Below are 72089 nucleotides of genomic sequence, written 5' to 3' on the forward strand. Positions count from 1 at the left end.
GCAACCTCCAGGACTTTCACCTACTGTCATTGACCTGTAGGATTTTCTGCCCGATGTTCTCGACCTGCTAAAACTTTCGCCTAATCCCTTAGACTAGGACCTCCTTGCCTACCTGCAACTAGGACTCTCCACCTGCCTAGTATTCACTAGGATTTTTATCTTACCTAAACTCACTTAGAACTTTCCTACACACTTAGTCAGACTTATTAGAACCACACTAACCCTTAACTTTGAACCTTTTATCATTATCAAAACTTGAGTTCGATCATCTGATGCTCCCTACACCAACAATTAGATTCATGAAACCAATAATAGAAAAATTATTAATATTTATTTTATATATGTCAAAGAGAATAAAAATAAGATTTAAGTGGAAATATTATTCTTTTCTAGGGTTGTTCTCCTATAGTTGGAATCAATGGAAGCCCAGTTTAGAATTAAATGAAGAAAGAGAAAAGGTTAAAGGAACCTTATTCTCCTCTAATCATCATTTGGAAAATTCCTACCTTTAAGGGAAGCTTAGGTACAGAGGGAGTATAGTTTTAGGTTCCATTTCTTGTGTTGGCATTTGTTAGTTTTACTAATTTAAATGAAAAAGTAAAAAAATTATTGCTACAATCATACTCTAGGTGTTTGTGCCGGAACTTGAGCTTTAATATTTGATCAAGGGATTTAAATTAGTTTTTACATATTGTATTTGATATATGCGTTTGAAATGTATACGAATTTTAAGCTTCATCACTTAGGTCACACTACCACTATATCTAAAATATAGAGGTCACAAAATTTGAGCTATTGGCATATGATACATGTAGTTTGAAGATGTATTAGTAAATAATTAAGGATTAAATATTTTAATCAATTAATTAGATAATTAAAAGTTAATTATTTTAATTAATAGAAATTCAATTGCAATTAATTAAGATGTATTTATTCAATTGAATTAAAAAGAATGTTTAGTAAATTAAATGTTAACTTGCAAAGCTCAAATTGAGGGGAAAATTTTAATTTGGATTTAATCAATTCAAATTAATTTTGCATGTCTTGTATATATTAATTTTGTGTGAAAATTAATTTTAAATAATTTTACATGTATTGTAAAATTATTAGAAGACATATAATTTTAAAGAATTTCAAAAGTAATTTGTGGAGAATAATATATATTCAGGTTTAATTAATCTATACTAGTATGTTTAGTTCACTTGAATATTTATGCGTGTGTCATTGAATTCAAATCTAACATATTTACTCCCAAACTTCCTCATGAAACCTTAAAGCCATCACAGACTCTCAAAACCCTCACAAACTCATATCCCAATTATCGAACTCCCAAAACACTCGGTCGTCTAACTCCTCTAGTCTGTAAAACTCTACAATCATCACTAAGCTACTCATGTCATCCATTATCATTATTTTTTTTAATAATTCAAGTATTCATATCTTTCCCGACCTGACAATTCCTAGAGGTAGACATCCCTCCCCCGGTTAGCCCACTAGATAAATCCCAAAGTACTCATGATAGTGCACCTAGTAACCGACCATGTTATCCATGTTATTGCAGCAAATTAAAGATAATAACCTTCATCCCGAAGGCCTTTCCAAGACTATGTCATGCAATTTGGAAAAGAGATAAATCATAAAAGACTTCGTCCAATACAATGGACCTTTACAAAGGAGATGACCCATGATACATTTCACATACACTTGAAACTAATCTCATAACATTTTATGACAACACCACATGTAAGTCTCGGGTATTTGTGTTAGAATCCATTTGGAATTTTGAATACGAATTAATAATAATGTTAGATGCATGAAACTAATAATAAAAAATCATTAATATATTTTTTTGAGAATAAAAATAAGATTTAAGTGGAAAACTTTATTTTTTTTTCTAGGGTTGTTCTCCTATAGTTGGAATCAATGGAAGCCTAGTTTAGAATTAAATGAAGAAAGAGAAAAGGTTAAGTGAACCTTATTCTCCTCTAAATATCATTTGGAAAATTCCTACCTTTAAGGGAAGCTTAGGTAGAGAGGGAGCATAGTTTTAGGTTTCATTTCATATGTTGACATTTGTAAGTTTTATTAAAATGAATTGTTAAACATAAAAAAGAAAAACTTATTGCTACAATCATGCTCTAAGTGGTTGTGCCCCATCTTGAGTTTTAATATTTGTTCAAGGGATTTAAATTAGGTTTTACATATTGTATTTAATACGTGTTTGAAATGTATAGGAATTTTAAGTTTGATCACTTAGGTCACAATACCACTACATCTAAAGCATACAGGACCCAAAATTTGAACTATTGGCATATGATACATGTAGTTTGAAGCTGTATTAGTAAATAATTAAAGGTTAAATATTTTAATCAATTAATTAGATAATTAAAAGTTAATTATTTTAAATAATAGAAATTCTATCGGAAATTAAGATTTATTTATTCGATTGAATTAAAAAAAGAATGCTTAGTAAATTAAATGTTAACTTGCAAAGCTCAAATTGAGGGAAAATTTTAAAAATTAAATAAATGCTATTTAAAATTTTAATTTGGATTTAATCAATTCAAATTAAATTTTCAAGTCTTGTAAATATTAATTTTGTGTGAAAATTAATTTTGAAATAATTTTACATGTATTGTAAAATTATTAGAAGACTTATAATTTTAAAGAATTTCAAAAGTAATTTGTGGAGAATAATATGCATTCAGTTTTAATTAATCAATACTAGTAATGTTAAGTTCACTTGAGTGTCTATGGATGTGTCATTGAATTCAAACCTAACATATTTACTCCCAAACTTCCTCATGAACCCTTAAAGCCATCACAAACTCTCAAAACCCTCACAATTATCTAACTCCCAAAAGACTATAACTCCTCTAGTCCGTGAAATTCTACTATCATAACTAAGCTCCTCGTGTCATCAGTTATCATCAATTTTTTTTTTTTGATAATTCAAATATTTAGATCTTTACATACCCGATTATTCCTAGAGATGGATAACCCTCCCCGGGTTAGCCCACTAGATAAAACCCGAAAGTGCTCGCGATAGTGCACCTAGTAACTGATCACGTTATCAAAATTATTATAGCAAAAGGTGATAACTTTCATCCCAAGGGCTCTTGCAGGACTGCTCCATGCAATCTAGAGGGAAGGTAAATCATGAAGAGTTTCGTTCAGCACGGTGATCCTTTGCATGAGAGATTGTTAGGACCTTTGGAGGTCGGTAGGAGGGAGATGTGAATAACATGAAAAAGAAAATAATACCTTTTTCGTTCTTTCAATTCAAATTAAAAGAAACAATAATAATAACTTACATTAATAACTAAAGAGATGAGGGACATTATTTACTTGGTTACAATCTAAGTGGTTGTTAATCCAAGAGCAATGACAAGTTCTAAAAGATCTCCTTCGTGTAGGTAGAGAAGCATCTTACAATCGTTAAACACCCAGACAGTTGCCAAGAAAAGAATACAGGAGTTGATTATCTATTTCCTAGGTCCAGAGGTCTTTTTATAGCCCTTGGAAAATCTTATCCATGGCTTGAAGGCGCCTTTCATAGGACTGGAAGGCGTCTCAAGTGAGGCACCAAAGGATAAAATTTTATCCTTTGCCAATAGCTAAAATCAGCCTGGTCGAAGACACCTTTCATAGGGCTAGAAGGTGTCTTCGTACTGTTCATCAAAGGCACCTTCCAACCATGAAAGGCACCTTCCACAGTGAGGCGCAGAGGCACCACGGAGATGCCTCGGAGGTGCCTTCAATTCCCTTTGAAGGCGCCTCTAGTAGCATATTTAACCTTCTTTCGCTCTTCTGCTGCTCTGATTGCCTGGGTGATCACGACCATCTGAAATAGGGCTCATTTTTCAGCTTTCTCCTTGAGCAGGCTTCTGATCCGGCTTCTCGTCCCTCGGAACGTCGCACAAGTCGTTCTCGTCCACCGGTGTACTCTTCCGCAACACCTCTTCCCTCGGATGCACCGAGCCCATCGGCTCCCTTCCCATGTTATCCTTCTCGCTAGCTGTATCTTCTACTCGACTTCTTGTGTTTTAAGCTCCTGTACACTTAGACACAAGGGTCAAACACAATAGGACCTAACTTAATCTAGTTGATCACATCAAAACTACCACAGGATTCTAACAATCTCTCCTTTTTGATGTGCATCAACCCAAGTTCAAGTTAGGGAAAAAACAAACAAATTGCAATAACATAAGTTTTATAAAAAAATTACAAAATTAAGTTAAGCATGCATTAAAAAACTAAATTAGGCAATAAAATGTGATTTTTGAAAAAATATCCCTTACTCCCCCTAAACTTGTACCTATTCCTCCTCCTTTGATTACATAAAAAAATTGGAAAAATAACATAAGAAGTTAGAATATTTTGAAATTAATTTTGAGGGGTACTTAAAAAAATAGTAAACAGAATGGTTAAAATTTTTCATAAAGTCATACTTTGTATTTTGAAAAAGTAAAAGAGAAAAACAATTGTTAAAAAAATTAATTTGTTAACAGATTATAACAGCAAATCATTTTAACAGATAGTCAATTAAATATTTATTTCAATAATAGGCTTTCCGGCTGTGGCGAGGTACTAGGCCTTCTTGGATATTGGAGCAACAATCACTTTACAAAGCCTTTTAAAGAAAGTAATATTTAATTTTCTTTCTCGCATTCAATCCTTTTAAAAAGAATTTTACTCTATGTATGTTTTTGAACCCAATATAAGTTCCTACCTACTGGGTTAATTAAAAATTTAGGCGTACATAATTTTTAGGAATATTTCTAATTTATCCCTAGTGATGTCTAATATATCAGTTTAGTCTACCATACTTTTTAGATTTTAGTTTTTAACAATTATTCAAATTCAAGTATGCATGGTCATTCTTTAAACTTTTGACTTGAATTTTCAATTTATCATTTTCTAATTTCAGATTATCATACATTTCTAAGGGAGATGAATTTGCTAAGTTTAATTTTAACTTAGCATTTTTTTCCTAATTTGCACAAATTTTTAGAAAGTATTTTGATAAAATTAAAAGACTGCTTGGGAGATAGTGCACGTACCTCACTTACCTCATGATCTGACGCTCCCCCTTCGTCGCAGCTTTCCTTTGAGGATCCTCCCCCTTCGTCACAACTTTCCTTTGAGGATCTTTCCCCTTTGTCGATGCTCATTTTTGAGCTGCTTTCATCTTCTTGATGACTTGCCATTAGGGCAAGTCCGGAAAAGGCCTCGCTCTCGGACTTAAAGGACGATGATTCATCCCATGTGGCCTTAAAGTTCTTGTACTTTGGTCTGTTGCCCTTGTCTTTCTCCTTGTCCCTGTTCTTCAATTTTGGGCAATCATCCTTGATGTGCCCTTCTTCATTATAGTTATAACATCAGACCTTTCTTTCGTTCCGATAATGATTTCTTGACTGTGATTTAAATTTATTAGTTTTAATGAATTTATTAAACTTTCTTACCAGTAGCATTGCTTCATCTTCGTCGATCAACGCTTCAGTGCCAGGATCTTCCATCTTGGCTTTTAAGGTAAGATCGTTGTTTGACTTTTTGATTTCCTTAGAATTTGCACATCGAGTTTCGTGAAGTTCAAAGGTATAAAACAAATTCTCTAGTGTACTTACCTTGAAGTTCTTAGAAATGTAGTATGCATCTATTAAGGATGACCACTCTGGAGTTCTCGGGAAGGCATTAAGCACATACCAAATTGAATCTTGATTCGTTACCGTTTCTTCGAGATTGTTGAGCTGAGTGATGAGCTCTTTGATCTGTGCTTGGAGTTACGCTACCTTTTCTCCATTGTCCATTCTCAAGTTTGTCAGCTGGGTTCGGAGGATGTCTCGCCTTCCCGATTTTTCTTCAAAAGTTCCTTCGTGGAGTTTTAGGAACTTCTCCCAGAGCTCTTTGGCTGAGTTGTAGCTGCCGATTCGATTTACTTCCTAGGGCAGAAGGATGTTGAGCAAATGGAATTCTGCTTTACCATTCGCCACGAAGTCGGCTTGCTCCTTCTTCATCCACTGATATTCTTCTTAATTTGTCTTTTGGAACTGCGAAATCATATTTCATAATTAACAAAATTTCAAAATCCATTTTAAAGAATACCTCCATCCGGCGTTTGCATTGCGCGAAGTCTCCCTCGAATTTTGGTAGGTGAATGCTTGCACCGGCGATCGTCTCATTGCTTCAGTCGGCAGTTAGTCCTTCTGAGGCATCCTGACTTTTATACCACTTGTTAGGACCCTTGGAGGCTGGTAGGAGGGAGATGTGAATAACCTGAAAAAGAAACAATATTTTTCTCGTTCTTTCAACTCAAATTAAAAGCAACAATAATAATAACTTAAATTAATAACTAAAGAGACGAGACACACTATTTACTTGGTTATAACCTACGTAGTTGTTAATCCAAGGGCAATGAAAAACTCTAAAAGATCTCCTTCGTGCAAGCGGAGAAGCCTCTTATAATCATTAAACACTCAGACAGTTGCTAGGAAAAGAATACAGGAGTTGATTATCTATTTCCTAGGTCCAGGGGTCTTTTTATAACCGCTAGAAAATCTTATCCATGACTTGAAGGTGCATTTCATAAGACTGGAAGGTGCCTCGAGTGAGGCGCCAAAGGATAAAGTTTTATTCTTTGGCAATGGCTAAAATCAGTCTGGTCGAAGACACCTTTCATAGGGGTGGAAGGCGCCTTCTTACTGTTCATCAAAGTCACCTTCAAACCATGAAAGACGTCTTCCACAGTGAAGCGCAGAGGCACCACGGAGATGACTCGGAGGCGCCTTCAATTCCCTTTGAAGGCGCCTCCAGCAGCATCTTCAACCTTCTTTCGCACTTTTGCTGCTCCAATTGCCTGGGTGATCGCGGCCATCTGAAATAGGGCTCACCGGACCCATTTTTCGGCTTTCTCCTCGAGCAGGCTTCTGATCCGACTTCTCGTCCCTCGGAACGTCGCGTACGTCTTTCTTGTCCACCGGTGTACTCTTCCGCAGCACCTCGTCCCTCGGATGCATCAAGCACATCGGCTCTCTTCCCGTGCTATCCTTCTCGCTAGCTGCGTCTTCCGCTCGATTTCTTATATTCCTAAGCTCCTGCATACTAAGACACAAGGGTCAAACATAGCAGGATTTAATTTAACCTGATTGATCACATTAAAACTATCATGAAGCTCCAATAGGGATGACGTACGATACATTTCAAATATACTAAAAATTAATCTCAGCCTATTAAAGCAGCACCATCTGTGATAAGAGGAGGAATGCACATCGTCCAATTCTTCATCGATTCTGCCTTCTATATTCATCAATTTTCAAGCCCAATAAAGTCTTGGTCTACTCTTTGGTTCACCATCTTAGCCCATGATCTTGGTCCACATCTTTCTTCTAGCTCCTTCTTAGAATTATTCTAGATATTTCTCTAAAATCTCTTCATCATAAAAATATCTAGATATAATTTTAATCAAAATTTTTGGATACATAATATGCACCATGGGATCAAATTAACGTTAACCGTTTATTCGGATGAGGAAATCTATAAATAGTTTTCTTGCCTTCATTTGTATTCATTCTCAAAAAAAAAAAAAAATGAAATGAAAATACCTTACTTACTAAACTCTCAAGCTCTCGTAATTTCTCGACTTCTTTTATGTTGATCTCTAGTTATACTTAGTAAATTTTGAAAATTTAAATAGAAAATAGGTGAAAAGGAAGAAGAAGACTGCAGTATGAATAAAATTTTAGTTCTATATTAGAAGTTTTAAAGTATTATTATTGGTTTATAATATATTATAAATATTGATATTGTGAACATATACATAAGGAGAGATTCTCTATATGTGAACCCACGTAGAGAGATACAAATTATAGCCCAAATTGTACTGAACTAAAGGTGACTGTTGTCCATGCATAAACTGCATGTGTAGAATGTCAGAGCAGTTGGGGACAACAAACAAATATATTTTAAGAACTCATGTACCAAAGGTGACCCAAGTATCATAGAAAATGGATGATCCATGTAACCTCGAAACATCACTTGATAACGAATCTATTGTAAGAAAACTATATTGAAAACGAGCCTTGACATCTCATTTCCAGACTTAGTGCAGATACCCAATCGGCCTTGAGCAACTCACTCGATGGTCGGGCAATTTCTCTCCTAACTCGGCAGAAGCATTTGGTGACTCATTAGGTTGGGCACTCGACATCTCGACTCAGCACTTAGTAGCTTAGGAACTCGATGTTCCGATTTAGCTTCCCACTCAGACTCAAGAACTTGAGCCACTCGGACCTAATGGAACTTGGGAAGCACTTAGAGCAGCCTTCCTACTCGTGACAACCCACTCGGACTTGGCACTCTGGTACCTTGACCAGCTCAAGCACTTAGCAACTTGAGCAATCGACGACGTGGGCACTCGGTAGCTCACCTCATATAACCAAGCAGTGGAGCTTGGTAGCTTAAGATTATCAGCTCATCATCTAACAAATAAGTCTAAAGTTGTAATTTCAGTTTAGCTAAAGTGTCCCTTCATCCCGATTGAAAATGTTCCAATCAACAATGGAAAAAAACCAAAGAAGTTTATTGAGTTGAACTTCAAAAAATGATAGCAGACAATGCTCTTCTAATTAACCACACTGACTAATCTAGCTCAGTTTTTGACCGAGGAATCTTCTAAGCTAACTAAGGATACAATTGTTGTCCAGACCATCAGTGTAGTTGTAGGTTTAGAACTGTTTTGAATTCCTATACCAAAACTATATGTTGGATCCCGTGGATATTTTGATGTGATCAACCAAGTTAGTTAGGTCATGTTTGTTATCTGATCCCTGTGTCTAAGTGTGCAGGAACTTGGGAGCGCAGGAAGTCGAGTAGAAGAAGCAGCTAGTGAGAAGGACGACACGGGAAAGGAGCTGACGGGCTCGGTGCGTCCGAAGGACGAGAGAGCTGCGGAAGAGTACACCGGTGGGCGAGAAGAACGTGCATGACGTTCAAGGGATGTAAAGTCGAGACGGAAGCTTGCTCGAGGAGAAGACCGGGAATTGGGTTCGGGTGAGCCCTATTCCGGTTGGACGCAATCACCCAAAAGATTGGAGCATCGGAAGCTAAAACGAAGTGGAAGGGAGCTGGAAAACTGCCCTGAGACGCCTCAGACTAGTTGGAGGCGCCTCGAGCAGTCTGAGGCGCCTCACACTGGTTGGAGGCGCCTCAAGCAGTTTGAGGCGCCTTCAACATAGCTTGAGGCGCCTCCAAACCGGTCAACTCGACCGTTTGAGCGCGGATAGAGTTTTATCCGCTTGACTTGGTTAGAGGCGCCTTGGACCTTATTTGAGGCGCCTTGGACCTTCGAGATAGGATTTCCAGAAGCTATTTAAAGGCCCCTGAAGCTAGGAAATAATCATTCATTCAAGCATTCAACACTGTAATCAATTCCTAGCAACTAGTGAGCGTTCTAAGTGTAAAAATGCTTCTCCGCCTACAGTAAAGGAGACTCTGCTAGTGGAGCTATTCAACCGTCTTGGATTAACAACCGTCTTGATTGTAACCAAGTTAAAATTCTGTCTTCCTTTTCTTTTCTGTTATTTCTGCTTTTAATTTTATTATAGTTGCTATTATTTTAAGTTGAAAGCTTTGAGGAGGGTATAATCTTATTTTGCAGGCAATTCACCCCCTCTTACCGGCCCCGCTGCACCAACAAGTGGTATCAGAGCCCGACAGCCTCAGAAGGACTAACCGCCGACTGAAACACAAAGATCAGGACGATGGCTGGTGCGAACATTCATCCCCCGAAATTTGACGGAGACTTCGCTACTTGGAAGCAAAAAATGGAGGTATTTTTTAAAATTGAATTTGATATACTCTTAATAATTAAATATGGATATGAAGCGCCAGAAGACAAAGAAGAGTACAACTGGACGAAGAAGGAACAAGCAGACTTCGTCGCCAACGGAAAGGCTGAGTTCCACCTGCTCAGCGTTCTGCCGCCTCAGGAGGTAAGTCGGATCGGAAGCTACGACTCTGCGAAAGACCTTTGGGAAAAATTCCTAGAGCTTCCCGGAGGTACCTCCGAAGCGAAGCTTGCAAGATGCGACATCCTCCGGACTCAGCTTACGAACCTCCGGATGAACAATGGCTAATAACTCAACTAAGCAACCTTGGAGAAGAAGTAACGAACCAAGACTCGATCCGGTACGCACTCAACGCCTTCCCCAGAACTCCAGAATGGGCGTCCTTAGTAGATGCATACTACATCTCTAAGGACTTCAAGGTAAGTACTTTAGAAAATTTGTTTTCTACTTTTGAATTTCACGAATCTCGAATTGCAGAGCCCAATGGAGTAGAGAAGACTAGTCAGAACATTGGCTTAAAGGCAAGAATAAACGGTTCTGACTCCGAAACCTCGAGCAACGAATCTGAAGCGGCTCTATTGGTAAGACGTTTCAATAAATTTTTTAATACTAATAAATTTAGATCGCAGACAAAGAGGCTTCAGCGAAATAAAAGGGCGATTCGTTGCTACAACTGCAACAAAGAAGGGCACATCAAAGATAACTGCCCAAAATTGAAGAAAAAGGAAAAAAGGAAAGGAAAAGTGACAATCTTCCTCCAAACAGAAGAACCTGAAGGCCACATGGTCAGACTCATCCTCCGAATCAAACGTCGAAGAATTCTCGGGGCTAGCGCTAATGGCTAACCATCAGCTGGAAGAAGAGTCGAGCTCATAAATGAGCATAGATGAAGGGGGAGGAATATCATAAGAAGAAAGCTGCGATGTAGGGGGAGCTACGGATATACAGGTAAGTGAGGTACGTAATCTAATTCCCAATCAGTCCTTTAAGTTTATTAAGTCTCTTTCTAAAAATCTATTTAAGTTAGAAAAACAGAATGATGAATTAAATAGTATCTTAGATAAATTGAAATATAAAAATGATGATTTGAAAATGTAAATTAAAAAATTGAAATGTGTCGCATGTTCAAATGTTTTTCAGAAATCCAAATTAAGAATCTTTGGGAAATTGAATTGGTATGTTAAACATCATCAAGGTCAACTTAGAAAAATTCGCAAGAATTATATACCTCCTAAGTTTTTAGTTAATCCTGTAGGAAGGAACCTCTACTGGGTTCCAAAAGCGTTTTTAGAATAAATTTCTTTTAAAAAGGCTTCCAGCAGGAAAATTAAACGTTAAAATTTCTTTATGAGGTTTTGTCTAAGGAAGTGGTTGTTGCTCCAATAACCAAGAAGGTCTAGTGCATCGCCACAACTTGGAAACAAAAATATTGAAATAAAATATTTAATTAACTTTCTGGTAAAGCATTAAAATTGAAATTAAAAAATGCTTTAGAAAGTTTTTCTTTAACATCTTTTTTCAACAAAAATATTTCCTGCATAAAATTTTTTTTGGAAAATTCTCTATTCTTGCCTAAGTTTTAACATAGAAAATTCTTTCAAAAGACTTAGAAAATTTTTTCAAAAGACTTAGAAATTGTTTTAACTAGTTTTTTTAGAAATCTTTTAAAAAAAGACCTAGAATTTATTTTGAAAGTGTTTTGTACCCCGGTTTTTGCTGTGATCAAAGGGGGAGAAATAGAGACAAGTTTAGGGGGAGTTAGGAAAAATTAAATATTTTTCTATCTTATGTTGTAAATTCTATTATTGTAATTTTTGTGCTTAAAATGTCAGATAAAATAATTTTCTTAAATTACTTTTTGTTTGTTTTTCCCTAACTTAAACTTGGGTTGATGCACATCAAAAAGGGGGAGATTGTTGAACCCCGTGGGTATTTTGATGTGATCAACCAAGTTAGTTAGGTCCTGTTTGTTATCTGATCCCTATGTCTAAGTGTGCAGGAACTTAGTAGCGCAAGAAGTCGAGTAGAAGATGCAGCTAGCATGAAGGACGGCACGGGAAAGGAGTCGACGAGCTCGGTGCGTCCGAAGGACGAGAGAACTGCGGAAGAGTACACCGATGGGCGAGAAGAACGTGCACGGCGTTCAAGGGACGTAAAGTCGAGACGAAAGCCTGCTTCAGGAGAAGGTCGGGAATTGGGTTCGGGTGAGCCCTATTCCGGTTGGCCGCAATCACCCAAAAGATCGGAACATCAGAAGCTAAAACGAAGTGGAAGGGAGCTAGAAAACTGCCTTGAGGCGCCTCAGACTAGTTGGAGGCGCCTCAAGCAGCCGGAGGTGCCTCAAGCAGTTTAAAGCGCCTTCAACACAGCTTGAGGCGCCTCCAAGACGGTCAACTCGACCGTTTGAGCGTGGATAGAGTTTTATCCGCTTGACTTGGTTAGAGGCGCCTTGGGCCTTCGAGATAAGATTTCCAGAAGCTATTTAAAGGCCCCTAGAGATAGAAAATAATCATTCATTCAAGCATTCAACACTGTAATCAATTCCTAGCAACTAGTGAGCGTTCTAAGTGTAAAAAGGCTTCTCCACCTACAGTGAAGGAGACTCTGCTAGTGGAGCTGTTCAACCGCCTTGGATTAACAACCGTCTTGGTTGTAACCAAGTTAAAATTCTATCTTCCTTTTCTTTTCTGTTATTTCTTCTTTTAATTTTATTATAGTTGCTATTATTTTAAGTTGAAAGCTTTGAAGAGGGTATAATCTTATTTTACAGGCAATTCACCCCCCTCTTGCCAGCCCCACTGCACCAACACTATATTCTCAACTGTCTTGCTAACTCAATATATATTGTATATAGCATGAAGAGAATGACTAAAGAACTTATTGTGAGTTTATAGAGAACGACTCTATATTCTCAACTATCTTGCTAACTATGTGAGTCTCTAGATAAGAAATATAAGACGGAGAATGTGAAGGCCAAGGAATTTATTGTGAGTTTATTCCTAGACTATAAGATGATTGACTCCAAGATAGTGATCAGCCAAGTCTAAGAGCTTCAGGTGATCTTACATGAGCTTCACTCGAAAAGACATGTTATTGAATGAAACCTTCCTGTTTGATCAAGAAAGCACTAGAGAGGGAGGTGAATAATGTGGTTCGTACGCGTTTAAAATTTGCTAAAAAAACCCAAAGTTGTGCATTTGAAAGTAAAGAATATCTTTGTTTTACTTAGTTCATAGCCTCATGGCTACTACTCTAAAGTTCGTAGTCAATTTGACCACTTTTGTTGGGCAATCATTATTAATCTATTTCTTTTACAAAAATCGGGTTCAGTGACAATCTTACCAACCCTCAAGATAAAGCGTACAAAGAAACAAAATACACAGTAATTAAACAACTAGCGTTACCAAGATGTCAGACTCGTAGCGACATCGCAATATTGTTTCATCGTTATAGCTTGAGCGCAGCAGCATTTTGTAGTTGTAGGGGGTGTAGAATTGGGCGTGTATGAATTGATCTAAAGTTGTTGGTCATGACCTTCTTTTTTAACATTATCTAGGCACCTGGATAGGCATAGGGTGACTCTAGTAACCCTTATCTGATCTTACTCCATGTTGACTCGGCTAATCTAGGTGCCTAGATCCCTCGCAGACGCCTAGTCAACTGACAAGGCAGCACCTGATCATCAAAGCTTCATTTATGCCATGCTTATCCTTGCTTAGGCATGACACTCTGTAGCTCACCTCGAGTAACCAAGCAACGCAGAGTTTGGCTGTCTGAGATTATCAATTTGGGTCATCTAATAGATAAGTTTGAAGTTGTAATTTCAATCAATAATTTTCTCTCTATCTCCGGCAAAATGGTCCAGCAGTTACTTGACTAGCATAAATTGCTTAAATGTTGCATGGATAAATGGTTCTAAAAATAAGCCCATGACACAATGGTCATATGGAATGCTTGGCTTGCTTGTCCATGGTTCTTTTAGGATTCCTCCCATAATAATCTTTCATCCAATTGAATGTTATTACACTCTATAGAATTAGGAAACTCGTGCTTCTTAACAAAACCAATAGGTTTACAACAATAAAGGCTATTGTGCCAAAAATCTAAACAAAAAGATAAGCAAGGAGCATTACTAGATGCAAAGAGTTAGCATCATTTTTATGGCCCATGTATTGCAAAGTCCTTAAACAAGAATGGGGTGATGAACAATTTTTAGTACTTCTGAAAGATGGAACAATATTAACTACTATCACTATAACACGATTTTTTTTGCTAATAAAATTTTCTAACAAAACTAAATAGATTTATTAAAAAAATAAATTAACTCTTTTAAAAATTAATAAAAAATCTATACTATTATATTTTTCTACGCATTCTAAAATTATAATAAAACTTGATTAAATATTTCAATAAGTTGCTATTTACTGGTTCGTGTGAATTTATAATGTGTCTGAATGTTTGATTTTGACATTATGATCATTCCTTTCAAGATCTGCAACTCGAATAGATAATCCAAGGAGAGATTTTGTATAACAAAGTTTCTTTAAAATAATGAAAATATTCATAGTTCTTTTAGCATCCAACACATCATTCAATCCTTTTTAAATTTAATGATAAAATTTATAGTTATCCATATATTAATTAAATTACAATGATATTCTTTTTTAAGCTGCTCCTTTATTCCTTGTCCATTGTATAAGAATCACACAGTTAGTCCTACATATGCACCCAATAAAGAAATACATACTTTTTGATTATTTTATTGATTGGAATAACTTTTCTATTTATTTTTAATATATTTCATTTCATTAATCTATGAACCAACTATATCAAAAATAAATTATTATATATATATAAGCGTCACATTAAAAATAAATAAAAAATCTTACATATTTTTTATATTATAAAAAAATCTCTCAACAATACTTTTATGAATTCATACTTTTTATATATAGATATTTTTCATGTCTCTTTTATATTTTATAGTATATCTAATTAATTTTTTATAAAATTTAAAGCATAAATTACTAATGTAGAATAATATTGATAATTAAAAAAATACATAAATCTTACCGTAAGGGGTAAGGTGCAAGCCACCCATAGGTTATGGTGGTTTCTAGCCATCACCTAATTTTTGCATGTCATTTGATTAATTTTTTATTCAACTCCAACAACTCAAGGTCTATTTCCATTAGCTCCCTCCCCCTTCTAATTTCCAAACAATTACCATAAAACAAACTATTAGAAAAAGCTTGAATTAGAATATTTAAGTAAGAAATAGTGAAAAATAAACTTTAATTCATGCCAGTCATAACCAAGCTGTTCTCCTCCGATTTTTATCATTTCATCAACAATTTTCAAGAGGTTAGATCATGGGATGTGTGTATTGAAACCCTAGAAAAATTCTCGATCAAACTGGTTATAATCATCGCCTCCGTTTGAGATTTTGATATTAATTTTAGCAAATCATCGCGTAACCACTTTATTGTGATCCAAATCAATTTTGCTTCATTTTTTGAGGAGTTCTCAACTCAATTCTAGATCCTTGATTTGAGTTTTTTTAAGATGACCGATTGTTATAAATTTTGCCAGCTCAATTTTGTTGTGATTTTGAGGGTTTTAAAGCTTGATTCCAGCTTATACTGTTCGATTTGTGTGCTTGTCTTGAGTTATAATGTTATCCATTTGATTTAGTTTGATTTCCAACTCATATATTGCGCTAATATTATATAATGATTGATTTATTATTGTAGATTTTGAAATTGTGTGAATTTAGGTAAAATATACCATTCTAAAATTATGTCGAATATTTAGTTATAATTATTTGAATTGTGATGATATTTGGAAATGATGTTTATGAATTTTCATGTTTAGATTTTTGGCATAAAAATTTATTATTGTAAATTTTGAAAAAATAATTCATTGGTTGCAATATTTGAGAATTATAATTATATCATTTACTTATATACTGAATCAAATATATTTATTTAATTGACAGGTTGATTCATCTTGTTTTAACTCTTCCTTTTTCTACCGCAACAATGGAATGAAAATTTTTTAACTATGAAATTTATTAAAATAATTCACAAAACATGATGAAGAAGTGTTTTTAAGTAGATTTTATGCTTATCTACACTGAACAGGAGTCAGTTGAAAAATTGATAATGAGATAATAATTAAATAATTTTATTCTAATATTATTGATTCTAAGAAAAATAGAAATGCACAATTTTAATGGTATTTTTGTTTAATAATTTTAAATGTATTAAATATTAAATAATTTTATTACATATTTTTAGAAAATTAATATTCATATAATTTTTTATTTTATTTATATTTTCAAATTGATTAATTTATGTCATCAATTATAATCGACGGTTAGCCCCAAGTTATTTTGAATCTTAGGTTTGCCCCTATTACAATACATCAAATAAAAAAAATATAACATAAGATAATTAAATATATCATAATTAATAAATTATTTTTCACTGATTACAACCGTAATATCCCCAGATATACTCAACCAAATTGGCACGAAGTTGATGATGTTGTTGATCATCATGTAGCTCACAATTTTTTTTGGAGGTATTCTTGGAATTCTTGGGTGGAACCTTAAATATTTGTGACCAAGGATCTCCTTCATCATCTGACCAATAGATTACTGCATCTCTTTCATTTTTAATAATCATGTTGTGCAAAATAATGCATGTATATATGAAACGTCACGCCCCGAGGGTAAGATTATCTGACGAAAATTGAACAACACCTCCCCTATAGTAGTGACAAATGAAACATGTATACATTGCCCCAAGGCTACTCATAAGCCAACAATAGTCCACACGGTTGAATATAAAATATAATATAGTTATATACACAGTCCACATGGCTAGAACAAAAAGAACATAACCACGCAGTTGTATAGTAAGCAGCCCACATGACTGTAGCAAAACCCAGCGGAAGTCACAAACTAATGAACGTAAAACCACAATACAACTAACTGCGAGCCGACCTAGCTTGACACAACCATATCAAAACAATTATAGGAAGTCACAAAACTAAACTCCATACAAAAGATACATATAAACGAAACAAATCCAAAGCTAATAATGCAAACGAAAACAATAATAGAAGAAGTCGCTCAATGTGACATGGGACTGCGGACAGGATCTCCAAGTGACTCTATAAATCCTTTACCTACTATCTGGTGAAAGAAAACTAGTTTATGGGGTGGTGAGTGTCGGGACTCAGTGGGTAATAGACAGATAGTGCATGAACATAATAAAGAACTACAGATACAAATGTATACAATCTCATAGGGAAAATAGCAAATACTATAGTGATATCATAATAAATGTCCATACCTGAAACCATATTCTAAGCTAGTAATAGAAGGTTAGGTGTAGTAAAGGTCTACTACAGTACTACTCATAACTATAAGGATAACATATGAGGTATACACATACTACTAACAAGTAAGTCAATGTCTAAGCACATGCAACAGGTACATAACTCAACATATGTAAGCATATCACATGGATATAATAAAACAACTACATAAGCAAGCAATCAACAACATCTACAAGTATACTAATAACAGCGTATGTACGGATGATCACCCCCCACCCCTCTGCACCACGACCCCTGTATGGTGGAGAGGTCGGATCGATGATAAATGTACTTACTCAAAGGCCGCCACTACTCTCGAGTGGCTGAGTGGACAAGTGTTGAGTAGCTATCTAGCTACACAGCGAAGGGGGTCCCTGCTGCTTACAACTCCAGCTACCACTGCCCATGAATGACTGAGTGTGGCACAACAGAACAAGCGACATCTGCTCCAGCTACCACTACCCATGAGTGGTCGAGCGTGCGACTTTGGCCAACGATCTCTCAACCATAAGGGAGACATGGTCGCTGACATGCATGTAATGGCATGCGCAAGATGCAATAGTCATCATATATACATATAAACAAAAAATCAGGTATGCTATAAGAAGCTAGCATGCGCAATAAGGTATGTAAATAAACAGCATTCAAAGCAAGTAAGTATGGTATCTAGTATTTGCTTAATATCATGGATAACAATGAAAGACTGTATAGACATCAAATCGATTATCCCAAAGATCGAGTGGATAAGTATCAAGCTCAGGAAAAATATGAGTAGAGTCAAGGTAAATACATCAACTATCTGAATAAAAATATCGATCCATGGAAACTATTTATTAAGCACTAGTCAATTTTGCAAGCAAATTATTCAGACAATCGAATGTTGTGTGAAAGCTCGAGAGCAAGAGATTTAGAGAGAGAGAGAGAGAATTAAGAGAGGAAGAAGAGAAAGTTTTAGGGAGGGCTTAGAGCAAAGAAGGTCAAGGGAAGGCAAGTGGTCAAAGGGAGAAGTTGGAATTTAGGGATAATTCTATGATTTCGGTGTTAGTGATGTTAGCTAGAGCCCTAGAGCCAATCATTTGATGATTGTATTATGGACTTGTTGTATCATATTCTATATAAATAAAGACATTTAGTTTTTGGTTATTATACTTACTTGTATTGGTGCCAAATAAACTAAGTATAATAACTTCTTTGAGTAGAAGGTTCTTACCTATATCAATCGATTAGCTGAACCGATAGTGAGATGATATAGGGAACACTACTCTTAATCATTCCTAGTTGAGTATTAACATTCAGGGACAATGTTAATGCAATAAGACTAGCATGTAGGTCAACTCGATGACTTGATCTCACAAGTCATGGATATAGAGATATCAAGTTGACACATGGGTATGCATTAGAGAATGTATACTGAATGACCTGCCATGAGAAAGTATCATGGATCGTTATATGAGTGTCATATACTTTCTCATGTGGCTATTAGTATGACTACTAGTCCTTGGACCTGAAGTCACCATGGATCCTTACATAAGGAGTTATGTACTTTGGTTTCGTCAAACGTCACCCGTAACTGGGTGGATTATAAAGGCGATTACTGGGTATGTAACGAATTATGCAGAGGGATGTGAGTGATGTAGATGGGAACTATCCCTCCCATATGACGGGAGACACATCGGTATTCTTGATAGAGTGAGACCACGAAATGCATGACCATGCCCAAATGAGTCAATATGAGATATTGAGCTCATTTGTTTTAGTGAGTCTGCTTGGAGTTCAATATTTAGATTGATTAGATGATGACACGGTCTATGCCTCACATTAATCAATCTAGATGTCTAGGATAGAAGGACACTTGTCATATATTGTGAGGAGTCACAATTAGTAGTCACAAGGTGATGTTGGATCTCAACATTCTTATAACTTGGGTAGTAATGATGTATTGCTAAATACCGCTCATTACTTATGGTCCTAAATGGGTTTAGGGGCATTGTCAACGTTACAAGAACCTATTGGGTCATACAAAAAGAACAAGTGGATGGAGATTAGGTTCATATGATGAACCAAGAGGATTAGATTCATGTGATGAATCAAATTGGATTAAGAGTAATCCTAATTGGGCTAATTGAGTTGGACTCAAGTTGATTCATGTGTTCAATGAGTCTAATTTAGATTATAACTCATTGAATCAATTTAATTAAATGAATTAGATTTATTATATTAAATTGGCTTGAATTAAATGGTTGGATTAGATCAACCATGAGAGAGATTAAGTCAAGTTTGACTTGACTTGAGAGGAAGAGGAAGAGTCAAGTTTGACTTGACTATTTGCCACATCATTAGTGATTTGACATTAGGAGGACTAATGATGATGTGCCACATCATCAAAGTGTGCCACCTCATGGGGGTTACAAATCTATTCTCTTTAATGGCCACATTTAATGAGAATGGGGGCTACCTTTTTGGTTTTGAATGAGAATGAATTTTTCATTCACTCACATTCACATCATCTTCTTCTTCAAGCTCTCTTTTTGCTCCTTCTCTTCTCTTGGTCGTGGGTTTCAAGCAAGGGAGAAGAAAGGAGAGTGAGTCTAATCCAAGAAGAAAGGTTAGTGAAAGTCACATAGAGATTTTTTAGAGGAGTGTGTTCTCTTCTTTTCCTTTCTTCTTCTTCCAATCCCATCTGAGAGCATCAAGAAGTGCTAGCACACTTGTGGTGTTCTCTTCTCCATCCTTGTGTGTTAGAGAACACATCTTGTTCGTGTGGATACTTCTAGAGGATTGTCTACGTTGACAATCTTGAGATCCGGCACTTCCTTGGACGAGCGGGATTCGAAAAGGGCACGCATCAAGGGTAATTTTCTAAACATATAGATCTAAGAGTAGATCTAGTTAGTAAACTCGTACATATAAAATTTTATTCTATACTCTTTGCACGGATCCGTTGGTTAGGGAGTTTCGGGGTTTCCGCGACGCGAAAAAACGGTTTTCGCGGCCCGAAAAACCCAACAGTGATATCAGAGCCACGTGCGAAGACATGTACGAATTTATTTTGTATTTTTATGAATAATATAGTTTCTGTGAATTTCTGTAATTTCATGAATTTTATAGTTTTAAAGGGTATTTTTCTCGTAGAAGCGGAGTACAAGTGTTTAGACACTTGTAGGCTTCGACTATCGAGAAGATTTTTCTGTAACGGCAATGTTTCGACTCAAAACCTTTTGGGACAGCGGGCTAAGGCGCTGTAGGATTGCTTAGGAGCAACTCGCGATGGTTAGATCGCGGGTAGGGGTACTGCCCCTAACCCCGTAAGGGGATTTGCTCCGCGATTGCGCCCGAAAATCGCTAAACGGAACCGCCGGGAAATTATACTTGTAAAAATTATAAAAATTATAGGAAAAATTACAGAAAATTATAGAAATATATAATTTCGAATTATATATTATTTTTGTGATAGTCATGGCCCAAAGACCCAATTCGATTGGATAATTTGTGTTGTAATTTATAATACGGCCTACGTGTCGTCTTGTGTTTGTGTGTGCTGTATTTGATACGCGACCTACGCGTCATGCCTCCCTATTTATATTCTGGTTGTAAATTAGATTTAGACTCGAATGTAACTCGAGTTTCAAAATTGTAATGTAAATTTTGAAGCGGTGGAAGGTCCACTCGAGACGGAGTTACGAGGAGGGCGCGAGCAACACGAGGTGGTCAAAGGAAGGAGCTTGAGAAGCTGGTGACTTAGGTTGACCATCCGATCTTCTCATTGGCTTGAGAAGATCGTAGTAGGGCCATGACATAATCACAAAATTATTTAATTAATTGCTTTTGTGTGTATGTGATGCATGCTAGTTAATTAAGTAATTAATTAGTGCCTAACGATTAGATTAGATCTAAATCGTGCACATGATGCACCCTTCGATTAGATTAGATCTATCGAGTATATGATACGCATCGTCATTTAGATTAGATCTAAATCGCGACAACTCGTAATGCCTACCATGCCGTGATACCTACCACTACCTCGATCGCATGTTGTTGTTGAATCTGTCAAAGCAGAGCAACACATACTATCTTGGTAGGGTACGGAGGGACAATCTTGGTCCCGCCTATCAATGCATGAGTGAGTATAACTAAATTAGATTGAGTAACTAGTTAACTCAATTGGATCGAGTTTAACTATAGGCATTATCCAATGGTTGGTAGATAGGTCAAAATCACGTTTATATTAACTCTTGGGCGTATTAGCCAAAGCTAACTCGAGTTTTAATATAAATGCGGATTTTGATCCTATAAACAAGAGTTGCATAGAGATGTAATTGGTAATCGTTACCTACCGATCATACTAAATCTTGGGCGTATTAGCCAAAGTTAACTCAAGGGTTAGTATGATGTGGATCTTGTCCCACATGAATTATAAAATTCAGTGGGAGCATCATTTAGTTAAAGGTCTAATTAAATGATTAAGAATATGATATTTATTTCTGCATTTATTTCTGTTGTAGATTACCATGACGTCAAACACGAACAATTTCTCCCTGCGTTCTGTCCTTAAGATGGGCAAGCTCAACGGAGCAAATTTCCTGGGCTGGTATAGGAACTTGAGAATAGTTCTCACTCAAGAACGTAAACTGTACGTTCTGGAGCAGCCTATTCCGGAGGCTCCTCCTGCCACTGCCACACGAGCAGACCGAGATGCTTACAAGAAGCATCAAGATGATGCATTAGATGTGTCCTGTCTTATGCTCGCGACCATGAACTCTGAGCTTCAGAAGCAACATGAGTTGATGAGTGCTTATGATATGGTTGAACATCTTTATCACCTATATCAAGGACAAGCAAGGCATTGGAAGAGGAACTCCAAAGAATACCTAGAAGATCTTAAGAAGAAGAGAAATAAGATTTCTACTTCAGGTATACATGTTATAGAAGTCAACCTCTCTATTTCTTCATCGTGGGTATTAGATACCGGATGTGCTTCGCACATTTGTACTAATGTACAAGCGCTAAGAAATAGCAGAGCATTGACGAAGGGTGAGATAGACCTACGAGTAGGCAATGGAGCACGGATTGCTGCTGTTGCTGTAGGAACTTATCATCTATCTCTGCCCTCTGGGCTTGTACTAGAATTAGATGATTGTTGTTATGTGACTGCATTAACTAAGAACATTATATCAGTTTCTTGTTTGGACAAGAAAGGTTTCTCGTTTACAATAAAGAACAAATATTGTTTCATCTATTTAAACGATATGTTCTATTGTAGTGCACCTCTGATAAACGGACTATATATTCTAGATCTTAAAAGCCCTATTTATAACATAAATACCAAGAGGTTCAAGTCAAATGACCTGAACCAAACCTATCTCTGGCACTGTCGCTTAGGTCATATAAATGACAAGCGCTTATCCCAGCTCCATAAGGATGGTTTGCTGGACTCATTTGATTTTGAATCTTATGAGACGTGCGAGTCATGCCTACTAGGCAAGATGGCCAAGACACCCTTTAGTGGGCTGATAACCATGATTTTGGCTATATTATTTTGAATCATAATGCATGTTTTTAGTGGTTTATTCATAGTTTAATCTCACATTAGCATTATATCTCAATATTGCATTTGATTTTGGACCTAATTGTAAATTAGCTAATTTTCATGGTATTTGGTGCTAATATTTGATTCTTATTTTGTAGGCATCAAAAGGGTCATGGACATGATCAAATCAGACCACATTTGGGCTCGATTCTAGGGCTAAACGAGGTGATCAAGCTATGGATCGATTTGGACCATCCGTTGAAGATCGGAGAGATCTGGGCCATCCATTGAAGATCTGATCCATCCGGCCTAAGGGAGAGTAGATCTGGACCGTAGATGAAGATCAATACCCATGGATCAGATTTTAGGCAATCTTTCACAGTTGATTTATCTTAGAAGCATCTCAGCCGTCTGATCAAAACTGAGGAGGTTTAAAAACCCGCGTGAGAAGCTATAGTAGCTGGGCTCGGGCGTTCGCGATTTTGGCTACAGTGTTTCTTCTTCTTCGCAGCGTCGGCCGCAGCTCCCATTCCCGATTCCAGATCCAGATCTTTTTCTTCTTCAACGACGACGATCCTGAGCTTCCGGCGTCCATCTTCCGGCGATCAGAGAGTGTTGAGGGAGGTTTCTCGGTGCGTCTCGGCTCTGTTCCACCGTCGCGATCTTGTTGAGGGGAGGTTTCCGATGCACCTTTGTTTTCACAACAGAGTGAAGAATTTTGAGTTCCGGGTTTGAGTTGAGGAATGTTTTAGGGTTAGATTTCTTTGTTTTAGTCTTTGAATTGTGATCGACCTGCTCAGATCTTCAGATCTGAATCCTTACGTTGCAATTTAATTCTTGTTTGAGTTTTTGTAATTCCAATTTCAATTTCTGTTTGCAACCCCGACCTTGATGAACTTTTGCAATTGATTTCTTTTCGATTTAGACTTTGTAAAATTGTTTACTGTTAGTATGTAGGTTTTAGGTTATTTAGTTAGCAATTTAGTAATTAAGACAATCAATCTTTGAGGCTATGATCTTGTTTAGTGTTGGTTGCTTAATCTGATGTTTGGATTGTTTACCTCTATTCTTTGTTATTGAGAATGAATTTCTTGAGATTAATTGTTGATTGTGATTGAGTATAGAAGATTTGGTGATAGAGTTGAGTTTTAAATTTGAATGTGATGGTGATGGAATGTTAGGTTCGGTTCTTGAAATTGCAATAAGATTTTGAATGTAACGTGGTTAGATGAAAATGAACTTTCTTTGATGCTATTCTTGGCCTAGTTGAAATTAGAGTTTGATGGGAATCAATTCTAGAACACTCTCACACACTTACTAGTTATCCTTGGAAAAAAATACGACTTGGGACTCGTTACTACAACACTTGTTTTAATTTTAATGAGTTTCAATTTTAATTAATTTGGAGCACCTTGTGACATGCAAAATGGCCTACACCAAATTTTGGCGCCGTTGTCGGGGAAGAACACTAGCAATGTGTGTTTATTTTAGATTGATCATTGAGTGATTTTATTTTGTTGGCATCTTGATTGATTTGATTGCTTATTTCTTTTTGTATTTTCATGTGGGCTTGTTCTTGAATTTTTAAATGCCTTTACTGTTCATATTTTTATGTGATTGAAACTTTATGCTCTTGAGTCTTTTAACATTTTGTTTTAGTGTTGTAGTGAAGAACAGGAGATTTCTTTAGCATGAATCCATATTTTCATAATTTTGGAGGTGGAATGGAGAATTTTTGATGTTTTCAACCTGAGTATCAGTTTTACCCAAACATGGATCAACAAAATAAGTATGAATTATTTCATAATGGTTTTAATGCTAATTGGGTGGATAATTCATGTTTCAGGTATGAAAGTGCACAAGGACAATTTGTTGAGTCATATCCAGCTTACCAAAATTCATATGGGGTCCAAAAAGTTTCAACATTTTCTATACCCCATTCTTTTCAACAAAACGAACTTCAGATGGATGAGTCAACATGGAAACTTAGGGAGATCATGCAACAAATGAATGAACATCAAGAGCAGCAATTTTCAAGGATACAGAACATACAAAATCAGTTAGATCAGATTGCATCATCCATCAATCAACTGCAAGCACGAAATTCCAGTGGAGAGATGGAAAGTAGCGATTCTGTCAGGCCTGACCCTACTCGCATTACTTCACATGATTTTTCTAGTAATTTTTGTGATGATTATGTGATTATGCAAATTTCTGATCCTACTGATATTGTTGTTGAAGATGTTGTTAGTGATTCAGGTTCTGAACATGTTTTTGAAGATGATTTAAGTGTAGGGAAATGCTTACTGGAAGCAGCACCTCAAGAATCACCAAGAGATGAGGATGTAAGTGTAGGGGCTTGTGCTATGGAGCCAAGCACCCAAGAATCACTACATAAGGATGAACATTCACCAGAACCACAGTTTGAGCCATATCTTGATGAAGAGGAGGTAACAATTACCACTCTAGGTACCTTTTTAGATGACAAAGTGAGTATTTCTTGTGATTTTTCAGAAAATTTCATTGAGGTATCAATTGTTGATTTTATTAGATGTGATTCATTCATTGATAAATTTTCTACCCACACTAATATTCTTCTATTTTCTTTTTACCCCACATGCGTGTGGGAGACGTTTTCTTTGAATGATGTTGTAGGAGAACATAAGCTTCCAGAGTGGATGCTTACACTGAACCGCCTCAGACCTCCAGAGAGAATTTGCAATGGAAAAATGGTCAATAAAAAGAAGTTAATCGCAAACAAAGATACTCCACTTCCGGCATGGATTATTCTTCTCAATCTTCTTCGACCACCAGAATGAAAGGGGAGTTGGTTCCAATTTCACTTTCTTTTGCAATTTTTAATTTATGTTTTGTTAATAAATTCTTTTTGTGCAACTTTCTTTAGTTTCATACTTTGCATTTGCATTTTACTTCTACACTTTGCTTTCATATTTTACATTTTGTTTAGTATATAGCATTTAATTTGAATAAAAGTCTTCATGGAAATTTTCTAAGTAATGCTTTTAAGATGGTAAAAGCTTCTTAAATTTGATCATCAATTTAGGTCATTTAACATGATTGGATGCTTTTCTTGCATGATATTGGTTAATTTGGTGGTGGATTTCAATTTGATCAATTGAGTTTGTTTGCATGAAAATACCTAGAGAGGACCACTTCAAGCCTAATCTCTATTATGTTTTTGTGTGACATGTACTCATAGCAATTGAAACTCTAGAACTTGCTTAGTTTCTTTTTGAAGTCACAATAGCATTTGTGTGCATAGAGATAAAGGATATTTATCATTCTTGTTCCATTATTATTTTCCATTTCTTCCTTTTTCCATAATTTTCTAAGAACATTTTCATCTAGCATTCTAATTCTTAATTCTCTTTGCTTGTTATATTTCTTTTATTTCATTGAGAGTTTTGGATTAATTGCTTGATGACTTAACTTGACCAAGATGTGGCTGAAGATTAAGTGTGGGGGAGATGTTCATTCTTTGAGTGAGTTCTTGTATGCTTGAATTCTGCAGAAAAGAGAAAGCAGTGGAAGTTGTTGGCTATGTGTGTGTTTTAGCTCCAATTATTGATACATTTAAATTGGGAATAGAAGTGTTGTGAGCAGCTATGGAAATTTGCAGAACTGAAGTGTATAGAGATTTTTATAGAGCTGGAAATTGAAGTGCAAGCTGTAAAGAGTAGTGCATTTTTGTATCTGATGTGTATCAAGAATTAGAATGCATTATTCAAATGAGGGAGATTTAATTGAATTTTAAAAATGTGCTGGAAACAAATGGTATGATTACTTTTCGTAGCATATGCAGGATAAGAAAAGAAAGTTTCAGAAACTCTACCTGGATTCTGAACAAATGCTAGAAACAGGATTTAGAAACAATTGAAAACAAGAGTGTGCAACTTTTTCTTTATCAGCCCTTGAAAACTTTGGGAATGAATTGAAACTCTTGAAATTCCAGCGACAATTGTTGTATAAAGCCTAATAACATTCTTTACAAACCTGCTGGAAGAATTCTGGTAGCTTCAAATTGCTGAAGTTATGAATTACAGTAACTTTCTAAGTGATGTGATAAGCTGAAACTAGATGGAATCAAGTTATAAGTTGATTTATTGATTTAAAAAAAAATCTATGAGGATAAATTGTTCAAGCTTAAAGTGAAAATGAGCAGAAAGTTCAGAATTCTGTGTGAATGCAGATAAGTTTTGTGTCATAGGTAATATGTTGATTTGTGCCAAACTTTCTGGTTATTCAAATCTGAAATGAGGGGAATTTAAGTCATCTTGATTCATCATTAAATGAGCTATCTTCAAAGGCTTATTAGCTAGGAAAACTTGGATGGAATGTATTGGAATAGAATCAGCAAATTAAAGGACAGAATTCTGATTGCTGAAATAGAAATTGCTGAAAACAGAAATTTAGAGTCAAATGAAGCTCTGTTGGGTGCAGAAACAACTGGTAGACAAGTCTTTCCATGATTTATTCGAACTTTATACTTTAATAGTAAAGGATTTGAATTGTGGAAATAAGGAATAAGTGAAGAGAAGATGCAGAAACTGTGAAGTTGTGGATTGCCAGAGCTGCTGAAATGGAAAACTGTAAGCTGTTGAAACATGGATCTGTTGCTGAAAACCTGATCAATGAGCAAGATTTGAACTTTGATTAGTGATTGTTTCTGTGATGTTTTTGAGTAATTTGATTCATCTTCTATTGGATGGGAACTCATTGGAGAGTACAATATGAAGGAGTACTGGTGTCATTTTCTATTGCATTCGCTAGCCATCAAAAGTTTGAATAAGATGTCTAATTATTTTAGTGCTAAATGAGAGGCATTGACAAGCTCAACTATTCAATCTTCAAGTAAGATTACTTCAAATTCCAAAGTTTGATAGTTAATCTAGAAATTAGAATTCAGATCAGTGACATAAAGATCAAACTTAGAAGTTATGGTTGAATCAAATTGTGGTTCTTCATTGTAATACAAAAGCAAACCAGACAAGGTGAGTTCAAAGAAGGGTTAGCTGGATGTTAGCAGATTACAGAATCAGAAATTGTTTGATACTGATGTGTGCCAAGTTCTTCTTGCAAATTTCTTATCAGTGAAAAGTTTAATAGAAATTCCTATCCTCTGATGGTTACTTGTTTTTCACTGCTCTTCCATCACCTGATGATTCAAAACATGAAGTCTCATTGAATTGAAATTCTGAAACTGCGTACCTTAATCACAGTGTAGAATGAGTGCTACATTGTGTGAGCTTTGCCATTGAACGGAAATGAGATCAAGTGGAAAAGAGAATGTAAATTAAAAGGGAAAATTGAAGAGAAGAGATTGCAGCTGCAAAGGGGAGTCGAATTGAGATCTTTGACAGTGGAATATAAAAGAACAATAGAACACAAAATTCACAAGTTACAGATTTCTGCAATCTATTATCTGTTCAGCTAGTTTTGAATATGTGACTTCAAGAATTGTTGAAAGCAAGATGCTACTAAACTTGAATCCTTAGGTCTTTAAATTTGTTTGCTGCAATTTTAGAAGTAGTTCCTGGAGTTCAATTCAAGGATTTGAAATATGTTGCTGCTGAAAAAGTTTAATTACTGATTTCTCAGCAGTGCCTAATTCGTGCGCCAACTGAAATAATGCTGGAGAAGGATTCAGAGCCTGGAAGTATGCAAACTTTAAATGTTGCTGAGCTAAATTCTTCAATTCCAACTCTGAAACTTAAAGCTTTAATTCTGGGAGTTCTGATTTCTGGTCTTAAATTTCATATTGTGAGACAAAGAAGAAATATAGAATACAATCAGAAACAGATATTGATATGAATTCTGAATAATTTCATGTTGTTTCTTATCAGAATATGAACTTTAATTGAGATATGAGTTCATAAGTTTCAGAGCTAGAATTTAAATTCAATAGGAGCTTCAAAAGCCAGATTTCTGAAGTTGGAAACTAAACTTTAATTCTAAATTGCTACTGGAGTTTAATTAGTGTTCTATCAATGCAATAGAAATGCAATTATCAATTGAATTGAAATAGAGTGTCAGTTGTTTAAGACATCAGTTCAGAAAAATATAAAGTTTCATAAACAAGATGCTGAAATCTGCTGGAAACTGATATAATTCTGCAGTCTGGAAATTGGTAACTGAAATTACATTTATGGAAAGTCTAAATCCAAACTGAATTCTTGTGCTATTGCAGGGAAAGTGGTTAAATATTGCTGCAAACTAAGAGTAAGAGGATATAGAAATTTTAAGAGGAAAGTATGTAGCTGCAAATAGATATTGAAATCTGAATTCTATAGAATTTGCATAAATCTGAATTCTAGAATTAATGTATCAATAACTACATATTTGGTGTTTAAATCTGATACTGATTCAGATTTGCATTGTTTTGAGTTCCAAAATGTTTCAGTGCTAAAGGATAACTGTCTCTAAGCTTAGAAAGAAAACAACTTGGAAGCTTAGAGTCTGAATCTTAAAGATCAGATTTTGCTGCTATAGCTGTGGGGAGCAAGCAACCTCAATTGCTCAGCATTTAATATAAATTTTGAATCTACTGAAACTGAGGTTTGGAATCAAATGGTTTGGTTACTCGAGTTCCAAAAACCTGCAGCAGGAAGAAATACACAGAAAAAAAATAGAATAAAAAATTCTGCGAGTTTCAAGTATTGGAAACCTATGATGAGATTCCCTTGTCCGAGACGGCCAAGATTTTAAGTGTGGGGGAGGGACATCTTCTTCATGATGTGAGTTTGTTTCAGCTTCAAGATTCTGAAATTGAAGTGTAAAAAAAACAGAAAAGAGAAAAATGGCAAATCAAGAGTGTATCAAGTGTGGAGATAGAGTATCAAGATTCTATGTTAGCCATCAAATTGAATGGGAGGTTAGCTTGGTCTTTTGAATTGATAAAAACAAATGGTATTCATCTCTTTTCACATCAAAATGGTCAACTCATCAAGTATATTCCTCCAATACTCTTATCTCTCGTTTTCTTCATTAAATACTTTTCTTTTGCCTATTTCATGCATTTCATTGTTTTTTTTGCTTCCATTTTAATTCTTGATGATAAATCCTTTTGATTCATGTATGCTATGTTTATGGTGGTTGAAAATTAGAAAATAAGCAAGCTTATGGTAGTGAAATGTTGTGAGTTGCATTGAGTGAGCTCCACTAAAATGCATTTTTGAGTGTGAGGGCTAGAATAGGTGAATACCTTGTGAGTTTGCAACTTGCTTAATTTTTCAATTGCATTGAAACTACCATACCTACTGATTATTGTTTGGATTGTATTCATGATTGTTTGTGATCTTTAAGATGATCTTAGTTAATTATCTTTTACTATCTTCTAGGTATTGCTAGGGGAATTTTTATGGAGATGATTTTAAGTTTTCTTGACTTGAACGGGACGTCCAAGGCTAAGTGTGAGAGATTTGATAACCATGATTTTGGCTATATTATTTTGAATCATAATGCATGTTTTTAGTGGTTTATTCATAGTTTAATCTCACATTAGCATTATATCTCAATATTGCATTTGATTTTGGACCTAATTGCAAATTAGCTAATTTTCATGGTATTTGGTGCTAATGTTTGATTCTTATTTTGTAGGCATAAAAAGGGTCATGGACCCGATCAAATCAGACCACATTTGGGCTCGATTCTAGGGCTAAACGAGGTGATCAAGCTATGGATCGATTTGGACCATCCGTTGAAGATCGGAGAGATCTGGGCCATCCATTGAAGATCTGATCCATCCGGCCTAAGGGAGAGTAGATCTGGACCGTAGATGAAGATCAATACCCATGGATCAGATTTTAGGCAATCTTTCACAGTTGATTTATCTTAGAAGCATCTCAGCCGTCTGATCAAAACTGAGGAGGTTTAAAAACCCGCGTGAGAAGCTATAGTAGCTGGGCTCGGGCGTTCGCGATTTTGGCTACAGTGTTTCTTCTTCTTCGCAGCGTCGGCCGCAGCTCCCATTCCCGATTCCAGATCCAGATCTTTTTCTTCTTCAACGACGACGATCCTGAGCTTCCGGCGTCCATCTTCCGGCGATCAGAGAGTGTTGAGGGAGGTTTCTCGGTGCGTCTCGGCTCTGTTCCACCGTCGCGATCTTGTTGAGGGGAGGTTTCCGATGCACCTTTGTTTTCACAACAGAGTGAAGAATTTTGAGTTCCGGGTTTGAGTTGAGGAATGTTTTAGGGTTAGATTTCTTTGTTTTAGTCTTTGAATTGTGATCGACCTGCTCAGATCTTCAGATCTGAATCCTTACGTTGCAATTTAATTCTTGTTTGAGTTTTTGTAATTCCAATTTCAATTTCTGTTTGCAACCCCGACCTTGATGAACTTTTGCAATTGATTTCTTTTCGATTTAGACTTTGTAAAATTGTTTACTGTTAGTATGTAGGTTTTAGGTTATTTAGTTAGCAATTTAGTAATTAAGACAATCAATCTTTGAGGCTATGATCTTGTTTAGTGTTGGTTGCTTAATCTGATGTTTGGATTGTTTACCTCTATTCTTTGTTATTGAGAATGAATTTCTTGAGATTAATTGTTGATTGTGATTGAGTATAGAAGATTTGGTGATAGAGTTGAGTTTTAAATTTGAATGTGATGGTGATGGAATGTTAGGTTCGGTTCTTGAAATTGCAATAATATTTTGAATGTAACGTGGTTAGATGAAAATGAACTTTCTTTGATGCTATTCTTGGCCTAGTTGAAATTAGAGTTTGATGGGAATCAATTCTAGAACACTCTCACACACTTACTAGTTATCCTTGGAAAAAAATACGACTTGGGACTCGTTACTACAACACTTGTTTTAATTTTAATGAGTTTCAATTTTAATTAATTTGGAGCGCCTTGTGACTAAATACCAAGAGGTTCAAGTCAAATGACCTGAACCAAACCTATCTCTGGCACTGTCGCTTAGGTCATATAAATGACAAGCGCTTATCCCAGCTCCATAAGGATGGTTTGTTGGACTCATTTGATTTTGAATCTTATGAGACGTGCGAGTCATGCCTACTAGGCAAGATGACCAAGACACCCTTTAGTGGGCACAGCGAAAGAGCGACTGATTTGTTAGGACTTATACATAGTGATGTATGTGTCCCTTTCAATGTCGCGGCTAGAGGCAGTTATAGGTACTTCATCACATTTACTGATGACTTCAGTAGATATGGTTATGTGTACTTGATGACACATAAGTCTGAATCCTTTGAAAAGTTCAAAGAATTCAAGAATGAAGTACAAAACCAGCTTGGCAAGAGTATTAAGATACTTCGATCAGATCGAGGTGGAGAATACCTTAGCCATGAGTTTCGTGACTATCTAGCTGAGTGTGGGATTCTATCCCAACTCACTCCTCCTGGAACACCACAGTGGAATGGTGTATCCGAAAGGAGGAATCATACCTTATTAGATATGGTACGGTCTATGATGAGTCACACAGATCTTCCGACATTCCTTTGGGGCTATGCTCTAGACACGGCTTTTATACTCAACCAAGTTCCATCCAAGGTCGTGATAAAGACACCATATAGGATATGGACTGGGAGAGATGTCCAAGTGTCTTTCATGAGGATTTGGGGATGTGAGGCCTACGTTAGACGTTAAGTCTCAGATAAATTAGGACCCAAATCCGACAAGTGCTACTTTATAGGATATCCCAAGGAAACTAAGGGATATTATTTCTACATTCCCAGTCAGCACAAGATAGTTGTGGCAAAGACTGGAGTCTTTCTAGAAAGGGACTTTGTTTCTAGAAAGACTAGTGGGAGTACATTCGATCTTGAAGAAGTTCAAGATGCAGATCCTAGCACTGAAGCCTCAATGGAAGTTGAACTGGAACCACAAAGTGTTGTGGATGATGTTGTTCCATAAAGAGTTGAGGAACAACAACTAGTTCAAGTAGACATACCTCTTCGCAAGTCTGATAGGGTACGTCGTCAACCTGAGAGATACTTATTTCTCTTGTCTGACCATGATAACGTTGTGCTCATAGAGGATGAGCCTACCACCTATCAGGAAGCTGTGATGAGACCATATTCTGAGAAATGGCTAGAAGCCATGAGATCCGAAATGGAATCCATGTACACCAACCAAGTATGGACTTTGGTTGATCCACCTGAAGGGGTAAAACCCATAGGGTGTAAGTGGGTCTTTAAGAGAAAGACTAACATGGATGGACTTATCTATAAGAGTCGCTTAGTAGCTAAAGGTTTCAAGCAGATTCATGGTATTGACTATGATGAAACCTTTTCACCAGTAGCGATGTTTAAGTCCATTCGGATCATGCTTGCTATTGCAGCTTACCACGATTACGAGATCTGGCAAATGGATGTCAAAACCGCGTTTCTGAATGGAAACCTACTCGAGGATGTGTACATGACACAACCTGAGGGTTTTGTAGATCCAAAGCATACTAGCAGAGTATGCAAGCTGCATAGGTCCATTTATGGACTAAAGCAAGCTTCTCGGAGCTGGAATCTTCGATTCGATGATGCAATCAAACAGTTTGGTTTCATCAAGAATGAAGATGAACCTTGTGTCTACAAGAAGGTTGTAGGGGACATAGTTGTATTCCTTATATTGTATGTGGATGACATACTGCTCATTGGGAAAGACATCCCTTTGCTACAGTCTGTCAAGACTTGGCTAGGGACATGTTTCTCAATGAAGGACTTAGGTGAAGTATCCCGCATTCTAGGGATACAGATCTATAGAGATAGATCTAAGAGATTGCTTGGCCTAAGTCAGAGTACATATATTGACAAGGTACTCCTTCGGTTTGCCATGCAGAACTCCAAGAAGGGATTTCTGTCGATGTCACATGGCGTGAGTCTTTCGAAGACTCAGGGCCCCTCTTCTAGAGAGGAGAGAGACCGCATGGATCAGATCCCTTATGCTTCAGCCATAGGATCTATCATGTACGCCATGCTATGTACTCATCGACTGATGTCTCGTATGCTTTGAGCATGACGAGCAGATACCAGTCAGATCCAGGTGAAAGTCACTGGATAGCGGTCAAGAATATTCTTAAGTACTTAAGAAGGACTAAAGAATATTTCTTGATATATGGAGGCGATGATGAGCTAGCTGTAAAGGGTTACAGTGATGCAGACCGACCAGGATGATTATCGATCGCAGTCAGGGTTCGTGTTTTGCATAAATGGTGGTGCTGTGAGCTGGAAGAGTTCGAAGCAGGACACAGTAGCTGATTCTACGACAGAGGCCGAGTATATTGCTGCATCAGAGGCAGCAAAGGAGGCAGTTTGGATTCGCAAGTTCATCACTGAACTTGGGGTGGTTCCTAGCATTGCTGACCCTATTGAGCTCTATTGTGACAACAATGGAGCTATAGCACAGGCGAAGGAACCTCGCTCACACCAGCGGACCAAACACATACTACGGCGCTTCCATCTCATTCGAGAGATTATCGAGAGAGGAGATGTGAAGATTTGCAGAGTACCCACAGAGGCTAACATCGCAGATCCCTTGACCAAGGCTTTGGCACAGAGGAAGCATGATGGTCACACTAGGTCATTGGGGCTTAGAGCCTACATTGATTGGCACTAGTGCTAGTGGGAGATTGTTAGCTAGAGCCCTAGAGCCAATCATTTGATGATTGTATTATGGACTTGTTGTATCATATTCTATATAAATAAAGGCATTTGGTTTTTGGTTATTATACTTACTTGTATTGGTGCCAAATAAACTAAGTATAATAACGTCCTTGAGTAGAAGGTTCTTACCTATATCAATCGGTTAGCTGAACCGATAGTGAGATGATATAGGGAACACTACTCTTAATCATTCCTAGTAGAGTATTAACATTCAGGGACAATGTTAATGCAATAAGACTAGCATGTAGGTCAACTCGATGACTTGATCTCACAAGTCATGGATATAGAGATATCAAGTTGACACATGGGTATGCATTAGAGAATGTCTACTGAATGACCCGCCATGAGAAAGTATCATGGATCGTTATATGAGTGTCATATACTTTCTCATGTGGCTATTAGTATGACTACTAGTCCTTGGACCTGAAGTCACAATGGATCCCTACATAAGGAGTTATGTACTTTGGTTTCGTCAAACGTCACCCGTAACTAGGTGGACTATAAAGGCGATTACTGGGTATGTAACGAATTATGCAGAGGGATGTGAGTGATGTAGATGGGATCTATCCCTCCCATATGACGGGAGACACATCGGTATTCTTAATAGAGTGAGATCACGAAGTGCATGGCCATGCCCAAATGAGTCAATATGAGATATTGAGCTCATTTGTTTTAGTGAGTCTACTTGGAGTTTAAGATTTAGATTGATTAGAGGATGACACGGTCTATGCTTCACATTAATCAATCTAGATGTCTAGGATAGAAGGACACTTGTCATATATTGTGAGGAGTCACAATTAGTAGTCACAAAGTGATGTTGGATCCCAACATTCTTGTAACTTGGGCAGTAATGATGTATTGTTAGATACCGCTCATTACTTATGGTACTAAATGGGTTTAGGGGCATTGGCAACGTTACAAGAACCTATTGGGTCACACAAAAAGAACAAGTGGATGAAGATTAGGTTCATATGATGAACCAAGAGGATTAGATTCATGTGATGAATCAAATTGGATTAAGAGTAATCCTAATTGGGCTAATTGAGTTGGACTCAAGTTGATTCATGTGTTCAATGAGTCTAATTTAGATTATGACTCATTGAATCAATTTAATTAAATGAATTAGATTTATTATATTAAATTGGCTTGAATTAAATGGTTGGATTAGATCAACCATGAGAGAGATTAAGTCAAGTTTGACTTGACTTGAGAGGAAGAGGAAGAGTCAAGTTTGACTTGACTATTTGCCACATCATTAGTGATTTGGCATTAGGAGGACTAATGATGTGTGCCACATCATCAAAGTGTGCCACCTCATGGGGGTTACAAATCTATTTTCTTTAATGGCCACATTTAATGAGAATGAGGGTTATCTTTTTGGTTTTGAATGAGAATGAATTTTTCATTCACTCACATTCACATCATCTTCTTCCTCAAGCTCTCTTTTTGCTCCTTCTCTTCTCTTGGTCGTGGGTTTCAAGCAAGGGAGAAGAAAGGAGAGTGAGTCTAATCCAAGAAGAAAGGTTAGTGAAAGTCACATAGAGATTTTTTAGAGGAGTGTGTTCTCTTCTTTTCCTTTCTTCTTTTTCCAATCCCATCCGAGAGCATCAAGAAGTGCTAGCACACTTGTGGTGTTCTCTTCTCTATCCTTGTGTGTTAGATAACACATCTTGTTCGTGTGGATACTTCTAGAGGATTGTCTACGTTGACAATCTTGAGATCCGGCACTTCCTTGGACGAGCGGAATTCGAAAAGGGCACGCATCAAGGGTAATTTTCTAAACATATAGATCTAAGAGTAGATTTAGTTAGTAAACTCGCACATGTAAAATTTTGTTCTATACTCTTCGCACGGATCCGTTGGCTAGGGAGTTTCGGGGTTTCCGCGACGCAAAAAAGCGGTTTTCGCGGCCCAAAAAACCCAACAAGTGAGAGCCCTAGAGCCGATCATGTGATGATTGTTGTTTGGACTCGATGTATCATATTCCTATATATATTTATAAAGGCATTTATTTATGGTTATTATACTTACTTGTATTGGTGCCAAATAACTGAGTATAATAGCGTCCTTAAGTAGAAGGTTCTTATCTATATCAATCGATTGGTTGAATTGATAATGAGATGATATAGAGAACACTACTCTTAATTATTCCTAATCAAGTATTAACATTCAGGGACAATGTTAATGCGATGAGACTAGTATGTAGGTCAACTCGATGACTTGATCTCACAAGTCATGGATATTAGATATCAAGTTGACATATGGGTATACATTGGAGGATGTATACTGAATGACCCACCATGAGAAAGTATCATGGATCATTATATGATTGTCATATACTTTCTCATGTGACTATTAGTATGACTATTAGTATGACTATTAGTCCTTGGACCGAAAGTCACCATGGTTCCCTACATAAGGAGTTGCATACTTTGGCTTCGACAAACGTCACCCGTAAATGGGTGGACTATAAAGGCGACTACTGGGTATGTAACAAATTATGTGGAGGGATGTGAGTGATGTAGATGAGATCTATCCCTCCTATATGACGGGAGTGACATCATGATTCCTGATAGAGTGAGACCACTAAGTGCATGACCATGCCCAAATAGGTCAATATGAGATATTGAGCTCATTTGATTAGAGTGAGTCTGCTTGGAGTTCAAGACATAAATTGATTAGAGGATGACACAGTCTATGTCTCAATTGATCAATTTATATGTCAAGGATAGTAGGACATTGTCACATATTGTGAGAGTCACAATTAGTAGTCACAATGGTGATGTTGGATCTCAACATTCTTGTAACTTGGATAGTAATGATGTGTTGCTAGATACCGCTCATTACTTATGTTTCTAAATGGGTATAGGAGCATTGCCAACGTTACAAGAACATATAGGGTCACACACAAAGGGCAGTTAGATGGAGATTAGGTTCATATGATGGACCAAGAGGATTAGGTTGATGTGATGAACCAAATTGGATTAAGAGTAATCCAAATTAGACTAGTTGAGTTGGACTCAATTTGATTCATGTGTCGACTGAGTTTAATTTAGATTATGATTCATTGAATCAATTTAAACCAATGAATAGAGATTCATTAAATTAAATTGATTTGAATCAAAGGTTAGATTTGATCAACCATGGGAAATAAAAGGTCAAGTTTTACTTGACTTGAGAGGGAAAATGAAGGGTCAAGTTTGACTTGACCAAATGCCACCTCATTTGTGACTTGGCATGGGCCAGCTAATGATGGTGTTCAACATCATCAAGGCCACATCATTGTGTGCCACCTCACGAGGAAGACCAAGAGCTATGACTCTTGGTATTACATGGAGGTTTAAAACACTCCATTAAGTAGCTGACCACATTAGTGTGAAGCAATTGTGTGCTCATTCAAGGCTTCTTCTTCCTCCTCTCTTCTTCTTCTCTCCTTCTCCTCCATTGCCGAGGCCTCTCAAGAGTGCTAGCACACTCTAAGTGGTTCTCTCCACCTTTTGTCCGTGTGGATACGTGTAGAGGAGTGTACACTTGACACTCTACGAGATCCGGCAACCATTTAGACGAGCGGGATAAGCGAAGGGCATCGCTACAAGGGTAATACTTCTTTTCATATAGATCTAAGGTAGATCTAGTGTAGACAAATATGTACATGAATATTTGGTCTCATCTATATGAATCAGTATTGTTTTATTTTCAAAACTATTTACGTTATTGTAATAACTACTAAATTATAATTGTTACTTAATTATAATAATTATGTTTTTATAACTACTATATAAGTATAACACCTATCATTATAATAACTAATAGACTGTGACTTGTACGTAGGGGTATAATCAAGTCAAGTCGAGCCGAATTTTTGAATGTTTGAATTTGATTTGTTTATAATCGAGCCAAGCTCGAGCTTTATTTAACGAGTACATTTATGGCTCACGAGCTTATTCAATTTTTTTCGAGCTTAAACGAGTTTAATAAATTTAAATTATAAATTTAAATAATTATTAAAAACTAAATTATATATTTAGAAAAAATTATAATATTTTTATTAAAATTTATAATTTTAGTCTAATAAATAAATTTAATATATTTGTTTATATGTTTTATAAGTAGAATGTAAAATTTATAAATTCAATATCAAAACTATTATTATTTTTATTTAAAAGTTAATTCATGAGTTTAATAAACATGTTCATAAGATAACGAGCCAAATATTATGAAAGTTGAGCTTGATTTGTTTATCTTAAAATTTTTATCGAATCAAGATTCGAATAACTCATAAGCGGTTTGATTTATTTACACCCTTATTTCTACGATACAATGTTAATTGATTTTATTAGAAATAAAATATCAATTATAATTTATAACTATTATAATATAATATTAACTTAATATTAATTGATATTGACAAAGATAAAATGCTTATATTGTAATAGTCATGTAATTATTATATTACAGTATTATTATTAATATTAAAAGTTAAAATGTTATTATAATATAACATTGATTAATATTAATAGAAACACATTAATATTTGGGGGAAAAACTTATATATCAAAAATTTTATTCGCTCGTGCAAACCAATCATGGCCGTTGGCCAAGCGGGCGCTTCCAAATCCCATCCCAACCGTTCAATAGGAATAAGGAACCAAAGCGAAAACCGGGACCACCCACCGTGTGAGCTCAGGATTCGGGAATCCGATTCGTTGGAGCGGTTTTGTATTTGGCAAGGAATAAAGGGTAAAGCAGGCAGGAATTCGCCGCCGCTTCTCCTCTCCATTTTGTTCCAGGGATATCGTCGTTTCTCTTCCTCATCTTCTCCATCGATTCCGCGACGAAGAGCTAACATCGTCGTTGCTACCACAGATTGCTTCCATGGCGTCAATTTGGTGGGTGTAGGTGTTCGTAGGTTGGGCGATCTTTGGGTCGATGCTAGATCTGGACGCAGACGCTGGATAGATGCCACTCTGCAGATCCTTCTTCACTTGGATTGGCCAGCTTCTCGCCTGCATGGGGTACATACGTACACCGACCTGTGAACATGCTTCTTTCGCTCTCTGTCTTTCTCTTTGTTATCGATATCTTTGTTTTCTCAGCGTCCATTAGCTAAATTGTCAATTATTACGGTTTCATGACTTGTAGAGGAGGATCAGTTCTGGAATCGAGAGGGGAGGGGTAAATCTATTGAAAGTTCCAGGCTTATATTTCTTTTCCCGCAACTGAATCTCGCTACTTTGATTTCTCCAATTATAATGTTACTCCTCTTTGATGTTATTGGAGCTCCAAGCGATGCTTTCCCTCTCCCCTCTCTTTGGATTGTGTTTCATCTCCTCTTTGTAATCGGCAAACAAAATTGAAGGAATCGAGATAAATGAATTTTCTTATCTTATTTTTGATGACTTTGGCCTAAACAGGACTTGTCTCTAAGGGTACCATCAAAACTATATGTGACATTTACTTGTGCCTATAGAGTATGGGCATCTCCAATGCAAGGTTTATAAGAGGTCTGTAAAATTAAAAACCTCAATAAAAAAGATTGAACCATTGTAGAGGTGAGGTTTGAGGTTTATAGTTCAAGAGCAGTATTGAAACTCAAATCTGCTTTTTTCTCTTGAAGATTGAGCTTGTAATTAATGATAAAGTAGTGTTACATTGTGATTTATGATTTGTAATGTAGGGAGATATATGATTTGTAATCTAGAGCCCATAAAAATGTTGTAAAGAGGTTTTTTCATTGTAGATAGAATAATAGGTTTTTTTTTCATTTTTGATGTGGTATTGATGTGGCACATTGGGGGTTACAAAAACCTCATTCATAGAATTAACCATTGGAAATCCCCTCAGTCAATGATCAGAATGATAGGATTAGTTTGAGCTGACCCATACGGACTGACACGTGAAACCATGCATATATGAGAGTGCTAAATGAAAGAATAAAAATTCTCAAGATTACTAGTCTGACTTGGGGTTCTATTCATGTTGATGTTATTTATTTTGATTTAAAATTCCCTTGAAACTTCAGCTCTGAGTCTGTGGATTTATTTTTTTTATATTATGACTTGTTTGAATTCCATGGGCCTATTATGGTATATTATACTAATTGTCAGCTCGGTTAAACCTGCTTTGTAACAGAGCAGAGGTTGTTTTGGATGTTGTACTAAGCCCACACCAATTATTGCTGTGGATGAGCCATCAAAAAGTTTGAAAATCCAAGGTCAGACAGTTAGAAAACCTAACTTTTCTGAAGATTTTTGGAGTACGAGCACTTATGAGATGGAAAATAGCGGAGTTCAATCACAGAGGAGTGTTTCTTCAATCAGCACATCAGCGCAACCCTTTGACCACCATGGTGGAGCAGGAAGCACGAGCAACCCTTCAGAATTTGTGAATCATGGCAAGTTTGACTGATCTACCTTGGCCTTCGTGCTTATTAAACTCCTATGCTTGTGACTGAAATGCATTCTCTATTTTAAAATCTTCTGCAATTTAATTGTGTTGGATGACTGTGAAATCCTCAGTAACAATATTATTCTGGTTCCCAAATGTTTGTTATGGGATAAAGAATGTTGTTAGTCCAATAGAAAAATCAATTTGATTTCTCTGCTACTATTGACAAATTTCTTTTGATGCCTGTAGTTTTTAAGACACTGACCTGAGTTAATGATTTTGGTCTTACACCATTTTGTTTTAGAAGGAGTAAAGAAACCTGTGTTTAGTTAGCTACAACCGAGTATGAAATTTAAATGTAAAATTGAACTTGAATAGGATGGTAAATACACATAGTTTCACCTTTTTTCAGTGATTACAAATTACAATACAGAATCTAACGTGCATCAGACAATTTCCTGGATGGACACTGATATATTTTTTTTGTTCCCTGTTTTTGTCCAACTCTTGGATTGTTCACTCAGGTCTTCTTCTATGGGCTCAAACCAGACAGCATTGGACTGGAAATAAAAAGTCAGAGATGCAGCCACAGCAACTCCGGGAACCAAGATTAAGGTAAAGTCCATCTGCATGCTGAAAAAACAAACTTACTGTTTACATTAGGTGCCACTACATGTAAATTTTAGCTATCTGTTGACCCATAGATGAGTTTATGATTTTAAGGCACAACTTATTTTATATACACTCAGCAGTTAGCCTTTGTTTTGATGCTAGGAATTAATTGACTACTGAGTGAATCTCATTTCGGTAAAGGTTAAATTGACACTATGCAGGCAGCAGGCTTGCTAACTCTGCTGAATTATTTTTTGGAAAGATAGGGGCTGCAATTCTGTTGAAATCATCTGTGCATTTCCAAATTGACTAGTTAATCTGTTAGATATGATCTATGACAAACAAAACACTTTTCATACTTATTAGTAATTGGATCTGAATTTGCCTTTCATGGTGATTAAGAATTTCTCATGTGGGCATTATTGAGAAATGATTTTTTAAACTTTTATCAAATAGTTTAAATTTTAGAGATTGCTACTTGGAAGGAAAGAAGAAAAAATTATACAAAAGTTTTGTTCTTGAGGATACAAAAAATTTATTATTCCTTTTATGCTTATTTCCTTTCTTCTCATTTCTTTCCAAGTAAGATGGTGGTCAAAGTAATATTGGGAAAGGGATGATAAATAAAAGTTGGTCTCTAGAAGTTAGTTGCTAATCTATCTTGTGTGCTAGATTGCTGTTCTACTGAATATATCTCATATCTGAATTATTCTGACTATAAACAAATTTGGTGATGTGAGAAAACCATGTCTCTTTTTAGGACTAAGAAATGCGCCATTTTTTATTGTCTGGCTATCAGCAGCTTAAATTGAAACTACATAAAGCAAGTGTAGCTAGTCCCTATCTTTTTCTACTAGGATGATAAATACAATTTTGTCATTATACTTGGATCTAGCAACTTAAGAACATAAAGGGTATTTAGGAAGGGAAGAAGAAGTAGGCTCTCCTAGACATCAGGTTGCTGACCTTTGTTATTTGCATTAGGATTGGATTTAGCATCAAATTTACACATTATCAGTAAAAAAAAAAAAAAAAAAGATTACTGATTTCCAACAGCTCACTGATCTTTGGAACAAATGAAGTGAATTTAGGTTATTGTGTTCAATAACCTCTATCTGACATTTGAAAGAGCAAAAGAAGCAGAATAGAAATGGTAAAAAGACAACAGGGTAGTAAAGGACATGATAAACAAAGAGTTAGCACTCTATCAGCCTCCCTGATATCATATTGTATAATTTATTTGAATTACTGGCGGATTTCTCTAGTTGCATTTTGCCATATCAGGTTTGAGTTGAGTTCAGATGAATGACGGATCCAGCATTTATGAATGTACATAACATCAGTGAGCACATGAAGCTTTTTCTTAAATTATGTGTTTGCTTTCGAGATGTTTGGATGACTAGCAAAACTAATATAAAACATAAAACTACAAGACAAAACTATAAATCCAAATAGATTTTTAGTTGCATTTTGCATCACTAACGTTATTAACTTATGAGTTTAAATAACGGAACAAAATTTATATCATTTGATGTATCTAGTTGTATAATTTTTTACAATTATAAATTTATAAATGCTTCCTATGCACTTTCTTATTTCTTTTAGTTATTTGAAGTTTATATTATTTTTTAAAAAATTCAATTGGTTTTCTTAGCTCAGCGTCAATTTTTGTCAGTCCTATGCATTCCTGATTTGCACTATGGGGTTGCAACTTCACGTATGTTTGGATGTTCTTGATGACATGCCTTGCCTGAGCTTGGCTCATTGAGGGGCAAGCCATTGCTTGCCACATATGGTCTAAAAAAGTAAGAGTGAAGCACAATCAACTATCACATACCACAGGAGAAACACAACTCAAAATGCAATTGCCACACCAATCAACTGCACCTGGAGGCCAAAAACATTAGAAAGTGAGCATAAATCACAAAATGGGTAATCTAGAAAGATGTGTATGAATTTTTATTTTGTATTTAGAGTTCAAGAGAATAACAATAATTAATTAAAGCATCAACATATTATTTAAGCATACAATTACATTAAGAATAGCTACTCTTTAGCATACTTGCAATATTTCCACTTGTTTGTAATCACTTTAATTTAGTTTTGCATGAATTCATTCGTTTTCACATTATATTAAGAAAAATTGATCTACCAAGGGAATCACTAGAGCCAAGTCCATAGACTATGAGTGATATCATTTGACATGTTTCAATGATAGATAGTGATATAGCATAACATTCAATAGTGACCAACGTATGCACCCATGTAACCTGTAGGCTGTCAGTTGCTCATATGGCTAGGCTTGAAGGCTTCACTTTTTAATATTTGGTTCACCAATTTAAAGTCACACATTCTTTTATGGTTTCATAATAAATGATGTTCCACTTTTGAGATTACTCATTGTATAACTAATTCACTTTTAAGTGCAGTTAGTGACTAACCTAGGTCACCATTTAATACAAATTACACTATTTAGATAATGTTTTACAAGATGTTCATGATCTAGTTAAGCAACAAATAAAGAAACATGTACTATCAAAGTAAAACAATACTGAACATGAAAGGAGCGGTAATTAAAAGACGTATCAACAAACAACTAATCCCACATGATAGCCCACATGATAAGCATGAAAGGCAAGCCATTTACCATCCCCATTAGTTAAACCCCCCACGTTTTATTACAATGAGATCCCATTCCACTAATTAAACACCATTCTTAATCTTTTTTATAACAATCACCAGAGCAATTAAGGCAAATAATTCTTTAATTAGATTATATATATAGTCTAAGCAAGACTATATATATTCATGCACAAAAGTTATTATAAGAGGTCAAGCAAAGAAGTTTGCTCACCTCATAAGAAGCTCCTGATTCATACATCAACTGTTGCCTACAACACTCCTTGATCCTTTGAAGGTGAGCCTAAAATTACGCGACTATAATTTAGACTGGAAAATAGAATCTATTAATCATTATAAACATAATCAACCCTTTAGTAAATATGAAACCAACCTCATCTCTAAACTTAAATTACATCAATACCAAAGTCCACTCCAACCTTAATCTTTAAAAACAAAATAATGCTACTTAGCACAAGGTTAAAAGTAATTCTCACCAGACCATCAGGTAGTTCACAACCTCTATAAGGTGTAAATGAGCCCTGACAAAAAAGGAAACTATCATTCAACTGTGAAGGCCCAAAACAAAAGTGACACCAACAGAACAATCTACTTACCAACAGATCCACCTAAACTATTAATCCAAAAAGATGATTCCAGCCAATCATCAAACTCAGATCTGGAAACAAGGGTATTGCTGTGATTTTGCTGGAGAAGACTTCAAATAAATCTAGAGAAAACAAAGGTTTAAGCATAACTATTACTGGAGTAGAGTTGGTAGGCAGCTGAGAAAAGATATTGGATGAAGTATTCTGACTCACAATAAGCTTAGGAAAACTCTGTTATGAAGAAACCAACAGTATGAAAACTAAGAGAATAAATCACTTCCCTTGAACAAAACAAGGATAGAAATCAGATCGGAAGCAACTTACCTACTGTGATTGGTCACAACTATCAGTCAAAAAAGAAGGCAAGGGTTCCTTTGCCAGAGGAGAGATTGGAGGTTGCTAAACTGGTTGGAATGTTGATGCAAAATGTACCTTGCCTCCCGACTTGAAGAGATGGAGTCAGCTTCAAGAGATAGAGAGTGCGAAAGAAAAAGAGAGGGATTGAGAGAGAAAGAAACTCTCTAAGGGATCCACCAATATTGGAAGAGGGTGGATGTTGCCGCTCACTAGAGTAGTGACCATGAGAGCTATAACAATTGCAGTCGAGAAGTGGGCCTGTTGAGGGAGGAAGAGAGAAAGAGATCAGAAATGGAATAAATCCAGAGAGAAAAGGGGGGAGTTTAAATATCACGTTAACATTAACAAGACTAAACTTAACCAAACCAAACATTCAACCATAACTTTCAATTTGAGTCCATATCGAGTGTGGTTTCAACCCAATTAAATCTATTCTTGAAGCCCACACAATCGAACTAATACCAAAGTTGGACTCCATTTAAACTCTAAATAAATTTATATTGTTTCCTGTAATTAAAATTTAGGGTTATTACACTTGATGATATACCACAATTTAGTCATTCCTTGACTTAGTACATCCCCTTGCCTAACATGATCTGAACCTCTATATTGTGTACGAGAGTAAAATTAAGCAGAATAGATCCTATTTTAAAATATTTTGCAAGCCTGCAAATGCTTTGCCTTGCCCCATCCAATTGGTCACTATATTGATTGAAGATCTTACAACCTGCTTGAAATCATGGTTGAGGTCGTATTTAGTTCTTTGATTATGGATTTGCATCATTTATCACCTCTATATAACCCAAAAACATCAAGATACATGATCCTTTCTTTTCTCTCAATTTCTTATGTTCAAATGTATTGAAGATATCCATGTCTTTGTTAATTGTTTTGGAGAAAAGCTACTGTAAAAGCCACTATTGTAAAAATATTAGAGAACAGCTAAACGATTAATCAATTAAAAAATGAGGCTGGTATTTATTACAGTTGATATTGATTACTTTCTGGAAACCATGTGATGTAGCATTGAGACTATTAGAAACTCACAAGTAATTAAATTTTTTGTTAAATTAGAAGATATTTACATGAGGACTGAGGATCCTTCATATAGGGGAAGATGGCTTATTAGGTTTATTATGACTGGTAGAAGCAAATAATTGGTCTTACGACACGTTTTTTTAAAACAAACTTTAAACCACAAAACATAAAAAATTATTGTATTTGATTAAGGAGACTTGGAAAATCTTGACCAGACTTTCCATAGTTGAGTATAGGTCAATGTTCTAAAAATTGGCCTAGGCGGTTTCCTAGGTGCTAGGCGTCAGTCAACCACACAAAAAAAAAAACATACTAGTCGGCCAGCCTAGGCGGCCTTGGCGCCTAGACAGAATTAGACGGCCCTAGGTGCCGACTAATTGGTCGAATCGTCTAGGCACCGCGAAAATAGTGCAGGGTTTTCATGTTTTTTTTAGTTTAAAGCCCAATTAAAAAAAAAATTAAAATGTAACCTTTTTTTTTGTTGGGCTTAAGTTTTATAAGTCCGAAACTTTGACCCAACAAGAAAATCGATTTGTTAGCTTGTCCTAGCGACTAACACCAAACTTCATATTCATCGAGTAACTAGAGCCGGAGAAATAAGACCAAATAAAGAAACCCATATTTTATGATATTTTATTAGTTATGTAATATTGAACTTATTTTAAATTTGATGTCATTGTATTGAAGTAATTGAATGTGATTTATTTTGTAATTTATGTTATACTGTGGAATCTGCCTAGCGATGCCTAGTCCCCACTTAGGCAGCCTAGGTGCTAGTTTGACACCCGACTAGTGCCAAGCGAATTTTAGAACCTTGGTATAGGTGTACAAGGTTGGTCAAAGAGTGTCTTTGGGGAAGTTAAGTAAGACACTTTTTGGATAAAGGGTAGCCTAGTGCACAAAGATCCTGCTAATACGGGGTCCCGGGGGAAGATCAGGCCACATTGGATCAATTGTACATAACCTTACCTTATATTTTACAAGAGGCTATGTTTGTGACTCAAACCTGTGACCTCAAGGTCATATAGTAACAACTTTACTGTTGAAGCTCATCTTCTAAAATCTGAGCATTTATATTTAGTCTTTTTTCCAATGAATTAGGTACCTCTTAAAGCTTCCATTTGGATCTATTATTGTCTGTCTGTCAACTATGTGTTCAATCGTAGGTGTTGATTGTGTTGTAGAGGAGAGCGGTGGCACTAAAGCTAAAGGAGCACAGAGAAAGCAACAAACAAGTAGGGTTGAGTATCCCTGAATATGACAATAAGTATTTTGGGCTAATGTCTGATTCAACCAGAGAATCAATAACATAAGCATTAGCAATAATTGTTCTAACAATGAAAAAAGAACAACGGAGTGATACATATGGAATTTTTGATAAGTGTTGAGTGTGAACAAGGAGATAACACAGTCTGGCTACATTGTTATGATGTAGATCGACTTATATTTTATAAGTTTTCAGTAATGCAATTTTCCTTCTAACTTAACATGAGTCTCTCTATATGCTATAGAAAACACTTAGCAATTCATTAGGTCGGAAGATGCAAGTAGGTAAATCATATCTTTAGTCCCATAAACATTTGAAAGCACATCTTCTCATGGTGCAGCTTTTATAATTATAAGAAAATTGAGCAATTAGCAAAATAAAATTTCAGTTCCTTGGTTTTCACCCACTAGATGTCTAAGCAATTGGCCAACTCAGTTTAACGTTTACTTTGTGGTTAACTTGCCAATGAAAACTCAAGTTGGTTTCATTTATGGCTTGGGCTTGGTTTAATTGAATTATGTTTGGTCTGGTTGACTTGATATTTTTTCATTGTGTTGAAATGAGTGTTCTTCATAATGCGTTTTTAGGAAGTTAAAAAGCTAGGACCTAAAAAGCATGATTTGAGCAATGTTTACGGGAAGAATGTCACTATATGTTTTTAGTGTAAGAACTTATTTAGATAGGGATTCGATATCTCTACATAAATTTAGGTGATGTTTGGTCCATCTGTTTAACTAAGGACTCTATTAAGGTCCTGGTGTAGAAGAATTCTAGTGACTTTACCGGAAATTACATTCATGTAACACTAACTATTTTTGACAATGTTGAATATTCTATCCCAACATTAAGTGAAATATGGAAAATATCAATGTGTTTTATCAGATGTGGACATGGGCAAATTCAATTTTCCCTCTGGGAAAGATTTTTTTTCTTATTCGTCCATTGTCCTACATCATGAAGTAGCTGAGGTGTTTTGCAAGAGATTTGAAACTGCATATTGAATGGACTGAATTATGATACAACTGATTTTGCATGGAAACTAACAACTCAGAACATAAACCAACACAAACTTTACCGAACTGAAAGATGATTTGCATGTGAATTGAGGATCATTTATACAGAAAATAATGGCCTATTCTTCTAAAATTGGGATATAATTTAACCAATTTATTACGACTAGTAAAAACATAATATAGGTTTTACATAATATTTTTTTAGAAATAAAAAAATGATAAGCAGCGTGATCCATGTGGACACCCATAACATTGTTGTCACTAGATGTGATTGATGCTTGTTAAAATTTGACAGAATATGTTCCATGGTGTAGGTAATTACTTTAATACCTATTATTTCATATATGTGACTAAAACTATGGAAAAATATTTTGTTAAAAATTGAACATCATTTTACTCAAACTGGTAATATTTACATGCTATGTACAAACATCTAAAAATTGATATTGCATTTTTTCCTTATAAATGTTCGACTTATGTCGATGCAGTTGGAATGCAACATATGAAAGTTTACTTGGAAGCAATAAGCCATTTCCACAACCCATTCCCCTATCAGTAAGACTTGTAATGTGTTCCTTTAATGACTCAAGTTAACTTTGGTGATTAATATGAAAATGGTGGCAGGAAATGGTAGATTTTCTCGTGGACATCTGGGAGCAAGAGGGATTATATGACTAAGCCTGAGATGTTTCTATTAAATGCTATTGTGATTTGTGGGGTAAAAAAGGAATGGCTTGCCGTTGAACCACTGACTATCCAAGAGTTAAAGGTGGGGTGTTCAAGTATTTCAAACACGAACGTTACAGTCATGATAAATATTGCTCATGATGTAGTGCTTGCATAATTGAATATACTTGAGAACTGTGTGGCAACTGCCTCGACATGTGATTGCTGATGTTAGACCTCAGATGTAATTTTTGTTTCTATAGATGGATTCACTCTTCAACGTCTACGTAAATCAATATTAATGTAGCCACTCTAGTAAGGTGCGGAGTGTTTATTTCTGAATGTTTATTTTATTTATCCTCTTGCGGCGGTACGATGGTTGAGGTATGAGGTGTTGTCATATGAGGTCTTGAGATCGAAACACGGTATGTCCTCCATGCCTTCATGTCTTGGCCAGTTGCATTAATGGTTAGTAATCATCCACGATTTATCTTCTCCGTATTAGTTTAGGGACGAGTTGATGGGATACCAAGGGCGAGTAAATCGTCTTTTGCCATATCAATGTTTATTTCATTTGCTACATGTAGTTGATTCTAACAATTATCGTGAACAAACTGTGCATGAACGTATGCTTTATTAATGGAGGTCATTTATATTAACTCCGGGTTCAGCTAGGGGAAAGAAAGTCAGGTTTTGTTTAATAAACTTCGCAAGTAATTCTGTAGTCTTCTGGTCGCCATCATCTTAAACTTAGTGGGTTGATGCCAATTATGGTGAGCATGAGTGAAACCAAATACTTTCTCCAGGTCAGAGCAATGCCTCGTTTTGCAGGTCTTTCCATCTTTTTGAAGAGTCTAGCTTCATCTTCTCTCTATTCTTTAGATATGAATCTTAATCCCTCTGTCAATATCCACCTTTCCGGAACCATCAAATGCCTGTTTGTATGCTGCTTGTCTCAATGTGTTAAGGTTACTAATATCCTTGCTTTCTGCTCAAAGTTAATGATTACTAAAGGCTCTTCGCTCTGTGCCATCCTTTTCAGCAGACTGTGCAGTTCCTATCTCGTAAATCCTTCAAGGTCAGCATTTACTCACACCATCCATCACCCACCCTTGGTCTTACTTCCATTCACGCCAGTAATCTTGCCATATGCTTTAATCTTGCCATTTGAGGTTTATGTCTTGTGATATATGTTGGAATTTCAAGGTTATTTTTGTGTGATCAACAAGTTAAGTTAGGTCCTGTTTGTTATTAACCTTGTGTTTAAGTGTGCAAGAGCTTAGGAGCACAGGTAGTCGAACGGAAGACACAACTAGCGAGAAGGACGGCGGTCCGAGGGACGAGGTGCTGCGGAAGAGTACATCGACGGACGAGAAGGAAGCGTGCGGTGATTCTGAGGAACGAAAGCCGGAGCGGAAGATTGCTCGGGGAGCAAGAGATGCAGCTAGCGAGAAGGACGGCACGCGGTGCGTCCGAGGGACGAAGACTGCGGATGAGTACGCCTGCGGACGAGAAGGAAACACGCGGCGATTCCGAGGGACGAGAAGCCGGAGGGAAGCCCGCTCGAGAAGACCGGAAGTTGGGTTCGGGTGAGTCCTTTTCCGAATGGTAGAAATCACCCAAGCGAACGGATCCGAAATAGAATACCCGGACCGAGCCGAATCGAACCGGAGCAGAGGTCCCGGATGAAAGAGTCAACCGCTATTGACTTTTGGCTCTGGGGCGCCCGGAGCAGCCCGGGGCGCCCGGAACCCTTCCGAGCGCCCGGACCTGATTTGTTGACCAGATCGCGTCATAAGCGATCTGAACGTTGGGGGATAAAGTTTTATCCCCCCAGGACGCCCGGAACCCCTTCCAGGCGTCCCGACCAAGGCTATAAATATAGCCTTGGTCCAGAAGCTAATGAATCAGTTTAGAAATTGTAACAACACTTGTGCGCTTTCCACTATTTAGATTAGCTTCTTTCTTTTTGTACTTCAAACGCTGTAAGAAGTTTCTCTGCCTGAAGGAGATTGATAGTACGCTTCATCATTTCCTTGGATTAACAACCTTCCCGGTTGTAACCAAGTAAACAATTGTGCCTCTTTCTTTTCTGCTTTTAATTTACTGCTTTGATTATTTTACAAGTGTTAGTTTGAAAAATCGGGAAGGATTTTTGTTTATTTTTTACAGGATTATTCAGCCCCTCTTCTAGCCGGCCCAACGGTCCTATAAGTGGTATCAGAGCCGAGACACTTCAGGAGGATTAACCGTCGAAAGAAGCAACGAGATGGCCGGATCCAGCATCTACCCGCCAAAATTCGAGGGGGACTTCGCAAGCTGGAAGAAGCGTATGGAGGTATTTTTCGGTATTGATTTCGATTTATTATTAACAATGGAACTCGGTTTTGAAGCTCCCGAAGGCAAAGTAAAATATCAATGGACGAAGAAAGAGCAGGCCGACTACGTGGCAAACAAGAAAGCAGAATTCCATCTGCTAAGCGTACTTCCGCCACAAGAAGTCAACCGTGTCAGCACCTACAACTCGGCAAAGGACCTTTGGGAGAAGTTCCTTGAACTACACGAAGGAACATCTGAAGCCAAGCTTGCGAGACGGGACTTACTTCGCAACTAGCTCACCAACCTTCGTCTTGAAGAAGGTGAAACAATTGCACATCTACACTCGAGGATACAGGAGCTCATCACCGGACTTTCGAATCTCGGAGAAGAGGTAAATAACCGAGATTCGTTAAGGTACGCTTTAAATTCCTTTCCGAGAAATCCAAAATGGGCATCATCACTAGTAGATGTCTTTTATATTTCAAAAGACCTAGAAAAAATTTCTTTAGAAGAATTTTTCTCGACATTTGAAGTGCACGAATCAAGATACGTAGGTTCGAAGGAGCCCAATAACAACGTCGCCCTCAAAGCATCGAGAGACGAACTTGAGTCGGAATCTTCTCTAGACGACGAGGAAATGGTAATGATGGTAAGACGATTTAAGAAGTTATACAATTCTAGAAAAATTAACCATCCACAGGGTAGAAAGAAAAGAACGATCCGCTGCTACCACTGCGATGAAGAAGGACACGTCAAGGACAACAGCCCCAAGCTGAAGATCAAGGACAATGAGAAGGGTAAGAAGCCTATCCAAAAGCGAAAGGCCATAAAAGCGACGTGGGACGATACGTCGTCCGAATCGGAAGTCGAAGCATTCTCCGGACTCGCACTGATGGCGAGTCATCAAGACGACGACTGCGATTCAAGCTCTTCCGAGATGAGCATCGAGAGCATCGATGAAGGGGGAGCTTCGTCAGAAGAAAGCAGCAGTTCAGGAGAAGACACGGACAACGAACTCGACAAGATAAGTCAGGTACGTTCTCTTCCTCCCAATAAACTTTTTAAGTTCGTTAAGTTATTAACTAAAGACTGCTGTAAATTAAAAAAGGAAATCAAAAATAATTTTTTTTTTTGGCTAAATCTTGTCCCTTAGAAGAATTAGACAAATCAAAATTGAAAAGTGAAAAATTGAAATTAGAAAATCAAAATTTAAAACTTCAAATAGATAACTTGAAAAATTATGCATGTTCATCTAAAACCAATTTTAGAAGATCCAATAATTTAAATTGGTACTTTAGATATCACCCGGGACAAATTAGGAATATTTTTAGAAAGTATGTCCCTAAAAACTTGTTAGTTAATCCAGTAGGCTGGAATCTTTATTGGGTTCCTAAATTTTGCTTAATCTAAGCTTTAAAATTAAAATTAGCGCTTTTCAGTGAGAAAATTAAACGATGAATTTCTCTATGAGGCTTTGTCTAAGGAAGTGGTTGTTACTCCAATAACCAAGGCCTAGTGCCTTACCACGACCTGGAAGCCAAAATAGTGAAATAAATATTTAATTAACTTTCTGTAAAAGCATTAAAATTAGAATTAATTAATGCTTTCAAAGTTTTTCAAACATTCTTTCAAAGTTCTTTTTAGAAAAATATTTTTACATGAAACTGACTTAAAAATTTAAGTACGTAAAAAATTTTTCAAAGATTTAAGAAAATCTTTTTTCAAATTTTTTTTTAAACTTAGAATTTTTTTTAATATTTTTCCTCTTAGAAAATTTTCTTTAATACTTAGAAAAATTCTCACAAGATATGTTTTAAGTTAAAGGTTATTATGAAATTGAAAAATTTCTGCTTAAAGTTTTTAGAATTTTTTTTTTTAAATTATCTAAGTTAGAAATTTTTTTCTTATAATTTCACTTAAAATTTGTTTAAAGAGACGACCTATTATTGTAAATTTTTTAAAAGAAGTTCAAATTTTCTAAAGTTTTTAACCCTTGGATTTTTTTTCTTGAAATCTCATTTTTTTGTGATCAAAGGGGGAGAAGGATTAGTATAAATCTAGGGGGAGGTAGACCAAAATTTAACTTGTTTTATTTTTGCACTTAAATGCAAATTTAGTTAAATTCATTTTATATCTTTTTTAACCCTAGCTTAACTTGAGTTGCTCACACCAAAAAGGGGGAGATTGTTGGAACCCCAAGGTTGTTTTGGTGTGATCAATAAGTTAAGTTAGGTCCTGTTTGTTACTAACCTTGTGTCTAAGTGTGCAGGAGTTTAGGAGCACAGGTAGTCGAACGGAAGACACAACTAGCGAGAAGGACGGCAGTCCGAGGGATGAGGTGCTGCGGAAGAGTACATCGACGGACGAGAAGGAAGCGTGCGGTGATTCCGAGGGACGAAAGCCGGAGCGGAAGATTGCTCGGGGAGCAAGAGATGCAGCTAGTGAGAAGGACGGCACGCGGTGCGTCTGAGGGATGAACACTGCGGATGAGTACGCCTGCGGACGGGAAGGAAACATGCGGCGATTCCGAGGGACGAGAAGCCGGAGGGAAGCCCGCTCGAGAAGACCGGAAGTTGGGTTCGGGTGAGTCCTTTTCCGAATGGTAGAAATCACCTAATCGAACGGATCCGAAATAGAATACCCGGACCGAGCCGAATCGAATCGGCGCAGAGGTCCCGGATGAAAAAGTCAACTACTGTTGACTTTTGGCTCCGGGGCGCCCGGAGCAGCCCGGGGCGCCCGGAACCCTTCTGGGCGCCCGGACCTGATTTGTTGACCAGATCGCGTCATACGCGTTTTGAACGTTGGGGGATAAAGTTTTATCCCCCCAGGGCGCCGAAACCCCTTCCAGGCGCCCCGACCAAGGCTATAAATATAGCCTTGGTTCAGAAGCTAATGAATCAGTTCAGAAATTGTAACAACACTTGTGCGCTTTCCACTGTTTAGATTAATTTCTTTCTTTTTGTGCTTCAAACTTTTGTAAGAGACTTCTCCGCCTGAAGGAGATTGATAGTGCGCTTCATCCTTTCTTGGATTAATAACCTCCCCAGTTGCAACCAAGTAAACAATTGTGCCTCTTTCTTTTCTGTTTTTAATTTACTGCTTTGATTATTTTATAAGTGTTAGTTTGAAAAGTCGGGAAGAGTTCTTGTTTATGTTTTACAGAGCTATTCAACCCCCTTCTAGCCGGTCAACGTTCTTATAATATATTCCTTCGATGATGTTGGAGACGCAGGCCATGGAAAAAGGCTAAGTGTAAGGTTCATTTGGTGGAAAATGCTGCTAAATGGAAAAGAAATAGAAAATCCAAAAGTAAATAAAGACAAGAATTCCTCTATTCCCTCTGGTGATGTGAATAAATCCAAATCTGAAATATGGAATGCTAGAAAAATGAAGTGATACAGTTCTATTACAAGAAATTGTGTAAATTGTTATTTCACGATTAGAGCATATTTAAGCCGTCAAATAATAAAATATCGAATCTATAAAGATTATTGATTAAACATTAATCAAGTTTATAAAATAAGTTATCTAGACGGTTGAAGATTGTGTTAGTCATGAATGCTAGAGAGAGAGAGCGCAAGTGATCAAAGAGAGAAGTTGGCTTTTAGGGGAGATTTTAAGATTTTGATTTCACTAACATGTTAGTTAATGTTTCTATATATTATTCATCTCCTTACCTTTATGCTTACATTTTTATAGAGATTCTAATCAAATTACTAGCACAGACTTGTTAAGCTTACACCATAGTATTTATATCAATTTTCAATGCCATTAAATAAAGAAATAACTCTAGAAAGTCTATTCAAAAGAATACCCTTTGTCACTAAGGGTCCCACGGTCTTGCTTTCTAAAGTTTTTTCATTTACTTCCTAATGTTAGATTAATATTATTAAATAAAGAGATAACATAGAAAGTCCGGTTAAAGAGATACCCTTATCACATGAGGGTTCCTCGATCATACAGTTTTAATTTATACAAGTCACTTCCTAATATTAATTTGGAGAAAACCCATTAGACTCTAGTTTGCTAATCCTTTGTAGAGAATTGATCCCCACTTAAGATGATACTCTAGAAGTTCGGTTAAAAAGATACCTTTTGCCACTAAGAGCCCCTCAGTCATACAATCTAAAGCACCTCCTTTACATGGTGACCAATCCTTTACATCCATATGCATTCAACACACAAATATTTAATCAAACACAAACAAGACACAACACAATAGAACAAGTCAAACATATCATAGGATAAGGAAATAGACAAATTCGTAGTTCATACATTCACATCACATCATAATTACTCCTTACATTTTAGAGTTCAAAGGTATACTCCATGGAGAAGGAAGAACAAACCAAAGATATGAAAGAAAATATTCTTACAATCCAAATCTGAGAATGAAGGAGAAGAAATGCTTAGTATGGAGATTGTTGATGTCTTTGAGATGTTTCCTTATACCAGAGGTGGACGGATCATCACGGCGACTCTTGGATTGTAGATCTAGGGTTCCCTGCAAGGGGAGAACCCTTTCCTAAGTTAAGGGGCGGAGCTCCAAACCTAAGATACCCCTCAAAAGAGGATTCTACCTCCTTTTATAGTAAGGGCACACGACCCCTGCTTCACGCCACTCAGTCGTGCACAAGGGGCACGACTGTGACATAGTTCTCGTTGGAAATAGGGCATGACTTTGCCAAAATGGCACGACCGTGGCATGATTACCTCAGCTAAAAATGGGCATGACCGTACTTGTGATTCACGACCGTGACATAATGACCACTGGTGAATTACCTTGCACAATATAAAACAACAAATACCTTTCTCAAACTATCATGCTTTAAACAATTACACACTTAATCAAAAGAATAATAGAATTAAAAGAGTACGAGATAAATAATTTTTACTTGATTTGCAATCAGAGAATTGCTACTCCAAGGAAAGTAAGCTCACTATGAAGTTCTTCTCATCGAATAAAATGTTGGAGGCGAAGAAGCCTCGTACACAAAAATGAAGCTCGGAAATTAAGAACAGAACAAATTTCGAAGTACAGAAGTGTGTTGTTTGAAATGAAGAAGACCAGATCTTTATTTATAGTCCACTGATCGAAACTGACCATTTATTGATGTGACATAGTCTGGGCGCCCCCAGTATTGTAAAACTCATCTTCACGCAACCGACAACTCAACGGATAAGAGATAAAGTTTTATCCTTCTCTGGGCGCTCGGACTCGTTCCGGACGGTCGAACCGTTGCTGACTCTACCGAAAGCTATTCTACAGCGTTAAGGTACCCCCGGGGCTCCTTGGTGGTCTATGCTCTCGGACTAGCTAGTCCGGGCGCTCGAATTAGTCATCTTTGGTTAACTGATTCAACGTCTTCTCCGGTCGCTTGGGTGATCTCGACCATCCGGAATTGGACTTTCTTGAACCCATCTTCCGTCCTTCTTCTCAAGCAATCTTTTGCTCTAGCTTCTTGTCTCTCGAAAATATCGCGTGCTCCCTTCTCGTCCACCACCGTACAATTCCACAGCACCTCGTCCCTCGGATGCACCAAGCCCGTCGACTCTTTTCCATGCCATCCTTCTCATTAGCTATGCCTCTTGTTTGACTTCTTGTGCTCATAAATTCCTCCATACTTAGATACAGGGAGCAAAACATTACAGGACCTAACTTGACTTGATTGATCACATCAAAACTACCACAGGATACTTACAATCTCCCTCTTTTTTATATTAGCAATCTAAGTTAAATTAGGGTAAAATAAAAAAGATAGTAAAATTATAGGCACATAATTTGTAATTAATAACATGTAATGCAAAATAAAAAATATACCCTCCCCCTAGACTTAATCTCTAATTCTCCCTTATGGTAGTTTCGTGATAATTTTCTAATTTAACCCATATGATATTGAAAATATTAATTTAGTCCTTAATAATTTCTAGGATTTGAAGTAACAAAATTCAAACATGTAGAATTCTTCAAATTGTCTATTTGTTCTTTCAATTTTTATTTTGTTGAAATCTTCTAGTCGATAAGATTTACTAAAGTTCCTTTTAGCTCTTTGTTTTCCTATGATAATTTATTATTATCATTTTCTAATTGACAGGAATTTTTAGATAATATTTTAATAAACTTGTATAACTGGTCAGGAGGTAGAGACCGTACCTGACTTACCTTATCAATTTCGTTATCTGATGCTCCCCCTGTAGTGCTGCTTCCCTATGATGTTGCTCCCCTTTCATTGATGCTCTCTATGCTCATTTCGGATGAGCTTGCTTCGTCATCTTCTTGGTGACTTGCCATCAGCGCAAGTCCAGCAAGGGTTTCAATCTCCGACTCTGATGATGTTTTGTCTCATGTCGCTTTTGGATTTTTATGCTTTTTCTAGGTCGATCTTTTATCCTTGTCTTTATTCTTTAGTTTTAGACAGTTTGCCTTTGACGTATCCTTATTCATTATAGTGATAGCATCTCACTTTCTTTTTCCTTTTCTTGGCCTTCACTTAATTGAATTTATTAGATTTATTATTTTTAAAAAAAATCTTACCATAAATGTTGTTTCGTCATTGTCGAGAGATGTTTCTGAATCTGGTTTATCCATTTTTGTCTTAAGTTTATGTTCTCTTGGTACAGGGAGCACCAAACGATCAACCTGAATTTTGATAATGGCAAAAGATCATCGAGAGATGTTTCTGAATCTGGTTTATCAATTTTTGTCTTTAAGGCTATGTTCTCTTGGTACAGGGAGCACCAGACGATCAAACCTGAGTTTTGATAATGGCAAAATATTCAAAAGTTAAGATGTCTTGTGATCTAACAAGTGTGATTGAGCTTGCAATAAAGTTCTAAGTATTCTTAGGTAAAAGTCCTAGTGGATTCTAGGCGGGTGGAAAATCATAAGGGGGATAATCCTAGCTTCTAGGGGGTGGTAACCCTAGGTCCTAGGGGGTGGTAACCCTATGTTGTGGAAAGTCCTAACTGCGATTAAGAAATGAAGTCCTGGTTCGGGGACTGGGCGAAGTCTTAGTGGGTTGAGGACTTTGGGTGAAATCCTAAAGTTCAAGACTCTAGGTGAAAATCTTGGGAGTCGTAGACATCAGATGGAAGTCTGGACGGGTCGTGGAGCAAATGCTCAGCATGAAGTCCTAGAGTCTTGGACGTTAAGTAAAAGTCCAAACGATTTAGAGGATTGGTCTAACAAAAGGTAAACTCTCCTGAGAGAAGTGAGGACGCGTTCCCCGAAGAGAGAACAGTAGGTGTCGGTCTGACATAGAGTTTCAGCGAAAGTCAAAGTTAGGACCGGACAATCTGAAGGCTGTCAAAACTTATCTTTACATTTTATTTTCCTATTATTCTAACTCTGTTTTGTAGAAAACTAATAATTTTGCAGAGATTTTGTCCTGTTCGGTCGACCGAACGTCCGGATTAGTCGACCGAACCCTAGAGATCATATCAGCTTGTGGCTAAGTTTCGACCAAGGATTGGTTGACCGAATCTCGTGTTTAGCCAACCGAATGGTGTATAAGTAGTGACTTGATTGGACCGAGTTGATCATACTAAATAAGCCAGCAAGGACAGCGAGATCGATCCACCGAACGACGGGATCGGTCGACCGAATGAATGCTTTATCCGAAGTGGCAACATCTGGATGGGAAGCTAGGTAGATGCAGAAGGTTTGATCGACCGATCAGGGAGGATCGATCGATCGGTTAACGTCGAGTCAAAGATTGATCCCGAGATTAGTGAATCTGGATCAGATCTAGCTCAGCTATAAAATAGGGTTCGACCAACAGCTTGGGAGATAGACATTCACACTTCATTCTTCGCAATCTTTTTCCTGCGTGTTGCTCTAACGACGATCCTACAACTCCAACAACTGAGAGCGCAACCCTTCAGATTTAAAAAATTGTCGATATAACTTTCAATTGTAGTACTTAAATTACAAATATGTTATAATCTTCTTTGTAAAGAATTTCTGATACTATTGTGATTGCCCAACGTAAACGATTAACGATCGCGGGCCTTGGAGTATGAGTCATCACAGGCTCCGAACCAAGTAAACCACAAGTGTCAGCATTGCTTTCTCTTTTCTTCTACTTATTTTTGCTACATTTTACTTCAATTGATTTTAAACAAAAAAGTAAAAAAAATCACGAGTGCTAGTCACCCCTCCTCCCTCTAGCACGTCTCGATCCTACAATTGATATCAGAGTAAGACCGCTCTGAATTAGTGAAACCACCAATCGAGCAGGGAGTTCCTTTTTTGAAAAAGGAAAATTGTATATCATTTTTGTTTAAAAAATATTCTTACGTCTTTTATTTTTTTCCCTCCAATTTTTTTTTTTAAAAATCACTTATTTTTACACCATTAATCAAAGTTGGTGAAATATCACACTTAACAAAATTTCTCATAATATTCTTTTATTTTATTATTAGTGAAACACTCTTATTTTATTTTCCAGCTCTACTAATCCAAGACCAAGTCTTGGGACATTTGTCATTTTTTTATTGTGTGCAAGATTTTTTTAAATGGTCCACCAAGAAGGCTACAACACTGCTCATCCACCTCTTTTCTCTAGTGAAGACTTCGAGTACTGAAAAAGTCAGATGGAGTACCATCTCAAGACTCAAGTGAAAACGTAAATCATAATCTAAACCGGATTCACATTTCCCACAAAAGACCGAGTACTCATCCCCTACGACAAGTGGGACACACAAACAAAGAGGAAGATTGAGGTAGATGCAAAAGCGACATATACCCTCCAATGTGGCTTAACCAAAGAAGAGTTGAACAGGATTGACCCCTTCAACAACGCCAAAGAGTTATGAGAGAAATTGATCGAACTATACGAGGGCACCTTTGATGCAAAAGTAAGTAAATGTGACTTAATATTAAATAAGTTATATAATATTAAAATACAGGAAGGTGAGTCGGCGAACCAGTTACATGCTCGAATCCAAGATTTTCTGAACGACCTCCACGCGATTGGATAAAAAGTGAAGAATCGCGACGTCATCAGGTACGCGCTAAATATTTTTCCAAGGAATATTACCTATAATAACTATTCATTAAGTTTGATCAAAAAATTATTTAAATTAATAATTATTTACTTATTATTCTCACGAATTACTCCAAGAAGCTCTCCATGATGCCGAAAAGCTACTCCGACAACTGATACTAAAGTTTATATTCTACTTGTTGATGGTATATTTTAGTTTATTACATTGTACTTAAACTCTTGTGATATTTTCGAGATTATAATGATTGACCAATGAAAACACTCAGCAAGTACAACCTTGGAGTAGGATTTGTCGAAAGTTCTGAACCAAGTAAAAATACTTGTGTTAGCGCTTCTTCTTTCATTCATTTATTTTCCATGGCATATTCTAGTGAATTTTGAAAAAGCGATGAACACTATTCAACCCTGTCTTTTTAATAATTAACCTTAATTAAATCTTTTTCAAATTATTTAAATCTTTTAAGACTAATTAAACTTTTAAAATTAATTAAACTTCTTGAAATTAATAAAAACTTTTTAAAATTAATTAAAAGTTTAATTAAACTTTGAATATTAACTTAATTAAACGTTAAAATTTTAACTTAATTAAACTTAAATTAAAACTTAATTTAAGTAAATAAAGTTTAACTAGACTAAACTTATGTTAATCGACAATTTAATAATCAATAAATATATCTTAATTTAATTAACTCTAATTTTGCTAGCCGGTTAAGCTTTACATAACATTCATCAGAAATATCAAAAGTAGCCACAAGACTAAACACCAAGTCCACGATAAAATTATTACAATGTCAAGTACATAAAATCCAAATAAATGCAAAAAAAGCATAAAACAAAGTAAAGACTGTTCTATGATATGACGTGGGATCAGCAGATAGGATACTCAAAGTGACTTTACAATAATCAATCTTCTACTTGAGGAAAAAGAGAATACACAAATGGGTTAGTGAGTTCGAGTGACTCAGCAAGTATTAGATAATATAGTGCATGATCAATATAAAACATGGATATCAAAGTATACAGTCTCAGTAGGAAAATAAAAATATAATCATATATGATATAATGAATGTACATAATCCTAACTGACATAATGACTACACATAATCATAACTGACAATGACTGCACATAATCATAACTGACATAATAAATGTATATACTCAATCTAGAACTAACACACACGGTATAGTGATAAGCAAACTCACTAGGGATCAATAACAGATCTGCTCGTAATACCTGGGCAATATAACCGATAGCATATACATGTATAATAAATAAATATGTATGAAGCATGCTAACCGTATACAACAATCATATCTCAAGCATGTGCAACAATCACAAGTAAATGTAGATATATCTTCGAAAGATACACTGTGCATCATATGCAATATGCACATGTATGTGTCACTCTAAAAACCACTCCAAGCTACCACTATCTCTATGTGACCGAGCGGGCAGGATTGTGACAACTGCTCACGTCTCCAAGCTACCACTACATCAATATGGCCGAGATGGACAAGATGTAGAGTAGCTATCTAGCTACATAACAAGAAGGTCACTAAATGCGCGACTCCAGCTACCACTACACATAGTGGCCGAGCATGCACTATAGAACAAGCTCCACTCCAAGCTGACACTCTCCCTCAGTGGCTTAATGGGTAGCTAAAAATGACTGACAGCTCTTTACACCACAAGGGAGACAATGGTTGTCATAATGTAATGCAATATTGAATATGATATAAATAATCATGAAACACATACGATCATCATCAATGCAACTTTCCAATATGCATAAGTACCTCTAATACATGATCTATCAATCACCTAAGTCTATAGCTTCGAATAGATTTAACAAGTGTCTACTAATCAACACATACAATAAGTAACAACACTAGACACATACACACCATATACGTGTGAACCCTACAATATAAGTATAATCATCATGATACATCCAATAGCACACACCAAACTCATGTCCACATCCAATATAGGTTTAATCGACATGATTCCTCTGATAGTACACACTAGACACGTGCGTACACATAACCTAGGTATAATCATGTTTCCTCCGATAGTACACACTAGACACATATGCATACACAACATGCAAAAGGACAGTCAACATGGTAACTCCTATAGTACATACCAATCATGTGTACACTCAATATCATATTCAGCATATTTATTCAGTCAATAAGATATCTTCTACAATACATACTTTATATGTATACACACAATAGAGTATAGATATCAAAAGTTAAAACTGTATGTGAAATAACTAGATCATCTCTAAGGTCGAGCAGATAAGTATCAAACAGGATAAAAATAAACAAATTTAAGGTAAGGAATCTAATCCATTAATCAAAAACAACCATGCACTAAATTCAATGAACTAAAGAGACCAAGAAAGAAATACCGGCTTTTATCTGTAGATCATTCTAACCATCTTTAAGTCTGAGAGATCACTTCCATTTCGAATCCTACCAATACAGATACGAGGAAAAATTAAAGATCTATAATCAATATATCAACCTATTAATTAATTAATCATCCTATTATTAATTAATTAACTTCTTAATTATCCTTAAGCTGATTAATCATTGATCCATTAAACACTTAAATTCTCATCAAAGATTACCTTCAATTCAACTAATCCATTGATTAAAATTAGAGTTAATCTTTCATTAACCCCAATTAATGTTAGATCTCACTAATCTCATTCATTGTTTGAATTAGAGTTAAGTCAACTTTAACCCTAATTAATTCATCCTCTTCATAAAATTAGGTTTAATCTTTCAATTAACCTTAATCATACCACAACCTAATTAAATTAGGTTTACACATGAATCATTCATTAACCAACCATTTAATCAATGAGTTAAGTCAACTTGCTAATCATCGTAAATTGATTAATTTATTACCAATTGATCAACTCATCCATAATTCCCTCGTTATCCTTCTGATTAACTCAATATATCCATAACATCTTATTCATCAATCCAACCTAACCTTTTCACAACAAATTGAATTAGGCTAAGTATAAATCAACTCCATAACTCACCTAAACCGCGATGCACCACTGTAAATTCATCGTCAAAGAAGCTCTCTGCCCGAAATTATGGCTAGGACTAGGCGAAACTGCTTCCCCAAGACAAATACCCCAAATCAGCCCTTGCCTCCTCCATATCTGGTGGCTGCTGTGATGTTAAGCTGAGGCAAAGGTTAGGGGGATTTAGGCATTAGGGCACATGCTTGAAGGTAATTGGAGAAGAAGAGCACCGGGGCAACATGACACAAACAACGATTAAGTGGCGCTAGCGCAATCGGGCGGCGGTGTTGCGTAGAGATCCGACACAATTGGGTTGTAGAGAGGGAGATGGGTGCGACGGGGCAGCACAATGGGAGGGCCAACGACGTTGACCCCTCATGACGGAAATGACCACGGAGCGTCGCCGGTCGAGTCTTAGTGAAAGCGAGTAGGTGGCGGTGGCAAATCAGGAAAGTAGTAAGGCGGCGGTGCATTAGGACCGTGGGGAGTCCGACGGCTCAATCCACGCGATGACAATGATTGCATCATCGCCGATCTAGCTTCATGTGAAGAAGGCGATGGTGTGGATCTGCACCAGTGATAGAGGCGAGAAGGAGAGAGTCGGCATCGGGTGGAGAGGCGAAGGAGAGGGAGAGGAATTAGGGAAATGGATATTATAAACTTAGGGTTTAATTTATATACCTAGGATTTGATTAACCAACTATAAGTTAATTTAATCAATCAACCCCCAACTTAATTGATATATCAGACATGTTTTCTCTAAGCTTAATTGATTCATCCCCTTAAATATGTCATACAGACTCTGTTTAAATCCCAAAAACTTTCTAAAAATTTCTAAAAAATATTATAAGGTTATTTCTCCAGTAACACATCAATTCAAACAACTTCCTCTTCTGCACGCTATTCTGAAAAGGTCTCTACGATGCTCGAAAGATGCTCTGACGACAACTTCGCTGAAGATCTCTTCCTCCAAGTCATCGATATTTCCTTTATTATTCAAGTTACCTATACTTAAATTGTAATCACTTTTATAACTTTTTGATTGATAAGTGATTGCTCAACAAAAGTACTCTTATGTGCGGACATTGGAGTAGAAGTCATCACAGGCTCTGAACCAAGTAAAGGACTTGTGTTCCTGTGTATTCTTCTTTCTCCTTTGTCTTTCTTTCCATTGCACGTTTACTCTTGATTGTTTTTTAAAAAGTGAAAAGTCACGAGAACTATTTACCCCCCCTCTCTCCTAGCGTAACGATCCTATAGATACAAGGCTTCTAATATCGGCAATTTACCAAAAGGCGTACTACAGTTAATGTATTTACCAAAAAGCGCATCACGGTTTTGTATTTACCAAAAGGCGCAGGTAAGTGATGTATATTACCGAATATAACCCTACCATCAACCAACACCTCTGATCAGTCATCAATTCCCAGGCATCTGAACCACATTTTTTAAAACGAACTTAGATATTAAAAAAAAAAAACGATCATTAGGGTACCTCCCTCCTTCGTGACATGCGAGTGCAGCTCGGTCTTGTGAAACCCTAGTTTAGTGTTCGTGAGCCATCAGTTTGAGTTTTTCTCAAGCGCCATCTAGCTAGCATTTCAGTTTAATTAAAAATCAGGAGTGTTCGTGAGCCATCAGTGAAGGATTCTAGGGTTTACATTACATTAATCAGCTAGTATCATAATGGCGCAAAGACGTCGATCGGGTGAATCATCATCCTCGCCACATCAATTAGCTGTAAAGGTTATTATTTTACAAACTCTGTGATATTGAGAAGCCGAACTAGTATGATTTAAATTTTTTTATTTTTATAAAGTATAGGGTTTAGTTGATGTTGGACAGAAACTGCATTGGAATAGTGTCCTCGGTCACTTTAAAAGTTTTTTTCAACCATCCACGAAGAAAGGAACGCATGGAGGCGGTGTTATTTTACATGACCGACACATAGTGCTGATCAAACAGTCACCCTTTCGTATTTTTTTGGACATAGAAGATATGCAGCACATCCGTGGGATTTTGGTAAATATATTTGAAAATTGGGATTCAAGTAGTCAAACCTTTAGATTCTCAGGTACAATTTATAAATTTGTATTTTAATTACAAAGTAGTTGTATGGTAAAATTTAAGCTTTTGCTAAATGTGGGGCTGATACGATGCCGTATCAGGCCCAACGTGGGCCTGATACGACATCTTATCAGGCCCAACGTGGGCCTGATACGATGGAGTATCAGTGCTTGATATGACATTGTATCATGTCCACGGTGTTCCTAATACTTTTGTATGTATTGGTAGAATTCTAATAATAATTTAACTTGGTCAGGTGTTCCGGTTTGCTTCACAAGAGGAGACGTTTCATTGCTGCTCGGTATTGCAGACCGAGGAGCTTCAATTCCGATTGATTCAGCTAAAGCATCCAGTGACCTTTTTCTAACTTACTTCTCAAACAAAAAAGAAGCTACTAGATCAAGAATTGAGGAGTTGCTTAAATTTTATGGCAATCGCGTTGAAGTTGAAGATGATGTTTTATTATTTTGCAAATTCTATATTTTGTATATATTTGTTTGTGTCTTATTTTCTTCTAGTACATATAAGGTCCCGTTAAGTCTTATAGATATAGTAGATGATTTTGAGAATCTTGATAGATTCAACTGGGTTGAATCAATCCATGAATTTATGGCTCCACAATTACCTAAGATTGGGGACATATTTTCATCAACTGAGACAAAACATGCTAACACCAACCTCCCTTACCTAAAGGGATTTGCTGGTCTTTTGGCAGTAAGTGTTTAATTTGTGTGAAAATTTTTAATATTTTGCGAACAATTATAAAATAGTTAACCCTTGTCATGGTGAATCAGGCATGATTTTTGGAGCATGTTCCAATCCAAAAACCATACAAAATAAAAGGAGCCAGAATAAATAAGTGCAGGAATATTCCTTCACGTATTAGTAAGGTGAGAGAAATGATTAACCAAGTTTCATCTGAAGAGGTAAATTTAGAATACTTTGACTATAGTTTGGTAAAAAAGTATGGTTTTAACATGTGGTTTAATATTCTTACAGGTTGTGATTAACCTAATCCCTAACCAAGATGAAAGATCATTGGTTGAGAACCTTGCTGGCGTTGAGGACAGTCCACATGCAATGGAGGCATCACAAATTGAAGTGAGTGTAGGAGGAAGGTAGATTAATAAGGATTGTTGTAATTGCATTATTCAAGCAAACATAAATAAAGAGCTAACAATGGAGAACATGCAATTGAAGGAGAGGGTGAAATAGTTACTTAAAATAGTTGAAAAAAAAGCATGGAATCTCAATATAGCGAGCCTGTAGACGATCCTCAAATTGAACCTGTAGGTGTTACAACAAGAAGTAGGAGAGGACGTGACAGAAGTCGCTCTGATTACAGGGATACTCCAATTGATAGTCCATTATGACTCAAAACTTTACCTAAGAGGCAGCGTAGAAATATACATATAAGTGAGCCTGCGGAAAAAGTTACAAGTATAGGAGAAGGAAAAAAATTTGTCAAAGAATATGTTGTTGTGGGCAAGGGGAAAGGAAAAATAGGTTTGGATGGAATGGAAGAAGAAATTAATATTGTACAAATGATGGAAGATAAATCTGATGAAGAGGCAGACAAGGATGTAGAAATGTTTGCCAAATATGACAAAATGAGGAAACAAGCAATTGCTGTAAGACGATATATGCAAATTTCTTTGCAATTTGTTAGATATAATGGATTATCTAATTGCCTTTTTTGTTTGTATGCATAGTATGTGAAGAAGCAATTTAAGTCTTCCAAGAAAAAAAAACAAGACGAAGAGGTGGCGTACTTGTTAAAAGCCTTGGAGGAAATAAAGTATGTAAATTAAATAGTTGAATGGTAAAGTATAATAAATGCATATCTGATTACATATTTGGGCTAAGGTTATCAAAAAGAAATTTGTAAAAATAATCTGTGATTTGTTTACTTTGTAGGTTTACAAATGATATACTTTGGGAGGAACCACCCTTTTGTTTAAATTTGTATTCCCTTTTATCTGGTGTGAATGGAGAAATGTTGACAAGAGGGGATGTAATCGACACGTATTGTAAAATTTTATTTAGGGGGGCATTCCCGTCTGGAAGCACATACAACAAGTCAATATATTGTTCAACATTCTTCACAGTAAGGAATTGATTTGATGATAGTAAAAAATAGAATTCTTTTTATTAGTTGGTTATGTATGTATGACTTTGCATATTTGTAGTCATTAATGAAATCGTCAAGTAAGTTTGCCTTCTAACACATGATAAAGACGGATAGACGAGATGAAGAGGTAAGGTATATATTTATACCTTTGTGCAGTGATAATGCACACTTCCACTTGCTGGTGGTGGACACCAAATCAATGACGTTCAATCAGTACAATTCTCTTGCAAGTGGAAGTAAATACAAATATGAATTTGAAGCAGCGGTGATCATCTAATAATAATGATATTGTTTATATTTTAATATAAATGCTAGTTGATGGAAAATGAAAATTTCCTCTTCAATCTTCAGGTATCAGATTTTAAATTATATAGTCGTGAGCACGTTGCTGCTATTCATCCAAACTTGGAAAGACATTATCCGTTTGATAGATGGGTCTCTCGCACAATTGAATGTCCACAACAACAAACAAGGTAAATCGAGCACAAGGTGTGAATATAAATAATTGATAAAAAAATATTGACAATTAAAATGTTGTTGTTCTTTACAGCGTTGACTGTGACTTCTTTGTGATACAATACATTCGATGTCTTCTATATGATATGAAGATGGACTTCAAACAAGGAGACATGAAAAAGATTAGAATTGATGTAATGGTAGCAATTTTGAGGGATAAATATTTTCAAACATTGGATTAAATATCCAGTCTTGTAAGGCAAAAACTTGTATAGAATGTAAATACAATTATTACGTAGTGTAGTACTTTTAATATCTTTGTATGTAGTCTTTGTTGTATAATACGGTGGTATGTAGTGTATGAGAAGATTAGAAACTGTCACTGGAATATTAATAATATTGCATAGTGATTAGTCAGAAATATAAATCACAAAATACAAAATGCAATGCTGGTGCTTATCAGTGGAAAGAGACAATATATATAAGTTGTAATGCACACCATTTCTATCTTCTCAAAACTGAAAACATGGTAACGGTTTGGATTGTTTAAAAAATCAAATAGGCTCGGACCAACAGTCGGTTTCCAGAGCACGTCACTAGGTTCCGTGCCAACTGCCACGGAGCAATACCTTATTAGAAATGGGGTATAAATACGTTTTGACACCAGATATACCATCTTCCCAGTTAGAACTTCACAGGGAACATGATTTCAGGTAGAACCAAGTAGGGGAGGGCCATCAGTGGGTTTTGGTCAAAACCCACTGATGGACCTAGACACATCGGATTGGACCCATTTCAACGGTAGTGGTATTCTGGAGTTGCAAGAACTCAGAATCTGGTGGCAAATCATTATTTAAATATTTATAGGTGCTAGGAAAATTTTAAAATACAATCAGCCTCCGTTGGGCCTGATATGCTTGGATATCAGGCCCAACGTGGGCCTGATATCCAAGCATATCAGGCCCAAAGTGGCCTTGGCACTTATAAATGGCAACTGGCACGGAGCCATACTTCGTAATCCATGGTGTATAAATTATGTTTGACACCATAAATACCATCTCCCCACCATGACCTTCACAGGGGACTTGATTTCATGAAAATCCAAGTAGGGGAGGGCCATCAGTGGGTTTTGGTCAAAACCCACTGATGGACCTAGACACATCGGATTGGACCCATTTCAGCGCTAGTGGTATTCTGGAGTTGCAAGGACTCAGAATCTGGTGGCAAATAAATGTTTAAATATTTATAGGTGCTGGGAAAAATTTAAAATACAATCAGCCTCCGTTGGACCTGATATGCTTGGATATCAGGCCCAAAGTGGCCTTGGCACTTATAAATGGCAACTGGCACGGAGCCATACTTCGTAATCCATGGTGTATAAATTATGTTTGACACCATAAATATCATCTCCCCACCATGACCTTCACAGGGGACTTGATTTCATGAAAATCCAAGTAGGGGAGGGCCATCAGTGGGTTTTGGTCAAAACCCACTGATGGACCTAGACACATCGGATTGGACCCATTTCAGCTATAGTGGTATTTTGGATTTGCAAGGACTCAGAATCCGGTGGCAAATCATTATTTAAATATTTATAGGTGCTGGGAAAAATTTAAAATACAATCAGCCTCCGTTGGGCCTGATATGCTTGGATATCAGGCCCAACGTGGGCCTGATATCCAAGCATATCAGGCCTAAAGTGGCCTTGGTATGGTATCCTTTCTTATAAATTTATACTATCTCCCCTTTTCTATAAACTTAAAATGTGCTACCATGCTCCTTATGAAAAAATAAATGGCAACTGGCACGGAGCCATACTTCATAATCCATGGTGTATAAATTATGTTTGACACCATAAATATCATCTCCCCACCAAGACATTCACAGAGGACTTGATTTCATGAAAATCCAAGTAGGGGAGGGCCATCAGTAGGTTTTGGTCAAAACCCACTGATGGACCTAGACACATCGGATTGGACACATTTCAGCTCTAGTGGTATTCTAGAGTTGCAAGGACTCAGAATCTGGTGGCAAATCATTATTTAAATATTTATAGGTGCTGGAAAAAATTTAAAATACAATCAGCCTCCGTTGGGCCTGATATGCTTGGATATCAGGCCCAACGTGGGCATGATATGAATATCATTTAATAAAGCAGTATTCTATCTCCCCCTAATAAAAACTCCAAGCATTCTTACAGGGGCCTGATCAAAATAATAAAATAACATCAATTTTAATAGTCACCTTCCATAGGGTAGAAAAAGAAAAGGTGTGCACTGTTCCGTGCCTACTGGCACAGAGTCATACTTCGTAATCCATGGTGTATAAATACCATCTCCCCACCAAGACATTCACAGGGGACTTGATTTCATGAAAATCCAAGTAGGGGAGGGCCATCAGTGGGTTTTGGTCAAAACCCACTGATGGACCTAGACACATCGGATTGGACCCATTTCAGCTCTAGTGGTATTCTGGAGTTGCAAGGACTCAGAATCTGGTGGCAAATCATCATTTAAATATTTATAGGTGCTGGGAAAAATTTAAAATACAATCAGCCTCCGTTGGGTCTGATATGCTTGGATATCAGGCCCAACGTGGGCCTGATATGAGTGCATATCAAGCCCAACGTGGGGGCTGATAATATAAAAACTATTATTTCAAAATAATAATAAATAATCTTACACATAAATCGAGGCGATTAAATAAAATAAATTAATGAGATATCAGGCCCAAGTTTACAACAGTTCTGTTTTGTGGGAGTAGCAGTGTTCTCAGAATACCTGTGCTCTCCCTAATTGACTGTGTAGATGATTTTGAGAACTTAGCTAGGTTTAACTGGTGCAATGCAGTATACAGTTTCATGACTCAACAATTAGACTCCATTGGATTGGAGCTTACATTAAGACCAAAACCACAGGTTGCTGATGCAACGTCCAAGGCCCCCTTGCTAAAGGGATTTCCAAATATTTTAGCTGTAAGTCCGATTACATATATAGCAAGATATGTGTAAAGATTATGAATTATTTTTATAATCATATTGTAGGTATGGGTGTGTGAGCACATCAGCATTATTGATCCAGACAATCCAGAAAAATTGCCAAGAATACTACGATGGAGGTGGCCTAACTATCATGTTGACACAGTAAAAAAAATGATAGACCGTGTAACTGCAGATAAAATTTTAGTAGATTTAATTCCGACAGAATCAGAGTTTAATTTACTACCAAACCGGCCTCAGCCATCTGAGTATCTTGAGTTGGTTGGCCAAGGATCTTTACATCAAGCCGAAGAAGGCCAACTCCAGTGTGACGATACCGTAGATTATAGTTTGTGCAAGGAAAAGGATAACAAAATTGAGAGTTTAAAGCAAGAATTACATAAAGCTTCTCAAAGTTTGGAGGAAGCTAATAAAAACCTGGCAACGGTGATAGAAGAAAAGGATAGTCTAGTAGCAGCAAAGGATATTGTGATTGCTGATATGGAAGCTATGCTTAAAGAAAAGGATCAACAAATAAGTGAACTGCGTAAAGAACGGGATACGAGTGGCAACAAGGCTGACACTATAAATTCTGACGTGGATAACAGAATTTTAACTGTAAAAGACAAAATCATAGCCGATGCCGAAAATAAGATTAAAGAGCTCCAACAAGTCATACAGAGCATATCAGGGGAGCCAAGAGCATCAGAAGGCATAGACCCAGCATCAGAAGGCATAGACCCTAATCTGCCTATAATTCCAACTAATTTTCGGGTAGGCCCCAAAAGAAAGAGAACCCAGAGAAGGTTGATATCCCAATGCACCAAAAAAAAGGCAAACAGGTTGTTCTTAGTGTCGAACCAGATGCTCCTACACCATCAAAGACAGAAAATACAAGTTCATCATAGATAGAAACACAATGTCATGAAATTAACAAGGTCAAAACCAAAATATTGAAGGTACGGTCGAGAGTAGGTAAGTTGTTATTTTAGAATCCTTAATGACATAGTATTATTTTAATTATCTCAGCAAGCAAAAACATTTTTTAAAAAGAGCAAAGATGATGTGATAGCCGATGCATTGTTGAAGCTCAGTCAGTTAAGGTAACGTAGCTGCC

The 72089-nt window shown here is 36.5% G+C and overlaps 1 protein-coding gene across 2 annotated transcripts; it reads left to right on the forward strand.

Moving 5' to 3' along the window:
- Positions 1 to 39112: 39112 nt before the first annotated feature.
- LOC122006196 lies at positions 39113 to 49309 on the forward strand. Of its 2 annotated transcripts, none has more exons than XM_042561605.1 (5): positions 39113 to 39409; positions 40527 to 40788; positions 41306 to 41396; positions 48784 to 48850; positions 48920 to 49309. In XM_042561605.1, the coding sequence occupies exons 2-5, from the start codon at positions 40668 to 40670 to the stop codon at positions 48971 to 48973; spliced, it is 333 nt and encodes a 110-aa protein (XP_042417539.1). In that variant the 5' UTR covers positions 39113 to 39409; positions 40527 to 40667; the 3' UTR covers positions 48974 to 49309. The 2 variants fall into 2 exon arrangements, with proteins under 2 accessions (XP_042417539.1, XP_042417538.1); XM_042561604.1 differs by having other exon boundaries at positions 39214 to 39409; positions 40532 to 40788.
- Positions 49310 to 72089: the final 22780 nt, after the last annotated feature.

The sequence above is a fragment of the Zingiber officinale genome, chromosome 7B (genome assembly GCF_018446385.1).
Source record: "Zingiber officinale cultivar Zhangliang chromosome 7B, Zo_v1.1, whole genome shotgun sequence".
NCBI classification, from domain to species: Eukaryota; Viridiplantae; Streptophyta; class Magnoliopsida; order Zingiberales; family Zingiberaceae; genus Zingiber; species Zingiber officinale.

Bases quoted from the DNA above. Each gene is read 5' to 3' on its own strand.
- LOC122006196 (XM_042561604.1), top strand. From the start codon at position 39,354: ATGCCACTCTGCAGATCCTTCTTCACTTGGATTGGCCAGCTTCTCGCC. The intron at 40,789-41,305 runs GCAAGTTTGACT...TTGTTCACTCAG, and splicing joins TTCAGAATTTGTGAATCATG to GTCTTCTTCTATGGGCTCAA. The intron at 41,397-48,783 runs GTAAAGTCCATC...ATGTCGATGCAG, and splicing joins CTCCGGGAACCAAGATTAAG to TTGGAATGCAACATATGAAA.